Here is a 62,905-nt window from a genome sequence, read left to right on the forward strand (position 1 = left end):
CAGTTGTCATTGTTGTTTTAGCAGGCTGGGGCTGCTTTAGAACCCGTCTGCCTCAGTGTTTGTGGCCGGCACCCTAACCACTGAGCTACAGGTGCTGAGCCTCTGTTTTAATTTTGATAGATGAGACTCACATAAACACACAATCCACATGAATATAACCCATATGAATTAATGGAATTCTTAGTAATTTTTGACGGTGCAAAAGACTTCCCGAGACCAAAAAGTTTGAGAATTGATGACCTAAGTAAATCTCTTGGATTTTTTTTTGTTGATTGTTGTTGTTGTTCTTGTCTGCGATCCTGGTAGATTTCTGAGCTCTCTTAAGGTAAGGTCCCTGACTGCCTTGGATGCATATTTAAGATTGGCTACTGGTAGAGGATCTGCAAGTAACTGTCAAAGGTTTGAATGCTATAAGGAATGAATAGGAAGATCACGCCTTCTACCTCATCCCCACTGTAGAGTGGAAGCAAGGCGCATGCGCCACCACAAGATCTCAGGGGAGACCTGTCTGAGGAGTTTGGGGAGAGTGGAAGAGGAAAGGCAGAATGCAGGTGGTCCAAAGCGGGAATGCGCTGGGAGCAGCGACGCCTGCGCAGTTGGAGGGTGTGCACACAGGCATTTGCTGCCGGGAGGCGGGTGCAGAGGGGAGAAAGCATACCCTGCGCGGTGAGGCAAGGGGAGCGACAGCGCATGCTCAGAGAAACGGCAGGCAAGCCAGCGCGTGAAGCAGTTCAAGGAGCGTAACGGGAGTCAGTGGAGGCTTGAAGGGTTTGAGAAGGTTGTTAGGCTCTCAGCTGAAACCTTCTTCACTTTCATTTTCTCCTGACTGGACTGAAGAGCGTGGCAGAGGCTTTGAGGCCAGGGTGACAGTGACGTGGCCCAGGGAGCTCGGAAACGTACACAGATCTGGGGTGTGTGAGGCAGCGCGCCATTTCTTTCTTTCTTTCTTTCTTTTTTTTTTAAGAGACAGAGTCTCACTTTGTCGCCCTTGGTACAGTGCCGTAGCGTCACAGCTCACAGCAACCTCCAAATCTTGGGCTTAGGCGATTCTTTTGCCTCAGCTTCCCGAGTAGCTGGGACTACAGGCGCCCGCCGCAATTCCCGGCTATTTTTTGTTGCAGTTTGGCAGACGCCGGGTTCAAACCCACCACCCTCGGTAGGTGGGGCCGGCGCCCTGCTCACTGAGCCACAAGCTCAGCCCAGAGCGCCATTTCTGAGACCCGGACTTACCTAGGACTCCAGAGAATTTGGAGCTGAGGGATCAACGGTGTCTCCCTCCTTTTCTACCCCGCTAAGATCCAGGAAATTGGCCTCAGCTCCCTTCGTGATTTGAAAACTTAGCACAAAGCTACAGTAATCAAAATAGTGTGGTCCTAGCTTAACTTTACCCTTCCGTCCCTACTGTAGACTCCATGTATTTAACTGTTCAGAGATTATGTAAGACATATCCCAGTTTTAGCTGCTGTTCTGTAATAGGCTGTCCATGATTTCTGATGTATACCTACGGATTATTTTGAGATTCTCCTTTACGCAGGTCTTTTTAGATACTCTGTTGTTTTCCTTTGCTTCTTCTAGACACAGATTGTGATCTCCTATACATCTGTGGCTTGTGATGGTGGTTCCCGTAGACTTGTGTTTTGGGATTTTTTTGTGGTAAATATTACCAATGGGGTTTGGGTTTACAATCTAACAGAACTACCTATTGTTTTTTTTTTTTTTTTTTGTAGAGACAGAGTCTCACTTTATGGCCCTCCGTAGAGTGCCGTGGCCTCACACAGCTCACAGCAACCTCCATCTCCTGGGCTTAAGCGATTCTCTTGCCTCAGCCTCCCGAGTAGCTGGGACTACAGGCGCCCGCCATAACGCCCGGCTATTTTTTGGTTGTAGTTTGGCTGGGGCCGGGTTTGAACCCACCACCCTCAGTATATGGGGTTGGCGCCTTACCGACTGAGCCACAGGCGCCGCCCAGAACTACCTGTTTTTATGTGCATCTTTGGGAAGATGTAAAAACTATGTTGCTGTTGCTGCCATTATCTTTAGTTCTGTATTTAAAAAATTATTTGGGATCAGCGCCTGTGGCTCAAGAGGCTAAGGCGCCAGCCACATACACCTGAACTGGCGGGTTTGAATCCAGCCCGGGCCTGCCAAAACAACAATGATGACTGCAACCAAAAAATAGCCGGGCGTTGTGGCAGGCACCTGTAGTCCCAGCTACTTGGGAGGTGGAGGCAGGAGACTCGCTTGAGCCCAGGAGTTGGAGGTTGCTATGAGCTGTGACCTCATGGCACTCTACCCAGGGGGACAGCTTGAGGCTCTGTCTCAAAAAAAAAAATCTTACATTAATAACAGGTTTTTAAAAATGGATAACAACCTGATCACTAGCACAAACTCTACACTTACTACCTACACCCGCAGTTTTATATATATATATATATATATTTTTTTTTTTTTTTGAGACAGAGCCTCAGGCTGTCACCATGGATAGAGTGCTATAGCATCACAGCTCACAGCAACCTCCAACTCCTGGGCTCAAGCGATTCTCCTGCCTCTGCCTCCCAAGTAGCTGGGACTATAGGCGCCTGCCACAACGCCCAGCTATTTTTTTTTTTTTTTGGTTGCAGCCCTCATTGTTGTTTGGTGGGCCCAGGCTGGATTTGAACCCGCAGCTCAGGTGTATGTGGCTGGTGCCTTAGCTGCTTGAGCCACAGGCGCTGAGCCAGTTTTATATTTTATATTTTGTGTCCTTTAACAAATTATTATAGTTGCTTATAATAATTTTGTCTTTTAACTTTTATACTAGAAATATGATTTTCACACCACCATTACAGTAGAAGTGTTCTCGGTTTGACTGTATGCTTACTTTTACCAGTGAGTTTTATATTTTTATGTTGTTACATAGTTTGAAGGAGTCCTTTTAGCATTTCTTTTTCTTTTTCTTTTCTTTCTATTTTTTTTTTTTTTTGAAACAGAGTCTCATTTTGTTGTCCTTGGTAGAGTGCTATGGCATCATAGCTCACAGCAACCTCCAACTCTTGGGCCCAAGTCATCCTCTTGCTTCAGCCTCCCAACTAGCTGGGACTACTGTGCCTGCCACAACATTTGCCTAGCTTTTCTATTTTTAGTAGAGATGGGGTCTCATTCTTTCTCAGTCTGGTCTTGAACTCCTGAGCTCAGGCAACCCACCCACCTTGGCCTCCCAGAGTGCTAGGATTACAGGCATGAGCTACCGCACCTGGCCCTAGCATTTCTTTTAAGGTGAGTCTAGTCATAATAAATTCCTTTAGCTTTTTGTTTGGCTGAGAAAGTTTTTATCTCTACTTCAATTTTTTTGTTTGTTTGTTTTCTCCTTCAATTTTGAATGACAAGATTGCTGGTTATAATATTCTTGTTTGGTGGGTTTTTTAGTTTTTTGGGGTTTTTTTGTAGAATGTTAATTATATGTTTTACCATTATATGTTTTTCCAATAGTCATAAAAAATTTTACATTCTGTTTGTTTTCATTTAGTTGTCATCTTAGAACTTAAAAAGTGCACACCAAAATTTATTGAAGTCTAAAGTTATGTTTCCCTCCTCCTATAAGATACAAAGAACTTAGAGTATTTGGATTCCTTTTACCTTCCACTTAACTTAGAGGCTATTGTTTTCATACTTTTTAGTTTTACCCTTTATCCTTCCAAGATGTTATTGTTTTGTTTCATGTCACTTTTAATTCATGTTTTCTTACATGTTTCCTTTTTTCCCCTCTTTCTCAAATCACCTATTTGGGATTACTTTCCTATGGCCTGAAACACATTTTAGAATTTCCTTTAATGAGGATTGGTTGATGACTGACTTTCAATTTTTGTCTGTTGTAATTTATCTTTATTTTATCCACATTTTAAAATACACATTTCTGAGGGTTTAAAATTCTAGATCGGAAATTCTTTTCTTTTTAACCATGCTGATTATAGCCTACCACTGTCTTATGGCTTCTATCTTTGTTGTTGAGAAGTTACTTGTCTGTCCTTTGCAGAAAATGTGTATTCTTCTTGCAGTTGTTTTAAACTGTTTTATGGCTGGGTGCAGTGGCTTACGCCTGCAATCCTAGCACTCTGAGAGGCCAAGGAGGGTGGATTGCTTGAGCTCATGGGTTTGAGACTAGCCTGAGCAAGAGTGAGACCCATCTCTAAAAATAGCTGGGCACTGTGGCAGGTGCCTGTTGTTCTAGCTACTTGGCTGAGGCAAGAGAATCGTTTGAGCCCAAGAGTTTGAGGTTGCTGTGAGCCATGATGCCACAGCACTCTACTGAAGGTGACAGACAAAGTGAAACTCTGTCTCAAAAAAAAAGTGTTTTATTACAATGTGATTGTATATAGAGTTCTTTTCGTCTCCTATGGACCTTTTTAGTTCATTGTTACAAAAGTATATTTAAGAAAAAGTTTCATATGAAAATGTACATGACTTGATTTTTTTTTTCTTTTCATGACCCAATTTTCACATTATAATAAACAGGTCTTTGGAGAGGGGACATAGATTTCTCTGCTGAACAGCCATTATTCATACTTACTCCAAGACTTCCAACATGATACTGTTTTCTTATATTACCACCATTCCAGTTATTGTTCTCTTCCCCACTGGTTGCCATCACTTTGCATTCTATCACAAGATCATAAAGGGACAAAATGCCCACAATATTCCCTGGATATGTCTGCTACCATTTAATTTCAGTGATAACTTCCTATCCATAATTTTTGTCAATTCAGGAGAGTCAGCTTTCTTCATGGTGTCTGCTCAAAGGCAAAAAAGCAAAAAGCTGCCTTGAAATGGAATTTGTGATCTCCCTCTGACTCCCATAGTCTGTTAGGCTTTTTGAATATGAAAATTCTGGTGGCTCCAGGAGTTTCTCTATGTTTTAAAGAAGTGATTCTTTATAACAGTCTGTAGGTAAGAACTGTCAATATATCAGTTTCATCAAAATCTTCAGATATATCTGAAGTTATGTAAATTAAATTTTTAAAAAAACCAATTATATATTTGAAACCACATGAATCTCTCCCTAAAACATCAAGGGTCTTCATTAATAGTCTGCAATGTAGCTCATAAACAATCACAAAAAGTTAATCAAAATCAATCATATTACACAACTCCCAAAGGAAAAAAACTGAGGAAACTCATGGGTAATTTCCAGAGATTCATCATAAAGTCTAAGATCAAAAAGATGGTGTCCTTTAAATTAGAAGATACACACGATACTTGTCTTTGCCATTGTTCTTCCAACTACTTTTATGATTCTAAGATTTTTTTATCAAGAGACTTCATCACTTTAATGGTTCCATCGTATCCCTTCTCTGTCTGACAGAATAAACATTTTCCCAGCAAGATAAATGCTTTCTAGCTTCCCTATGAAGCAGATGGGCTGCCCAAAAAACTGAGTTACAGGCGCGAGCCACTGTGCCCAGCCTTAATTGACTTTTATCACTTGATTAATGTAGTGTCTAACACTGTAAAGCTATTATTTTTCTGGGGGTTTTTTTGGGGGGGGAGTGTATCTTCCTGGTGGGAAGATACAATAACAATATGCAATTATCCTGTCCTCATCAAATTTTCATCATCTTGTACCACGTATTAGCAACTATTGGTGATTCTTCCTTGAATCACTTGTTACCCTGGTAGTTTCCAAACAATGATTTTTTTTTTTCAATAAGAACTCCAGACTTTAATGACATAGGTAAATACAAAGGGAGGTAAGGCAGAAAAAAAAAAAAAAAGGAATATGATTTTACAATTTCAGGGCTGGGGGCAAGCCTGGAATATGAACTTCCCTTACCATTTCAACAACCATCAACTTTTGTCAGTAGTAGGATTAGGGTTAACTTCAGGTTTTGCTCTTTTGGATCTGACCCTTCTCTCAAACAATAATTTTTTTTAAAGACATTTAAAAAAAATTTTTTTGCACACTCCCACCACTTTGTTCCCCCCAAGACACTTTATTGAAATGTGATTGACATGTAAAAAACTGTATATACAAAAAGTATATACAAAAGTTTTGAGATACACAAAAATCAAGAAAGGTAAAATCTGCATGGATGGAAACAAATGAAATCCAACAACACTGATAAACTGAGCAAGTTGAAACTTTCATGGGTGAATCAGAAAGAATGCTGTTGACTTTCTTCCTTGGTGGTGAAATAGTGGATTATAACATTGTCTCAAAACTTTCATAGTATACCTGAGCATTGTGGTGGGTTGCCTGTAGTCCAAGCTACTCAGGAGGCTGAAGCAAGAGGATTGCTTGAGTCCAGGAGTTTGAGGTTGCTGTGAACTATGATACCATAGCACTCTACCCAGGGGTACAAAGCAAGACAGTCTCAAATGAAACAAAACAAAAATCTTTCATAGTGACCTATGTTTTTTTTTTTATTAGAAACAGAGTCTCACTGTACCACCCTCGGGTAGAGTGCGGTGGCGTCACACGGCTCACAGCAACCTCTAACTCTTGGGCTTACGTGCGGCTCACAGCAACCTCTAACTCTTGGGCTTACGTGCGGCTCACAGCAACCTCTAACTCTTGGGCTTACGTGATTCTCTTGCCTCAGCCTCCGGAGCAGCTGGGACTACAGGCGCGCGCCACAACGCCCGGCTATTTTTCTGTTGCAGTTTGGCTGGGGCTGGGTCCGAACCCGCCACCCTCGGCATATGGGGCCGGCGCCCTACTCACTGAGCCACAGGCGCCACCTGTGACCTATGTTTTTTATTTTGTTTTATTAGTTGTTGTTGTTTTGGGAGAAAGTCTCACTCTGTTGCCCTGGGTGGAGTGCTTTGTCATCATAGCTCACAGCAACCTCAAACTCCTGCTTCAGCCTCCCAAGTAGTTGGGACTATTTTTTTTTTTTTTTTTTGAGACAGAGTCTCACTATGTTGCCCTCAGTATACTGAGTGTCGTGGTGTCACAGCTCACAGCAACCTCAAACTCTAGGGCTCAAGCAATTCTCTTGCCTCAGCCTCCCAAGGCTGGGACTATAAGCGTCCACCACAACACCTGGCTATTTTTTTTATTGTAGTTGTCATTGTTGTTGAGCAGGCCCTGGCTGGGTTTGAACCCGCCAGTCCCGGTGTATGTGGCCTGTGCCATAACCACTGAGCTACGGGTGCCAAGCCAGTAGCTGGGACTATTATAGGTGCCTGCCACAATGCCCAGCTAGCTTTTCTATTTTTAGTAGAGACAGGGTCTCTCTCTTGCTTAAGGTGGTCTCAAACTCCTGAGCTCAAGAAATGCACCTGTCTCAGCCTCCCAGAGTACTAGAATTTACAGGTGTGTACAACTTGGTGAGTTTATGAGGAGCAACAACTGTCTAATTTAATCATTTCTTGGTCATTTATTAGTTTGAATTCTAGTATGAGGAAGAGGTTTTTCCTTATTTATATCACCATGGGTTCATAGATTCTTCTTTTAGCCTGTGGGTGCTCATTTGTTACTCATTTTGTTGCTCCAATGTTCCCAGACTTGGCTGATAGGAGCTTCTTCAATCTGACTTCTGTGCATCATATTTTATTTTTACTTATCAATAAATTTTATTGATTATTAAATTAATACATGATTTTTATAGATAACATACAAAACTAACTCAAAGCACAGAGAAGGATATAAACATACATACAGTCCTATCATCTGTATATTGATGTATTTTCTTTTAGCCTTTCATTGCATTTTCAGGTGTAGTAGAGATAGAATTAAAGATAGAGGTTTGTATCTTAGTTTTGTGTTTTTAACTATCACTGAGTTATAAACATTTTCCTGAGCTACTAAGTACTTTTCAAGGCCAGGAGTAGTGGTTCACACTTGTAATCTTAGCACTTTGGGAAGCTGAGGTGGGAGGATCACATGAGGCTAGGAGTTTGAGTCCAGCATGGACAACATAGCAAAAGACCATCTCTACAAAAAAAATTAAAAACTTAACTGGGCCTAGTGGTGGAAGCCTGCAGTCCTAGCCATTTGGGAGGCAGAGGCAGAAGAATTGCTTAAGCCCAGTTCAAAGCTGCAATTAGCTATGATTGTGGCTATTGTACACAGCCTGGTAACAAGAGTGTCTTGAAAGCAAATAACAAACAAAAAATAACTTAAAAAAAATTTCAGAATGTGGGCAGCACCTCTGGTTCAGGGGGTAGGGTGCCGGCCCCATATACTGAGGGTGGCAGATTCAAACTTGGGCCCAGCCAAATTGCAAAAAAAAAAAATAGCCGGGCGTTGTGGCGGGCGCCTATAGTCCCAGCTACTCAGGAGGTTGAGGCAAGAGAATCACCTAAGCCCAGGAGTTGGAGGTTGCTGTGAGCTGTGTGATGCCACAGCACTCTACCGAGGGCAATAAAGTGAAACTCTGTCTCTACAAAAAAAAAAAAAAAAAAAATTCAGAATGTTACAGGGGTACACATGCTTTGGTTACATAATTTGTTTTTGTATATTTTGAGTCTCAAAGTTGTAAGTGTGCTCTTTACCCAGTACTTGTGTGTTGTGCCCTTTAGGTGTGAATTTACCCATCTCCTCTTCCCCCTCCTACCTACTTGAATTCCACTGGATTTTGCATCCATATATGCACTTAAGTATTGACCAACTAGTTTCTATTTAGTATTGAGTACATGTGACATTTGTTTTTCCATTATTGGGATACATCACTTACATCAGAGATCGGTCTCTGATTCCATCCAAGTTGTTACAAAAGATCACCATTTTTTATGGTTAAGTAGTAGTCCTTGATATATATTTACCACATTTTATTAATCCACTCGTGTATTGATTTGAGTTGTTTCCATATCTTCACAGTTGTGAATTGTGATCTGTAAACATTTGAGTGCAAATGTCTTTATGATAAAATGTCTTTTTTTGGTAAATACCTAATAGTGGGATTGTTAGGTGAAATGGTAGGTCCACTTTTAGTTCTTTGATGTATCTCCATACTACTTTCCATAGAGGTTGTACTAATTTGCAGTCCTACCAACAGTTAATGAGTGTCCCTTCTCTCCACAGTCACACTAGCATCTGTTGCTTTAGGTCTTCTTGATATGACCTTTTCTCACTAGAGTTAGGTGATGTCTCAAGGTGGTTTTGATTTGCATTTTCTAATGATTAGAGTTGTTGCACATTTTTTTCATGTGTTGCCCATTAGTCTATCTTCATTTGAAAAATTTTTGGTCATTTCTTTTGCCTACTTTTTAGTGGGGTTGTTTGAGCTTTTCTTGCTGATTTGCTTGAGTTCTTTGTCAATTCTGGTTATTAGCCATTTATTGGATGTATAGCATGAAAATATTTTCTCCCATTGTGTAGACTATCTATTTGCCCTTTTGATTGTGTCCTTGGCTGTGCAGAAACTTTTTAATTTGATCAGGTCCCTCTTATTTATTTTTGTTATTGCTCTGATTGGCTTTTGGGGGTCTTCATAAATTATTTGCCTAGGCCATTATCTATAAGAGGTTTTCCAACTTTTTTTTTCTAGAATTTTTATAGTTTCATGTCTTGAGTTTAAGTCTGCTGTCCATCATGAATTAATTTTTGTGAATAGTGTGGGTTCTGTTTCAATGTTTTACATATGGCTATCCAGTTTTCCCAGCACCATTTATTGAATAGGGATTCTTTTCCTTAGAGTATATTTTTTGTCTGTTTTTTCAAGAATCAGATGGAATATGAGGATGGTTTCATATTTAGGTTCTCTGTTCTGATCCATAGGTCTATGTCTCTATTTTAATGCCAGTATCATGCTGTTTTGGTTACTATAGCCCTGTAGTACAGCTTGAAGTCTGGTAAAGTGATACCTTCAGGTTTGTTATTATTATGTAAGGTTGCATTGGCTATTCAGGGTCTTTTCTGATTCCATATGAAGCATAAAACTATTTTTTCTAGATCTGCAAAGAAATGATGTTGGTATTTTAATGTGGATTGCATTGAATCTGTAAATACTTTGGGTAGTATATTTTGACAATGTTGATTTTGCCGATTCATGAGCATAATATGTTTTTCTATCTGTTTACATCATCTGTGATTTCTTTTCTCAGTATTTCATAATTCTTCAGACCTTAAGGTCTTTCACCTCCTTAATTAAATTCATTCCTAGGTATTTCATTTTCTTTTGGTTGCTACTGTAAAAGGTATAAAGATATTGGGTCTTTGATTTGATTCTCAGCTTGGCTGTTCTTGGTGTATATGAACCCTACTGATTTGTGCACATTGATTTTGTAACTTGAGAGTTAGACACAGTGTGTCTCCCAACTGATAATCCATGTGAGCCAAACTTGTTTTTAAGGTTTGCCAGTGTTTGCTTAAGGCCCACCTGCTGCTTCTGCTTTTGTATAGCAGCCCCCCCGCCCCCGCAAAGAAAACTCCAGTTTTTTCTCTCTCTCTCTTTCACATCTCTCTTTTTTTTTCTTTTTCAGCACAATCATTGTCCATTCTCTTGTAGAATATTTGGAGAGCCAACAAAAGTTCATAGTGGTGGAAGCACAGAAAGTGGAGAAGAAAGTGGCCCTGGACATGAGGTAGGACACTTTCCTCTTGCTAGAGATAGAGCAGTAGATGGATAATGAATAGGTTAACAATCAATAGATAATATAATAATCTTGGGAGATGAGAATTGCTCTCAAGAAAAATAAAAGTGGTAGGATGGAAAGAGAGATGGATTGGTAGCTGCTATGTTAAATAGATGAGTAGGGAAGCCATTTCTGGTGTGGCGATATTTGAGCAGAGACCTGAGGGTATTATAGATGAGAAAGTTCAGAGAGGTAAAGTAATTTTACTAAAGTTACAAAGCAGGCGGTGCCCGTAGCTCAGTTGGTAGGGCACCATCCACATACACCAAGGCTGGTGGGTTCGAACCTGGCCCGGGCCAGCTAAAACAACAATGACAACTGCAACAAAAAAATAGCCAGGTGTTGTGGTGGGTGCCTGTAGTCCCAGCTACTTGAGAGGCTGAAGCAAAAGAATTGCTGTAGCTCAAGAAATTGAGGTTGCTGTGAGCTGTGATGCTGCGGCACTCTACCCAGGGTGACAGCTTGAGACTGTCTCAAAAAAAAAATGTTATAAAGCAGATTAGCATTAAATTAGTTCTTCTTAATTCAAAACCCCAGTAAATGGTACCTTCTGATGTCAGTGATATCAGAAATCCTTTGGGTGATAGTCCTTGCTATTGGCTTTGTCTTTCTGTATCCCACTGCCTTACATGAAAATATGTCTAAGAAGTAAAACTTAGCAAGAGATTTTTCTGTGGTTCGAATGTGAGCGGTGGTAGGGGTAGAAATAAAAGTTTGCTTCAAGGAGATGTTGAAGATTGTTTTGGAATTCAGCCATTCCTTCACTCTAAAATCTGCAATTTTGGGCGTACTTAAGGTCTATTCAGGAAGATGAACCCTCACTTGTACAAGCAGGAGCTGTTCCAGAGAGTCTGCCTGGGATGAAAACCAAGGCCCAGGCTTCAGTAAAAAAAACCTCATCTCTTGAGACAGTGCTTTCTGACAGTGTCCATGAAAGCCAATCCTGGGAAGACAAGGACCCAGTGACCTGGTCTGCAACGCCCTCAGTTTCAGAAGCCCAATCTTCAGCATTTCTGGTTGCAAAGGCTGAGGTCTGGGAGACCCATGCTTGTGAAGCTCAGGCCCAGGCCAGCCACTCCAAGCGAACATCTATAATGGAGATGGAAAGTCTCGCATTCCTAAAACAGAAACATCCAGATGAGAATGTGCATGTGATAAACAAGGAAGAAAGTGAGATCCCTCTGACCCGTCTGCTCTGGTCCAGCAAAGTTGAGTACATCCTGGCCCAGGTGGGCTACACTGCGAGCCCATCCAATTTCTGGCGCTTTACCACCTTGTGGCTTCACAGCGGAAACTGTAAGTCTGAGGACCAGAAGCCTGGATCCACAAGAGGCTAGCCACCAGCAGGACATGGGCCTGTGTGGGCTTTAAACTCATGTTTCTGATATGTGTTGAGGCTGGCGACTTGGTACTCTAAGGAGGATGGTAGCTGGGTGCCTGAATACTTAGGATCATGAGAGGGGTAGAGGTACAGGGTATCTTAAAGACAATAGGGCTCAAAGCCTGGGTCAGAGGTTGGGGTGGAAATTAGGTATCTGGGTCTTCCAGGAATTGAGAGGCAGGGGACTGGATACATGGCATTCTGAGGGATGTGCAAACAGATGTGCCCTGATGCCAGGGGTTACCTTGTCTACCTCCACCTGAGGGAGGTTGTTCATGAGGAGCATGTTTTCCTGGGCTCCTAAAGAAGCCCAGGTGCTGAAAAGCCAGATGGCTTTCAGAGCCCCTCTTATATATATCCTCTTCACAGGCATTTTCTTCATTATCTACACTTTCTTGCTGTTCTTGGTCGGGATTCCTCTCCTTTTCCTGGAGATGGCAGCTGGTCAGAAGATGCAACAGAGTAGCATGGATGTGTGGAAGATCATTGGCCCTTGGTCTGGTGGTGTGGGGTATAGCAGCTTCCTGGTGAGAAGCCCTGGGTTGCCAAGGTCTACCTTTTACACCCCACCTCCATTCCAACTCATTTGAGAATGGGTCTCATGACTTTAATTCCATGGGTCAAGTCCCTTATGTTCTTTTGTCAAATCCCTTCCTTTCTCCTGACCCTATTCTTCTTTCTTAGCCATCTCCTCCTTGGCCCACAGGTATGCTTTATCACCACCCTTTACTTAAATGTGATAAATGCCTGGATCCTCTTCTACATGAGCCAATTCTTCCAGTTTCCAGTTCCATGGGAGAAATGTCCCTTAATAAAGAACTCCAGTGACTTTGGTGAGGAGGAGGTGAAAGAGGAGAAGGAGAGAACAGAAAACTGGAAGGGAATTTGGAAGAGGAAAAAGGAGCAAGGAGGGACAAGAAAAAGGAAGATAGAAAAAGGAACAAGAAATGGGAGGGGGAAAGAGGAGAGGGAGGTGGAGGATGGGATAAAGAGGAGGAGGGGTTACCTTGTCTAGCAGGCATGTCCAAAGCCAGGTAAGTTCCCCCAGATCCTGAATGTGCACAGACAACACCCGTCATATACTTCTGGTACCGAGTAACCTTGAAGGCCTCAGACAGAATTGAGAACAGTGGGCCACCAGTCTTCAGTCTGAGCCTGCCCTTCCTCATGTCCTGGTGTCTTCTTGGTGTTTTCACAATCAATGGGCTCAAGTTGGCTGGGAAGGTGAGCTACTATTTATGGATTCCTTGAAATCCTCAGATGCTTTAGCCCTTACCTTGCTTTGTGACTTGCTGGTCTCCTCATTCTCACTCCCTCTGCCTTTTAATTATACTTGGCCCCTGACCCTTGTTGAAAGCTGTCTTCTAACTCCTCCTTGTTTCTGACTCAGAACTTTTGATCCCTGGTGACTGTTGGTTGCCCCCTACTGGTACATGGTCGCTGATATGCCCCACTCTCAATTCAGGTAATGTATGTCTTGGTACTGCTCCCCTATCTCATCAGCATCTGTTTCCTCCTCCGGAGTCTACTGCTGGAAGGGGCAAAATTTGGCCTTCAACATTTGGTGGCTATTCAGGTGAGGTACATCCTCTTCACTTGCCCATAAGGCCTTGTAGGGCACCACAGCTGCCTATCCTTAGAGCCTTCAGTCCCCATTATTTACTTCTCCCCATGACATTTCTGTTATAGGTGACCTCCCCTTCTTTTACATCCCCCTTATAGTTGTCTTTTCCTTTTTAGATATCAGATATATTCAACATTCGTATATGGTGTTTGGCAGGGAGTCAAGTTTTGTTTACCATGGGCCTAGGCTTTGGCCCCATTACCTCCTTTGCCTCTCACATGTCACAGTCCAATGACTGTCTCAGGGATGCCTTTGTTGTGGCTCTGGTCAACCTAGTCACCTTGTTGATCATCGTACCTCTCAACTTCTCTATCATGGGCTTCTGGGCTACAGTCACCACACACCGCTGCTGTGAGAAGTAAGGCCAGCCCCTTAGTTGAGGGCCCCTACTCAAGGGAACTATAAAATCGCAAGACCCTAACCTTAAAGGGGCTGCAAAGACCCATATTCACATATTTCAATATCAGATACACCTGCAAGCCTCTACTTTTCTCTGTAGCTAAAAGCAGAGACCATAGAGCCCCCTATCTTGTTAGAGTCCTTTTCTAGCTCTAGAGATCTTCGAACTCAAGAGACTGCCAATTATCTACCTCAGAGTGGATATACTAACAGAGATATGCTAAAAATGGCAAACATTTAAGGCTACTTTAATCCAAGATACGCAACAAAATAGCATCAGAAAACCTTCCAAGGCTGTTCACTTCCTGAATACCCTGATTCTCAACTTTTTACATATGAACTTTTACAACTTCATATGTAAAAACTTCATATAAGTTTTTACATTCATATAACTTTCTATGTTGAAAGCAACATAGAAAGTTATATGAATGTAAAAACCTTAAATCACTTTTTTTTTTTTGAGACAGTCTCACTATGTCACCCTTGGTAGAGTGCTGTGGCATCACAGCTCATAGCAACCTCAAACTCTTGAGCTTAAGCAATTCTCTTGCCTCAGCCTCTTGAGTAGCTGGGACTACAGGTGCCCACCACAATGCCCGGCTATTTTTTGGTTGCAGTTGTTATTGCTGTTTAGCAGGCTTGAGCCTGGCTCGAACCTGCAAGCCTTGGTGTATGTGGCTGGCACCCTACCCACTGAGCTATGGGCATTGAGCCAAAACCTTAAATCATTTTAAGGCTCAGTTTTCCTAAGTAATCCAACACCTAATAAAGACAACTCAGGAATTACCTTGATAAAATATTTGTTTATTATTTTTTAAGTCAGCTACCAAAAAATATAAAGAAAAACCTCATGTAATACTAATTGCTTTTTCTATGGGAAACCTGTTAAGATAACCTGGATGTCAGACCTGATGAAATGGGTATTTAAATTTAATCACTGGTTTAGGGGATTCTTCCTTCCCTTCTTATACCTGCATTCAGTTTGAGTCAGGACCTCTTGCTCTGTCACCCAGGTTGGAGTGCAATTATAGCTCACTGCAGCCTCCAACTCCTGGGTTCAAAAGATCTTCCTGCCTCAGCCTTCTGAGTAGCCAGGACTATGGACGTACACCACTATGCGCAACTAAGTTTTAAAAATGATTTTTTTGCCAAAATGGATATCTTGTTGTGTTGCAAAGACTGATCTTGAACTCCTGGCCTCAAGCAATCTTTCCTCTTCAGCCTCCCCAAATGCTAGGACTTCAGGCATAAGCCACCATGCCCAGTCATTAGTAAATCTTGGCAACCCTTCCATTACCTTTCTTCTAGAGCAATGAACTGAATTTTTAAGGATTTATAGGATTTAACCAAGTGAAGCATGGTGGTAAGAGTGGGGGTGGTATTAGGTGTAAGAGAGTAGGTGGGCTCTGAGACTAAGTAGTTAAATCTGGCCAAAACCTGAAATGTGAAGAAGGTCATGGTGGAAAATGAGGCTGCAGTGGTCAGCATGGCTCATTATCAAAAAGTCCAAGAAGCCGTTTCTCTCACATAGCACAATTACCTGGGAACCAAATGTACACATGCTCTCTCACGTTCTATAATATTAAGCTCGGAAGGGTGATTCTTAATCACTAGTATCAGAAGGGAAGGAGAGGAGAGGTAGACAGTGAATAAGAGACCTACTTTATCCTTAGAATAGAGCTCACGGAGTTTTCAAAAAGGCTATAGGAAATGCTTCTCCTGGGGTCCTCTGTGATATAAATTCTCTGGATTCACGCAAAATACCTTGTGACCCTGAAAGTCTGGGGTTTCATCCCAGGCTTTTTTTTGTGAGACAGAGTCTCACTCTGTCACCCTGGGTAGAGTACTATGGAATCACAGCTCACAGCAACCTCAAAGTCTGGGGCTCAAGCGATCCTCTTGCCTCAGCCTCCCAAGTAGCTGAGAGTATCAGTACCTGCCACTACACTCAGCTAGTTTTTCGATTTTTAGTATAGACGGGGTCTTGCTTTTGCTCAGGTGGTCTTGAACTCCTGCACTCAAGTGATCCTCCTGCCTCAGCTTCCCAAAGTGCTAGGATTATAGGCGTGAGCCACTGCCCCTGGCCCAGGCTCTATCTTGCCACCTCAGTAATTCTAAGCTAGTGATATTCTTTCTTATCTGGAAGATAAGGGAAAAGGAGGCCGTCTCCTAAGGTGCCAATGGTTCTATTTGATTCAATCCTCTATCCCTAGGAATGTCGAAACCCTCATAAAGCTGACAGATCTGGGGAAACTGCCTCCCAATGCCAGGCCCCCTGAAAACCTGCTCGATAACCCAATCTCCATCTACAACACGTGGCTCAACAGCCTTCCCAGGCACATCAAGAGCATGGTCCTCAGTGTGGTGGCTGAGTGCAGCATAAACAATCAGTTTTCCAAGGTCAGTAAAGATAGCTGGGGGTGAGGGGCTAAAGTTCCTCAGAGTCTTCTGCATATCAGAAATTTTAGCTTTTATTATCACCAGAAGTACCAGCATAACCAGCAACTCTGGTAATACAAAGAACTATAGCTTGCAGGATGCCCTTCTGTGGGTAATGCTAGGTAAGTTGATTCTTGATGTCAGGGGGTTAACTTGGAGATCTGATTTCTCCCTGACTGAGCTTTTAGGGAGTTTTCTAGGGAAGGTAGAACATACTTTTGTCTGTATTTTTTGTTGTTATTGCTGTTAAGTTCAATGACAGTTTAACCCCCTGTTCTTTCTCTCCTTGCAGGTTAGGGAGGGCCCAAGCTTTGCATTCCTATCTTTTGTTGAAGCAGTGTCATTCTTTCCTATGTCTATTTTCTGGTTTATTATCTTCTTCCTCATGCTGCTGGCACTGGAGATGAGCACCACCATGGGGATCATGCAAACCATAATTCTCTCACTCCAGGATACCTTCTCTTCCCTCAGGAAACATACAAAACTGCTCACAGGTACTCTGACCTATGGCCGTGTTCCTAACAATAGCCATGATCCATTGGAATTCTTGTCTAGCAGTAATAACCCCTTACGTAGGCCTTGTCGCCCAGCCAGACCTCTGACCTTGATCCAGATCCAATGTTTCCTCTAGTGGGCCTCTCTTTTCTCATGTTCCTGTGTGGACTCTTCTTCACTCGACCTACAGGCATATACTTCATCAGACTACTAATTGAATACTGGACAGTTCTCCCCATCATCATTATCATCATATTTGAAAACATGGCTGTAGCCTGGGCCTATGGGGCCAGGAGGTAATGTATTAGGCCCATGTTCCCACAAAGTAGGGGACTATAGGGCAGGTTGACCCTTTCTTGTTGTCTGTCACCCAATTAGAGTGACATAGGGACCCTTAATTTCAGGACCTTCTGGGAAATCTTTTTATTCATTTGTTTATTCGATATATGTGTTGCATGCTTTATATATTTTAGTCACTAGGGATATAACATTGAATAAAACAACTATCTCTTTACTCAGAGAGCTCATATTCTAGTAGTGGAGGTTGACGATAACCAAATTAACAAAAATAAAGAATAAAATTGTCAAGGAAAAAATGGTAAGTGATAGGAAGAAATCAAAGGGAGAGGCAAAATGATCCAATTCAACAGGATGGCAAGGAAGGACCTTCTGATAAGGTGACATGTGAGGAGACTCCTGAATGAAATGAGGGAGGGAGCCGTGATGAGATTTCAGGCAAGAGTGTTCCTAGCAAGGAAACGGTAAGTACCAAGGCCAAAGGCAGCATCATGCCTGGAGTTTTTGAGGAATGAGTAAGTCAGGGAGGCTGGAATACAATGGTAGGAAATGAGCCCAGAATTATAAGGGAAGGGGAACAAGATAATCAGAGAGTGGGACCTAGAAGACATAACTGTGGGATGGAAGAGTGAGAGAATCCAAATAAAACACAAAGAACTTCTGAGCCTACTTTTTGCCAGGCTGTGAACATTGAAGTGGTATCATTCACAGGAGAAAGGCTCAGCATTTTTAAGTGACAGTAGTTCTTGGAGTCAGGTTGATCACTTATTAACTCATTCAACAAACATTTCTTGAGACTTTGTGTCAGGAGAGTCTTGTGGTACTAGAATAGGAATGACTTAGATTTAGCTCCTCCTCTCAAAAAGCATAAAGTCCAGGGCGGCACCTGTGGCTCAGTGAGTAGGGCACCAGCCCCATATACCAAGGGTGGTGGGTTCAAACCCGGCCCCGGCCAAACTGGAACAAAAAATAGCCGGGCATTGTGGCGGGCACCTGTGGTCCCAGCTACTGGGGAGGCTGAGGCAAGAGAATCGCCTAAGCCCAGGAGCTGGAGGTTGTTGTGAGCTGTGATGGCATAGCACTCTACCAAGGGCAATAAAGTGAGACTCTGTCTCTACAGAAAAAAAAAAAAAGGCATAAAGTTCAAAGAAATACACATATATAAAAAGACAATCCCAGTATGGGAGGGTAAGTCTATAGTAGAGGTAACCATGGACATTTCAGGGGCACAGCTAGTTGCTTAAGGACAACTGGAGAGTTAGGGAAGGTGTCCTGGAGGAGTAGATGCTTGAGTAGAGTCCAGATAGATGACCAGGCAGAGAAAAGAGTAAAGAGGGCAAGACATGATTGCAAGAGGGACTTTACCTAACAATTGCAATCATTGTAACCTGGCTTATTGTACCCTCAATGAATCCCCAACAATAAAAAAAAAAAAAGAAAAAGAGTAAAGGGAAGATTGGCATTAGGCCAAAGGATCCCACTTGTGTATTTATTGAGACTGAGAATGTGTATTAAAGAAGGCTGGATTTGTGGCTGAAAGAAACTAACTTCCCTGAAGTCAGGGTGTTACTTTTTGTTGTGTCTGTGTTGTTCATTGCTGAATACCCAGTACCTAGAAGTGTCCCCGGCACATCATAACTATTCTCATGTTCATGGGATAAATGAAAAGGACTTAGCCTTTACCTTGATGATACCAGAGCCCCATGGAAGGTTCTTGAGTGGTAGAAAGATGTTTGAAGGCTTGGCGCCTGTGGCTCAAGCGGCTAAGGCGCCAGCCACATACGCCTGAGCTGGCGGGTTTGAATCCAGCCCGGGCCGCCAAACAACAATGACGGCTGCAACCAAAAAATAGCTGGGTGTTGTGGCGGGCACCTGTAGTCCCAGCTACTTGGGAGGTGGAGGCAGGAGACTCGCTTGAGCCCAGGAGTTGGAGGTTGCTGTGAGCTGTGACGCCACGGTACTCTCTACCCAGGGTGACAGCTTGAGGCTCTGTCTCAAAAAAAAAAAAAAAAGAAGAAAGACGTTTGAAAATTTTTCTTGGATTGGGATGTAAGACTAGGAAGAAGATGAGAGAAGATGAAACTTGAGATGAAGCAGGAAATTACAGAAGCAATAGCAATAGAATATTTGGAAGATGATAAGGTTGGGTTGGCCCTGCCCCCAAGACTGGGTAAGGCCTAACTGAACCTTCTATGCTTTTGTGACCCATCCCCAGGTTCCTTACAGACATGGCAATCCTGTTGGGCCGTCCCATCTCCCCCGTCTATGGTTGGCTGTGGTGTTCTCTGTGTCCAGTTGTGCTGCTAATCCTGTTTGTGACTGTCCTGATGCATCTTTGTATGAAACACATCACCTACATGGCCTGGGACTCAAGTACTGTAAGCTTCTCATTCCAGTACCTAGAGCCCCCTAGGAGAGTGGGGCCAGATCTTTCAATCTGCTGTTGGTAGGATGACCCAGTCATCTCATTCTGTGACTCCCTGAAGACTCATTAATCCTCTGCCCTGATTCCCTCCAACCACTCTTCCCTACTGAATTTCTTACTCTTTTCCTGGGAACTTTGATATTCTGAACCTTTCCCCCATCTCTCCACAGTCAAAAGAGGTACTTCAACAATACCCATCATGGGGACTGCTCTTGGTGATCGCCCTTTTTCTCATTGTCATCCTCCCCATCCCTGTGTACTTTATATACTGCCTCACCCATGGGATTCCCTTCAGATCCAAGAAGGGGCCGACAGACCTATGATGCCTTCCAAATTCCTATGCCTAAGTGTCCAGATAATGCCCAGTAAAGAGGCCCACAAGGAGGAAATTCTACAAGGTGATAAAACAAAGTGATGACAATCTGTCGTGTGACTTCCTAACTTCTTTCGCTTGGCTTCATATCACATATCTCTCAAAATAGATCTAACAGGCAACTGTTGATATAAACATACAACTGTTGATGTCCCTGGATCCAGAATCACTTTTATTTCCAGGAGGAGGGACATTATTTGGGGGCACAAGGGGCCTGGCTTTGCGGAACCCTGCTCAGCCCTATGAAAGGCCATGGTCATTGTATTTTTTCCATTCCCCTTCCTCAGCACTCACCTATGCACAGTTCACATACACTATTGGTGACACCCACCAACCCTGCTGCTTCTGGTGCCTATCTCCTGGATCAGAGCTGGAGGAATAATGCTATTGTCAGTACATCAGTCCACTGGAACTCCAAGCACTGGGTGTAAGCAGATCTTTCATCTTGTCTCAGTGTTTAGTCTTCCCCTCACAAGACATCCATTCTTTCTAGAACCAAATGTCTAGCCTGAGTTCCTGCCTTTCCCTTACCCTGGGTAATTCAGATGCTAGATTCCTAGACCTGCCTTATCTAGGGGCTGGCCTTCAGCCAAGGAAAATCTGGGAAATGGCTTCAACAAAGATGGTGAGGATATTAGTGCTTTGCTACTGAGACACAGCAATCCTATCACAGGTCTGAAAGTTACTATTATTATCATTTTTTTTTTTTTTGCAGTTTTTGGCTGCAGCTGGCCCTTTGAACCTGCCACCTCCGGTATATGGGGCCGGCACCCTACTCCTTGAGCCACAGGCGCTGCTCCTTGAAAGTTATTTTTAAAAAGAGGTTGCGCCAGTGGTTTCAACACTGTTGTGGACTAAATGCATCTGTGATTCAATGCCCAGCCCATTTGAGGAGCTATCAGGCTATCTTGCTGAGCCCACTAAGGGTCCCCTAGCTAACTGCTCAATAAAAGACATGGCTGGCTTTATCACAGGGCTAAATCAATTTGTCCATTGGATGATAACTGAGTGAATCAATTGGAACTTGTGGGAAGGTGGTACCCTGACAAAGGGGAAATACTTCTCAAAGGGACATGGAGGCCTTGCCAGTTAGCAACTGGCATGGTATGGGGGCTGTGGGTAGAGGTGGTTGGGATTACCAAGATCCAGGGGATGGGTTTTCTTTAAATGTCAACGATTTCAGGATCTTAGGGCCCATCGGTAAATTTCTGTAATAAGAAAAGGAAAAGAAGATATCCTCAACCCCTGGCGAGTAGAACTGGAGGGATGGATTGGTGGTGGATGGAAAGAGCGGAGGTTTCAGAAATCTCTGCACCTTTCCAGTCTCTGGCTCTTTAAGCTTAAAGACTTGAGAGGAGGGGGTGTAACCCTCTGTGTCATCGCCCATTGGTTCCTGTGCCCTTTGTAGCTCCGCCCCTCACACTCGCTTCCTCCCACTCGAATCCAAACGGTCTACCTGGGAATCCAAACGATCCACCTGCTTGAAGACGCGTGCTATTGAGTCGGGTAAGGTGAGGATGGGAGAGAGAAGGCGGTGGTCTTTTCCTCATGATCTATTAAATAACGTGAGTCTTCAGCCTCCTTTCTTTTGGGAACTCAGGCTCTTGTCCTCCTTTCTGCCACCTCCAGTCTCGTACTAGTTCCAGCTTTTGGAGGTGGAACTTCTGAGAGGAAATTGAAAAGTGAGGGTTTACCAGATAAACCTATGGGAGTCCCAAGTAAGGACCTTGATGTGTCTTCCTCTTTCCACTCTTTTTCTTTCCTGAGGCCACTTGCTGAAAGTCTGTTGTCTCCTAACCACTAGGTCTTTTGAATTGAGACTATCCTGAAATGGAAACAAGTCTCGTGGTAGGGCAGCCTTCCACATATCTTTCACTATTATTCCTGCAAGAACAGTGTGAGATATAAGTATTGTCATCCTCAGTCTTTATAAGAAAACACAGAAGAAAGGGCTTCACACAGTGAATCAGGGCTACAGACTGTCTTCTGTCTTCTAGGGTGTTTTTTGTTTTGGTTTTTGGTTTTTGTAATTTTCAAATACATGCAAAAGAATAACAAGGAATTGCTGTGTGCTCATCACCCAGCTTCAATAATGACCAACTCATGACCAGTTGGATTTCATCTTTTCTCCCCCACCACTGCATATCTCCCCATTATTTTGAAGCAAATCCCAAATTGATAATTTCATCTGTAGAAATGTAAGTAGGTATCTCTAAAAAATAAGAATTTTTTTTTTAAAACCCACAAACTAGGCTGGGCATGGTGGCTTAGGCCTGTAATACTAGCACTCTGGGAGGCCAACATGAGTAGATTGCCTGAGCTCATGAGTTGGAGACTAGCCTGAGCAAGAACAAGACCCTGTGTCTAAAAAATAGTGGAGTATTGTGCTGGGCACCTGTAGTCCCAGCTACTTGGGGGCTGAGACAAGAGAATTGTTTGAGCCCGAGTTTGAGGGTACTGTGAGCTATGATGCCACGGCATTCTACCAAGGGTGACAAAGTGAGACTGTGTCTCAAAAATAAATAAAAATAAAAAAATAAAACTCACTATTACCACACCTAAAACAATTATTTAATACCATAAAATATCTACTCAGTAGTCATGTTTCACTGATTGTCTCATAATTTCTTTGTCTTTTTTAAAGAGCTTTATTGAGATATAATTCAGACCATACAATTCACTCATTTAAAGTGAACAATTCAATGGCTGTGTATCCATTACTACAAGTGAATTTTAGTACATTTTCACTACTCCAAAGAGAAACTCAACAATTTTTAGTTATCACTCCTCCCCTACTACTCCGGTCACTCGCCCCCCACATCCCCAGCTTTAGGCAATCACTAATCTACTTTCTCTCTATATATAGACTTGCTTATTCTGGACTTTTTCATATTAGTGGATTCATACAATATGTAGTCCTTTGTGACTGACTTATTTTTCACTTAGCATAATCTTTTCAATATTTATTCATGTTATAAAATATATCAGTACTTCGTTTCTTTCTTTTCTTTTTTTTTTTTTTTGAGACAGAGTCTCACTACATCACCTTTGGTAGAGTGCCATGATGTCACAGCTCACAGCAACCTCAAACTCTTGGGCTTAAGCGATTCTCTTGGCTCAGCCTCCTAGTAGCTGGGACTACAGGCACCCGCCACAACACCCAGCTATTTTTTGTTGTAGTTGTTGTTGTTTAGCTGTCCCGGGCTGGGTTTGAACCTGCCAGCCTCAGTGTATGTGGCTGGCACCATAACCACTGTGCTATTGGCACCAAGCCATACTTCGTTTCTTTTTATTGCTGAATCATATTCCATTATATGGGCATACTACATATTATTTATCTGTTCATCAGTTGATGAAAATTTTGTGTTGTTTTTTATTTTTTGGCTATTATAAATAATGCTGCTATAACCATTTACGTAAAAGTTTTTGTGTGAGGGTTGCACCTGTGGCTCAATGAATAGGGCGTCGGCCCCATACACCCAAGGGTGGCGGGTTCAAACCTGGCACCGGCCAAACTGCAACAAAAAATAGCCAGGCGTTGTGGTGGGTGCCTGTAGTCCCAGCTACTTGGGAGGCTGAGGCAAGAAAATCGCCTAACTCCAAGAGCTGGAAGTTGCTGTGAGCTGTGACACCACAGCACTCTACCAAGGGCAACAAAGTGAGATTCTGTCTCTAAAAAAAAAAATTTTTTTTAAAGTTTTTGTGTGAACATATTAGGCCAATCTAATGGTAATTACCTTTAGTTTTTGCTTGTCTGTGAATGATTTTATTTTTACTTCATTTAAAAATATATACTATATGCAAAGTATATATGTTTATGTATATGTACACTTTGATGGATATACTATTCTTGCCTAGTGCTTTTTGTTTTTTTTAAATTTCAGTACTTTGAGTGTATTGACCCATTCTCTGCTGGTCTGTATGGTTTTTGCTGAGCAATCCATAGTTAGTCTAATGGGGATTCCCTTACATGTGACTTGATGCTTTTATTGCTTTTACAATTCTTTACTTGTCTTTGTTTTTGGACAATTTGACTATCTGTGACTTGGAGAGGTTCTGTTTGGGTTGAATCCTCTTGGGGTTCTTTGTACTTCCTGGACCTGGATGTTTATCTCCCAAGGCTTGGGATGTTTTCAGCTATTATTTCATTAAATATACTTTATGCACTTTTCCCTTTTCTTCTTCTTCTGGAACATGCATAATATGAATATTTGTTCACTTACTGGTATCCCATGAATCCATAAATCCTGTAGGCTTTCTTTATTCTTTTTCTTTTTTGTATGTGTATGCCTGCCTGTGTTATTTCCAATTTGTGTTATTTCTTTTTTTTTTTTTTTTGTAGAGACAGAGTCTCACTGTACCGCCCTGGGGTAGAGTGCCGTGGCGTCACACGGCTCACAGCAACCTCTAACTCTTGGGCTTACGCGATTCTCTTGCCTCAGCCTCCCGAGCAGCTGGAACTACAGGCGCCCGCCACAACGCCCGGCTATTTTTTGGTTGCAGTTTGGCCGGGGCTGGCGCCGCCACCCTCGGCATATGGGGCTGGCGCCCTACTCACTGAGCCACAGGCGCCGCCCCAATTTGTGTTATTTCTAAACTTGTCTTCAAGTTTCTCCTACTTAGACTAGTCTGTTGCTGAAGCTCTCAATTGTACGTTTACATTTCAATGATTGAACTCTTCAGCTCTAGGATTGCTGTTTGGTTCTTTTTCTTTTCTTTCTTTTTTTTTTTTTTTTAAAAGGATCAGACCTTTTATTGAGATTTTTTTTTTGTTTATTCAAATGCTTTATTATTTATTTTTTATTTTTTGAGACACTTCGTCACCCTTATGTAGAGTGTCGTGGCATAACAGCTCACAGCAACCTCAAACTTTTGGGTTTAAGTAATTCTCTTGCCTCAGCCTCCCAAGTAGCTGGGATTACAGGTGCCCACCACAATGTTCAGCTATTTTTTAAAGATAGGGTCTCGGGCGGTGCCGATGGCTCAGTCGGTAAGGCACCGGCCCCATATACCGAGGGTGGCGGGTTCAAACCCGGCCCCGGCCAAACTGCAACCAAAAAAATAGCCGGGCGTTGTGGCGGGCGCCTGTAGTCCCAGCTACTTGGGAGGCTGAGGCAAGGGAATCGCTTGAGCCCAGGAGTTGGAGGTTGCTGTGAGCTGTGTGATGCCATGGCACTCTACCGAGGTCCATAAAGTGAGACTCTGTCTCTACTAAAAAAAAAAAAATAATAAAGATAGGGTCTCACTCTTGCTCAGGCTTGTCTTGAACCCATGAGCTCAGGCAATCCACCTGCCTCAGCCCCCCAGAGTGCTAGGATTACAGGCATGAGCCACTGTGCCAGGCCCTGTTTGATTCTTTTTAATGATATCTCTTTGTTAAATTTGTCATTCACATCATGAGTTGTTTTCCTGATTTTATTGAATTGTCTATCTCTATTCTCTTATAGCTCACTGAGTTTTCTTAATATTGCTTTGAATTCTTTTTCTGGCATTTCACATGTTTCCTTATGACTGGGGTCTCTTAATTATTGTGTTCTTTTGGAAGTGTCAAGATTCTCTGCTTTTTCATGTTTTATGTAATCCTATGTTGATTTCTATGCATCTGGTGTAAAGTAACCTCATCCAATTTTATGGAGTATGGAAAGACTTATTCACATAAATGTGTCTTTTTTTTTTAATTTTTTTTTTTTAATTTCAGCTTCCTTGTTCATTCTTCTTCATTTGAAGTACTCTTTTTTGTTGTTCATTTTCTTCTTCCTCTGGCGATGTTTTTGATGTTAGTAGAGACGGGGTCTTACTCTGGCTCACTGCTGTTCATACTGGTCTCGAACCTCTGAGCTCAGGCAATCCACCCGCCTCGGCCTCCCACAGCGCTGGGACTACAGGTGTGAGCCACATAAATGTGTCTTGTGGTATCGGTTAGGTGTGACAGTTTGGCCTTGGTTCTAGGTGGATGCAGTAGTGTAGTCAACATGTAGTTTCTTCAGCTGTCATCCATACCATAGATGTTTTCAAATGTCTCAGTGGCCTTGGCTGAGAGACTGTGGCAGTGGTAGCATGACATTGTCAATGATGAACTCACTAGACTGTTTCTATGTGTGCATAGAAACGTGGAATCTGGTTTGCTGGGGTTGAAACTATGGCTATTACTCTAGCCAGGAGCACAGGCACATGGCTGCTCAGCCAGCTTAGGAGCATGCCTGACAAGAGTGGCTCACAAGGCCATTTCTCAGGTGCAGGGTGTAAGCATAAGGCTGCCTGGGGTGTACCTGCCAGGTGTGGCCTGTAGAACTGTTTCTCAGGCCCTAGTTGCAGGTGCAGGGCCATTAGTCCGACCAGAGTTATGTCTGCAGGGCAGGGCCACTGCAGGGCTTTCTCTGGTCCTGATTGTGGGTTCAGAGATGTTGGCCAGAGCCAGGGTTATGTCTGTGGGGCAGGAGAACTGTGGGGCTGTTTCTCAGGGACTAGAGTAGGCACCTAGACAGTTCACTAGTTTGGGGGCGTATAAGTTCAGGCTTCACTTCTGAGCAGAGGCTTGAAGGTCTCTCCTGTTTAGGGGAGGGCACACAGCAGTTTGATTAGCTTAAGGGTAGGTTCACTCTGAGTAGGATTTTCAGACTTTTCCTCCCCTTGAAAGTATGGCAGCAGGGGCTGGGCTTAGGCTCTGCATAGCTGGAGTTGTGATATTCAATCACTTTTGTGGGCTTGGTGGAACTAAGATAGATCCCCAATGCTGGAGAAGTGCAGTGGCTACTGGGCCCCAGAACAGGGTGCATTCCAGAGGTGTATCTGGTCTCAAAATGATGCCAGTGCTGCAGCTTGCCTCACAGTGGAGGGGAGAGTGGGGAGTACACATCTTATGACTCCTAATCCAGGGCTGCATGAATTCTCACAGGTCTCTAAACTGAGCTCAGGGCTTGTGGAAACAATGAGAGATTCTTCTGTAATAAGGACTTTAGGTATCTGTGGTAGCAATGAGGGCTGGTGGGAATCTTCTCCTTCCCTTTTCCTTTTAACAGAAAGTCCCTCCTGACTGTGGGCAGATCCGATCTGGGCATGGCAAATGGGGTTGCAGAAGCTGGGTGCCTTCATGCTGCCCTCTTGGACAGCCAACTGCCACAGGTGTCTCTCTACTCTCCCTCTGCACTCCAGCACTCTCCTTTCATCACTCCAGTAAAATCTCAATTGTTTACTCATTGCCTCGTTCTTTCTTGTGGGTGGGATGAGCATCAGGCATCTCTAGTCAGCCATTCTGCTGATGTCACTTCTAAAGTTTTAAATTTCATAGTTTGTGTATCATCTTTTGTCAAAAATGAACCCTAGGCATTTAATGTCATTTGGTATTATATCAATAAGTACTCTTTTTAAAAAGTCTTATTTTCTAGAGACAGGAATTTTTTTGTTTGTTTTTGTTTTTGTTTTTTTGAGACCGAGTCTCACTCTATTGCCCTGGGTGGAATGTCATGGTGTCATAGCTCACAGCAACCTCAAACTCTTGGGCTCAAGTGTTCCTCTTGCCTCAGCCTCCCAAGTAGCTGGGACTACAGGTGCCCACCACAACATCTGGCTATTTTTAGAGACGGGGGTGGGTCCTCACTCTTGCTCAGGCTGGTCTAGAACTCCTGAGTTGAGGAGATCCACCCACCTCAGCCTCCTGCTAGGATTACAGGCGTGAGACACCATACCCGGCCAAGAGGCAGGAAATTCTTGATATTTTTTAGATGAGGTTCTTACCCGCATATCCTTGGGTTGGGGAGGCCTCTGGGATTCTTGTGTGATTAGTCTTGTCTTTCCTTAGCTTAAAACACCTAAAGTCCTTGATGTCCTTAACTTCAACAAGGAATGAGGCTCCATCACTGCAGAAGGAGGAACTGGAGTCTACCCAGGATCATGAAATCATGGAAGCCCAGGATGTGAAACCCCAGATGTCTAGATCTTCATATTCTAAGTCCCAATCTGATACTACCTGGGCATCACAGAACTTGGAGAATGAGTTATTGCCTTCTGAGTATTTTGGTGGGGATGGGCACGAAGTGGACAGTAATCTATCATCATACATGTTGTCTGATGAAGATAATGAAGCACCGAAGACCATAGACAGAGATGAGTCAAAGGTTGAAGCCCCCAGTGAACGACCATCTTGGGCCAATAAAGTTGAATACCTCCTGGCCCAAGTGGGCTTCTCTGTAGGGCTGGGCAGCATCTGGCGCTTTCCTTATTTGTGTTTTCACAACGGAGGTGGTAAGCCTGAGTACCAGGACTCATAGACCTCACAAGGGGGTGAGGAACCAGAGGCCTGTTCTGGCTACTCTGGAGTCTCTTTGATATCTCTGGGTTATGTGGGAACAGAAGATTTGGGATCCTGACTGGGGCAGGAACCAGGTACCTGAATACCCAAGACCTTTTGGAGGGTAAGGCAGGGTATCTGAACATGTAGGTTTGTGAGGATGGTAGGGCTGAAAGTCTGGTCAGATAAGGGGGTGGAAACTAGCTATCCGGGTCCTCTAGACATTGGGAGTCAGGAAACTCGATTCTTAGAACTACGAGGAATGTGGAAACAGGTGAGCCCTGATGCCTGTGTCCCTGAGGGATGTTGCTGGTGGGGAGTGTGTCCCTGGACCCTTGAAGAAGTGTGGGTGCTGAAAGGCCATACAGTTATCAGGACCCCTCCTGAATCCACTTCACAGGTAGTTTTATCATCATGTACATCCTCATGCTGTTCTTGATTGGAGTTCCTCTTCTCATCCTGGAGATGGCAGCTGGCCAGAAGCTGCATCAGGGCAGCATTGGTGCATGGAAGTTCATTAGCCCCTGGATTGGTGGTGTGGGGTATGCCAGCTTCATGGTGAGGAGCCCTGTGTGACCCAGGCCTATTCTTTATGCCCTACTTCCATCCCAACCCTTATTCTGGGTCTCATGACTTCACCTGCATAGGTCAAGTCCCTTCAGTTCCCCAACTCTCAGGTCAAATTCTGTCCTGTCCTCTGGCCTACCTGTTTTCCCCTGCCTTTAGAATTTCATGGTCCCTAGGTGTCCATCATCGTGGGCTTATACTACAGCATGATCATGGCCTGGAGTCTCTTCTATTTGGTTCAGTCTTTCCAGTCCCCACTGCCTTGGTCATTGTGCCCCGCCCTGAAGAACAACAGTAATTTCGGTGAGAAGAGAGGGAAGAAAGGGGAAAGTGGGAGGGCTGAGAAAAGGATTGGGGGATGCAGAAGGAAGAAGGATCATTGAGAGCAGAGGGACAAGCAGGAAGATAATGAAATGGGGTTGGAAGGAAGGAGTGGATGTAAAGAAGGGGGAAGCACTTGGTCTTGCAGTTTCCTTCATGGCCAGTTCACCTCAGATCCAGAATGTGCACGGACGACAACCACAACATACTTCTGGTATCGGAAAGTGTTGAAAGCTTCAGATGAAATTGAGATAGGTGGGCTACCAGACTTTCATCTCAGTCTGTCTCTCTTTGTGACCTGGTTACTAATCTGCATCACCATGATGAAAGGGCCCAGGTCCACTGGGAAGGTGAGCTACCCCCTAACATACTAATCTGATAAGACTCTTTTGCATGTAAGGACCTCTAATATTCTCCTAACTTTGATGCCTTAGATCACCCACTTCTTGCTCCTTTTCATCTGACCTCCAATTCCCAGTTGCCATTAATTCTTCTATCCTCATCTTATGCCTTTGCTGAACTCTCTTTCTGATTCATACTTTCTACCCAGATGCTGTACATCTCAGTACTTCTTCCCTATCTCATCATTTTTGGTTTCCTTATCGAGACACTGCAGCTGGAAGGTGCATTTTTTGGTGTCAAGACTTTGTTAGCTGCCAAGGTGAAGTGTCCCCTGTCCTTTAATTCTCTGACCCAAATGGGGAAGGTGTCAGGGACAGTGTGGGCATCAGTCTAATAGAGGCCCTCCTAGCTCCCTCTTTCATTCCCTTGTCTTCTATCTCTGTCCCAGTTTACCTCTCTTCCCTTTATAATTCTGTTTGCATGGTACTTCTTTTTCTCAGGTGACAGCCCTGTACTCTATGGAAATGTGGAGCCGGACAGGGAACCAGATATTTTTGTCCATGGGAACTGGCTTTGGCAGCTTCACTGCAATCAGCTCATATATGCCTCGGTCCAACAACTGTATCACTGATGCCTTTGCTGTGGCTATTCTCAATTTGGTTACCTCAATTACTGCTACATTGGTTTTATTTTCCATAATGGGCCATGGAGCCACAGTGAGCACCCAAAAATGTTACCTGAAGTAAGCCAAATCTTCACATGAAGATCATCCTAAAGACCTCTTAGAAAGATCATCCCAAAGAAAGTCTTAGGCATAGCCCACAGAACTCCAGTGTAGACCCCATCTCTCAGAGACGTTGACTCAGTCAATATAAGGGCTACAAAATGGAGCATCCTGAACTTTAGAATCTTTCTGAATCTATTTCAGAGCTGCCTTTCTAACCTAGAAAATCCCCAAACTTAGAGGTTTTTAAAGGTGTGTTCACCCCATTCTTAACCAGGGACTACCATTAAGAAACTAGGGAATACCTTCAGCTGAAGCCTTCATTAGATGAAAAAGGGTCCACAGCACCAGAGCCCCCATAGCCTAATAATTCCCCATTTTCCTCTCCTATGACAGTTGTCCCAAAAATATTCATCAGATATTTATTGAACATTTCCTATCTACCACCCTCTGTGTTGAGTTCTGGAAACATATCCAATGATGAATCAGACCACCATCCCTGCCCTCAGGAAAATCACAATCTTTTGCAGAAGCAGACAATTAGAAACAGTAGGGGTGATGGGGGGACACAGAGAAGGGAGCCACTAACTGCCTGCAGTGGAAGCAATCAAATCTGAGCTGAGTTGATCTCCAGACAAATAACCACTACTCATATTCTTTCAAATATTTCCCACTCATATACCTATATATAAAAACATGCCCTCTTTAAAAAATGGATCTTACCGGCTCAGCGCCTGTGGCTCAAGCTGCTAAGGCGCCAGACACATACACCTGAGTTGGCAGGTTCGAATCCAGCCCAGGCCCGCCAAACAACAATGACAGCTGCAACCAAAAAATAGCCGGGTGTTGTGGCAGGTGCCTGTAGTCCCAGCTACTTGGGAGGCGGAGGCAGGAGAATCACTTGAGCCCAGGAGTTGGAGGTTGCTGTGAGCTGTGATGCCACAGAACTCTACCCAGGGTGACAGCTTGAGGCTCTGTCTCAAAAAAAAAATGGATCATACCATACTACTTTTCTGCAGCTTGTTGATTTGCCCTTTTACAAACAGATCTTGAACAGGTTTCTATGGCACTAAATAGAGTTCAGTGAGCTGAATATGAATTTTTAGAAACTGGCCATATGGAGAGTGAGTGCAGGAGGAGAGTTCAGGTGGAAAGTTGTAAGCAGAGAGATCATCACATACCACAAGCACTGAGAGAAAAGAATGCATGGCAAGTTGAAAAAGGTTTAATAGTTAAGCATGGTTGAAGAATAGAGGGTGATGAGAATTGTGGGGACTGATTTTATCAAAAGGTCCAGCAGATTAAGAAGCAGAGAAGCTTTAATGTTATCCTGCGATTATCTAGTAGGAGGTAAGAGTCTTAAGGCCCTCAGTTATACTGTAGGTATCCTAGCACTCTGGGAGGCTGAAGTGGGTGGATTGCTTGAGCTCAGGAGTGCGAGACTCTGTCTCTAAAATGAGCTGGGGCTGGCACCTGTGGCTCAGTGAATAGGGCGCCAGCCCCACATACTGAGGGTGGCGGGTTCGAACCTGGCCCCAACCAAACTGCAACAAAAAAATAGCCAGGTGTTGTGATGGGCACCTGAAGTCCCAGCTACTCAGGAGGCTGAGGCAAGAGAATTGCCTAAACCCAAGAGCTGGAGATTGCTGTGAGCTGTGACGCCATAGTACTCTACAGAGGGTGAGAAAGTGAGACTGTCTCAAAAAAAAAAAATTATACTGTAGGAAAGACACCTCGTCAGAGTTCACTTAAGTCAGAAATTCTCCAGCCTCACACAAACACCTTTGTAATTGTGATAGTAGGTGTCAGGCAGTGTACACACAAGGATCTACCTTAACCAGATCAAAAACTCTAGGCTAGTGATTTTGCTTCCATGTAAAGAATAAATGAGAAGTTATCTTATAGGGCCAAATGGTTCTATCTGAGTCTGTTTCTCCCCCAGGAACGCTGACCTGGTGATGGATCTGGTAGTGACAGGAACACTGCCGCCTGAGGCCCGGCCCCCGGATAGTCTGTATCATGATCCAAGCCTCGTTTATTCAATGTGGCTCAATAGCCTCCCTGAGGAACTCAGAAGTGAAATCCTACGACATTTGACTAATTGCAACACAACTTGGCATTTGAAAGAAGTAGGTAAAAGTTAGAGATGGAGCCCTAGAGTTCCCCAAAATTCCCAGTGTACCAAAAACTTCCACTTTTCTTAGGGTCTGGAGAATCCAAAAAGGCAATTCTCAGCTAAGACCAAGGTTCATGGTGTCTTTTGGGCTATTGTGGCCTCCTTAGCACTGAGCAGTACAGTTACTATAAGCCTATTAACTCCAACACAAAGGAGTTGCTAGACCCAGCTGTAGTAGGAGGAAGTCTCCATTCATCAAGGCCAAATGAGTGCAGTAATGTCCATTAACGGTGCTATTAAGTGGTTTTCTAGGGGAGGGGACAGGAATAAAGTTAAGACTCTTCTGTACTGAGCCCAGTGCCCTCACCATTCTTCCCTTCACTCACAGGTTATGGAGGGTCCAGGTGTGGCATTTGTGGCATTTACCAACCTCATCTCGGTGTTTTCTGGACCCACTTTGTGGGCCATCATTATCTTCATATTGGTGGTGAACCTGGGGATAAGCACCATGCTAGGGATAGTACTGGGCATCATTACCCCTCTACAGGACACTTTCTCTTTCCTCAGGAAACATACAAAGCTGCTCACAGGTAACCTGACCTCTGACTTTACTCCCCCCTGAAGCTGTTATTTAGCTGAACCCAAGTGGAAGACATACAGGTCAACTTGAATTTTGACCTTGATCCAAACCTGATGTTTTCCCCCAGTGAGTGTCTGTGTACCTATGTTCCTGGGCAGCCTCATTTTTGCAAGGCCTTCGGGCAGCTACTGTTTAAAACTGCTGGATGATTATTGGGCATCTCTGCCCCTCTTCTTCATTGTCATCTTGGAGACCGTGGGCACGGCCTGGATCTATGGGGTCAGGAGGTATGTTCTGAGCCCAGCAGTCTTCTGCCATACACCCACACAGTGAGGGTCTGAAGGGAGAATTGGCCTTTTCCTTGCTCCCTCTGCTCTCATTACTAGATCTCTGATCTCAGGGCTCAAGAAGAGAGCCCCAGGGAGGAGGGAAGGAGAAAGGAATAGGCTAATTCCTGGAGAAAATAGCTATGAAATGAAAAGGTGGTGTGCATCCACATCAAGTAAGAGGTTTGTAAGCCCTATTTTTAACTAGGGTAATGTGGACTTCTAAAACACATAAACTCTTGCTTCTCAAAATGTGGTTTCTAGACCAGCAGCATTGGTTTATCATCTGGAAGCTTATTAGAAATGCAGACTTTCAGGCTCCACCCAGAGCTTCCACTCTGTATCAGCATTTTAACAAGATCTCCAGGCAATTTATATACATGCTAATGTTTGAGAAGCACCATGTAGTCCAAGGGTGGAAGCATTTCTAGTGGTTCTTGGCATCAGTTTGCTTGTTCATACACTCACTCATTCTCACATCTTTTTAAGGGCCTCCTATTACCCGGCTTGGGATACTGGGGTGAATTATATTCAATTTCTGCTTTTTGAGTAGAAACCAAACAAACACAAAGACATATGTAAACAGATCCTGGGAAGGGTGGTAGGTAAGTCTACAACACAGGTGGCCAAGAGCACTCTAGGAATGATTATCTAAAGAAGGATGAAGAATCAGGCAAAGTATCTTAGAGGAGAAGATGTTTGGACAGATGAATAGTTTGTCAAGGGAGAAAAAGAGAAAAGGGCATTCTAGGCAGAAGGAATCCAAATGGTGTTTGAATCGAGGGTAGGAGGTGCACCAAAAAAAACTGGATATACAGGCTGGAAGAAACTGCCTTTAGGAACTTGGACTTTTTCCTGAGGATGATGGGAAAGAATAGTGCTTTTCAAAATATCCTGGGGTTGGGACAGAGATCAGACTGAAAGGGACAAATTAGAGGCAAGAAGACTTGTGGGGATAAACAGTGAGGTTTAAGAAAGTTAAAGGCTTTCTCCCAGGCTAGGCTTGAACTAATCTCCCCAACCCTTGCAAAACTGGGAAAGACTTGAACCGACCTCCCAGGGTTTTGTTGTCCTTTTTCCCAGGTTCTATGCAGACCTGAATACCATGTTGGGCCACACTGTCTGCCCCATGTATCGTTGGCTGTGGCACTTTCTGTCTCCAGTTGCGCTGATAATCCTGTTATTGTCCACCCTGCTTCGTTTTTATGTGATGGACATCACCTACGTGGCCTGGGACTCAAACATTGTGAGCCTCCTCCCCTGATAGAACCCCCTAAGGAGTGGGAATCAGACCTTTCAATACACTCTTGCCTCTAGGACCCACTCATAATATTCCTTGATTCCCTGGGGGTTCAGTTATCTAGTCTCTTGCCCTAACTCCCCTCCCATTCCCCTCCTCTGAAGCCTTTCACTTCAGAGAACCAGGGCATTCTAAACCTTTTCCTTTCTCCACAGTCAAATGAGGTGATCCGAACCTATCCACCGTGGGCTAAAATCTTGCTCTTGCTTCTTGTCATCATAACCATCTTGCCCATCCCTGCCTACTTCTTGTATAACTTCTCTCACATGATTCTCACAGTCTGCACAATCCCTAGTAAGACCACAATTTTCATTAAACCTGAAGATAAAATTGACCCAGAGAACTCTCATCCATGGATGCAAGAGAGGCAAAGCCCCCAATGATTAATAAAATGGATAAGTAGCCAGGCAAAAAAACTTTCTGCCTTGTGAGTAATTCCTCTTAGAAATAAAGATTTGGTTCATTTGGCATAACATTCCTTCTTTTTCAAAGTGGAACTTCCTGGCTGGCAAGTTGACATCACAGGAGATAAGCTTGGTGACTGCTGATGTCACTGGACCCAAATACTCTTGATTCTCCTGGACTGGGAATGTTGTTTTGGCCTGATGGGGAGGAGTATAGCAGTCATTCCCCAAATCTCCAACACTTGCTCTCACCAGGCCAGGTTCTGTAATAATGGTGCTCTTTGATTGCATTTGATGATGATGACTTTTGGTCCTACATCTCCTCAGCTCCCTTCCTCTGGGAGTTGGTCTGTTGTTGTATCTGGTCCCTAAATGGTGCTGGTAAATAAATCATTTCAGTCGGACCTTACTTTTGTCATAAGAAGTCATCTAACTCCCAGTCATGTCTTCCACTGGCTCTGTTAAATTTAAATGCTAGAATCCCAAGACCTCTCTACCTGAAGCTTTCTATAAGTAATCTGAACCGGGTGGAGGGAACTTTCTCAGAAAATAGCAGATTCACTAGTTATGGCAAAGTGGTTAAAACACCTGCTTTTATGGCAAAGTGGTTAAACACCTGCTGACCTCATATAGCTCTTAAATCCTTGGGGTATCTGCTGGTCAGCCTTATCAAGGTAAAGAAAAAAAAGTCCTTGGGGTAGTTAGTTGATTACTTTGCCAATTTTACCACCTACCTTAAAACTTTACTTAATATCATATATTTTTACTAAGGTAGTATAAGAGCCTGGAGGAAAAGAGTATTTGGTAGGGAATGAGAGGGGGAAACAGAAATTGACTGGAAAGACTGAATAAAACCCAAAGAGGACTTCATTTCAGGCACTATGACAAAAAAGATAAACATATCACACCCTGTTATATGACACCTAAATGTAACATGAAATATATTTCTACAATCTTCTTAAATGAGATTAGAAAAATTAAGGGAATTGGTTCATTTGACATAACATCACTTCTTTTTCAAAGTGGAACTCCCTGTCCGGGTGTAGTGAGTGGCACCTGTAATCCTAGCACTCTGGAAGGCTGAGGTGGGAGGATCATTTGAGCTCAGGAGTTAGAGACCAGTCTGAACAAGAGTAGACTGGTCTCTACTAAAAATAGAAAAAGTAGCCAGGCGTCGTGGTGGGCACCTGTAGTCCCAGCTACTGGGGAGGGTGAAGCAAGAGGATGGCTTGAGCCCAGGAGTTTAAGATTGCTGTGAGCTATGATGACACTACGGCACTCTACCCAGGGCAACAGTGAGATTCTGTCTCAAAAAAAAAAATCAAAGTGGAATTCCCTGGCTGGCAAGTTGACATTAGAAGAGATAAACTTGGCTGAGTGCCCAAAGCTCACTGGTTAGGGCACCGGCCACAAGCACTGGGGCTGGTGGGTTAGAACCCCGCCAGGGCCTGACAACAATGACGAGGACAACAACAACAACAAATAGCCGGGCATTGTGGTGGGGGCCTGTGGTCCCAGATACTTGGGAGGCTGAGGCAAGAGAATGGCTTAAGCCCAAGAATTTGAGGTTGCTATGAGCTGTGATGGCGACATAGTGAGACTTTGTCTAAAAAAAGGAGAAGAAGAAAAAGAGAGAGATAAACTTGGCAACTGTTAATATCACTAGACCCAAAAAGGACAAAAATTAAGCCCAAGCTTGAATTCAGATAAGTAAGCAAGACCTGAAACTCATAACTGCTTTGGGGCAATTGTCACTCTTGTGACTTAGAGGTTTTGTTTTAAAGGCTGGGTGAAGACAAGGCCTTGAATCCATGTAGGAAAAGGAAAGCTTCATACACAAAAAGTGACAGGGTTATAACCTTTGTGGAAGAGTGCGATAATAAGACCCATGTCACATGTCCTGGTCACCCCTCCCCCCAACCACACCAAGCGCAGGCAGAGGTGACAGTTGCTTTCCTGGCTCTCGCGTTCAGTGGCAAGTAAAGGCGGTTGCAGCTGCGGGTTCCAGCCCCCAGCTCCTGACATCTCGGGTAATTAGGTGTCTATACCCACCACCACTACTCCCACCTTTGGACCCAGACCTCCGAGCTGAGCCTCCCACCTCCCTTCTCCCTTTCTTGAATCTGGTAAGAGAACAGACTCTAGGTACGGAGTGGCGGGGTGGTAAACGCCAGAAGCCTTGTGGCACATTCCGCCCCCTAGCTGCCTCTTTTCTCTACCCGACCACCGCCCCACTCCAATCTCTCTCTTTCCACCAAGATCGCGAATGGGCCAGCCTTGGAGGCATCAACCTCCCCCAGCAGGTGACTGGAACTGGGGCCGGCGGGGTTGGGAAGTAGTAAGCCCCTCGCTGTCTCGCTCTCCAAGCTTGACTTCTGGGAGTCTCCCATCTATATCACAGAATTTCTCAGCTGTCTTGAATCAGGCCGTCGCTCTTTGGCTCCTCCCCAAAGCCCGGGAGAAGAGTGGACACAGCAGGGAGAGCGCGGGCGGAGAAGGAGCACAAATCGTCCCGCAGACTGGTGACCTGAGACAGTTATCCCAAGCGGTGCTACCTGTGCCGATACCTCCCAGAGAAAGAGACAGAGGGATCCTCGTCAGCAGAGTGAATTGCAGGTACGACCTTAAACCGGTGAGAAGCGAGTGGCTGAAGGAAGGGTAGAGGTAGGAGCGGAAGCCAGAAGCACAGTGCGGCTGCAAAATTCATTAGGGCGGTGAAGGTTCCCTCGGGAAGACTTGAACTACTGATAGACCTGATTAGATTTATATAATGACTCTGGAATATTAAACAGCTATTACAAGTCATGTTTTTAAAGAATGCTTTATGACAAGAAAATAGATATTAGAAGAAAGATACATATTTTTGTTTTTGTTCATGATCACCAGGCTGGGCTCATCTGGTTATGGGAGGGAATTGGCTGCCTGTTGGCCAATCTAGACTAGTTCGTGCTGTGACCACTAGAGCGATTCAGCTCTGATTTATGTTTCATTTTCCAGCAGATTAGCCTAGATATGTCCTCATAGTGATGGCAAAAGTGTATGAGAGGAAGCAGCGACAAGGAAGGTCTTTTGCAGCCTATGCTCTGAATGGGCACACCAGCGCAGGTTCAAGGAAGGGGTAGGAAAGTAGATTATGGCCTTAGTAAAACTGCAGAATCCGGGAGGTGCCTGTGGCTCAAAGGAGTAGGGCACCGGCCCCATATCCCGGAGGTGGTGGGTTCAGATCCAGCCCCAGCCAAAAACTGCATGCAGAATCCCATTGCAAAGGGGATGGATATAGGAAAAACTGAAGACTTGGGACAATTAATAGTGTCAATCTATCAAACTTCAAGTGACTTAGAAGGGCTGGTAGTGGCCCTCTGTGTCTTATTCCTGACTACAAAGGCAAGTCCTTCAACATTTTATTATTAAATATAGTGTTTACTGTAAGCTTTTAAAATAACCCCTATGAGATTAAAGATGTTCCTTTCTACTCCCTAATTGGCTAAGGGTTTTCTTTTTAACAAATTATTATTGGGTTATTGAGTTTTATCAGATATTCTCATGAACAAAAATGATCATACTTTTATATTTCAATATACTGGAAATGATTGATTTTCTATGTTGAAATAAACTCAACTCAGTTGTGGTGTATTATTGTTTTTATGTATTGGTGGATTTGATTTGCTAGTGATTCTTGGGGGGGGGTTGTATCAATTTTAATGAATGACATTGGAGTATGATTTTCTTTGTCATAATTTCCTTGCCAAACTAGGTATTGAGGTTGTTCTGGTCTTGCCACTTTTTCTATGCTGGAAGATTTTGTACAAAATTGGGAGTTGTTTATTTCTTAAATGTTTAGTATCATTCACAAGAGAAGTCATCTTAGACTGAAGTTTGCTCTGGAATAAAGTTACTAATTACAGAAGCAATTTAAACATGATAGGAAAATTCAGAGTTTCTATTTCTTCCTGTGTGAATTTTGTTAAATTTTATTTTTTCTGAAAAATTTCAAGTTTTTTGGCATAAAATTATCATAGTGTTTTAGTTATATTTTAAATAACTAAGATTTACAATGATGCCATCTTTTAACATTCATTGTTCTTTCTTTATTTCTTGGCAAGCCTTGGTAAAGATTTGTACTAATTTATCTTTTAAAGTACCAGCTTTGATTTTGTTAATCTCTACTGTTGTCTATCTTATTGTTTTATCATGTTGGTATTATTATTTCCCGCTTCCTACCTTTTAGGGTTTATTTTGCTGTTCTTTTCTAATTGCTACGGATAGATTCTCAGCTTATTGATTTTCAGCCATTTTTTATTTCCAATATTTGGCTGTAGCTATATCTCATGTTGTGATAGTTATTTTCATAATTTTTTTTTTTTTGAGACAGTCTCATTTTGTCACCCTTGGTAGAGTGCTGTGACATCACAGCTCACAACAACCTCAAACTCTTAGGCTTAAGCAATTCTCTTGCCTCAACCTCTCAAGTAACTGAGACTGTAGGCTCCTGCCACAACACCGGGGCTAGTTTTAGAGACAAGGTCTCACTCTGACTCCAGCTCATCTCGACCTTGTGAGCTCAGGCAATCCACCCAAATGCTAGGATTACAGGTGTGAGTCACCGCACCCAGCCTTTCATAATTATTCTGTTCAAACTTTCCAATATTTATTTTGACCAATTCTTTTTTTTTTTTTTTGTGGTTTTTGGCCGGGGCTGGGTTTGAACCCACCACCTCTGGCATATGGGACCAGCGCCCTACTCCTTGAGCCACAGGTGCTGCCCTTGACCAATTCTTTAACCCATTAGTTATATCAAAATGTAGCTTTCAATATCCAAACAGGCATAACCCATTAGTTATATCAAAATGTAGCTTTCAATATCCAAACAGGCATTTGGGGATTTTAATTTCATTATTAATTTCTAGTTTATTTACATGTAGTCAGAAGTAAACTGTATAATTATGATCCCTTGAAATCTGTTGGGATTTGTTTCATGGAAAATGTGGTTCACTTTTGTAATTGTTTAGTGTGTTCTTGAAAAGAATGTGTATTCTGTAGTTGATGGATGTGGTTTTAAATATGTGAGTGTATAGATATATGTATGTATGCATTGAGTCAAGTTTGTTAATTAAACTGTTCAAATCTTTTTTGATGTAGGTGTTTATTGCTATAAACTTCCTTCTTAGTACTGCTTTTGGTGTATCCTGTAGTTTTAATATGTAATATTTCCATTTTGGTTTGTTTTAAGAAAATGTTTAATTTGCTTTTAATTTCTTCATTGACCATTCAGGAGCATGTTGTTTAATTTCCATGTATTTGTATAGCCCCCAGTGTTCCTTCTGTTATTGATTTATTTATTTTATTGTAGTTAGAAAAGATACTTGATATTACTTTTATTTTTTAAAATTTGTTGAGACTTGCTTTCTAGCCTAATATGTGGTCTATCCATGTGCTTTTTTTTTTTTTTTTTGAGACAGAGTCTCACTTTGTCACCCTTGGTAGAGTGCCATGGCAACCTCTTGGGCTTAAATGATTCTCTTGCCTCAGCCTCCCAAGTAGCAGGGACTACAGGAGCCTGCCACAACACCTGGCTGTTTTTAGAGATAAGGTCTCGATTTGGCTCAGGCTGGTTTCAGTGCTGGAATTACAGGCGTGAGCCACCTTGCCCAGCCTCCATGTGCTTTTGAGAGGAATGTATTCTGTAGCTGCTGGTTGGAAGGTTCTGTAAATGTCTGTTACATTGATCCCATAGATCAATTTGGAAGTATTGCCATCTTAGCAATATTAAGTCTTCTGATCCATTAGCATGATATTCCTTTCCATTTATTTAGATCTTCTTTAACCACATTTCACAATTTTTAGATTATGAATTTTGTTTTTCTTTTGTTAAGTTTATTAGTGTTTTATTATTTTTGATGCTATTGTATGAGGAATAATTTTCTTAATTTATGGAAAAAGTATAGAAATATAATTGATTTTTGTATGAGTTCTAATAATTTTTAGTGGATTTCTTAGGATTTTCTACATAAAACATCAAGTTATATGAGAATAGAGATAGTTTTACTTTTTTCTTTCCCAACTTTTGTCTTTCATTTTATTTATTTATTCATTTTGCCTAATTTCCCTGGCTGAACCTCTAGTACAATATTGAATAGAATTGATGAGAAAAGACACCTATGCCTTATTCCTGATCTTGGAAAAAATTCAGTCTTTCATCATCAAGTATGATGTTCACTGCAGATATTTTATATATGCCCTTTATCAAGTTAGGAAAATTTCCCATAATTTCTGGGTTGTTGAGTGTTTTTTATCATGATGGGTGTTGAATTTTGTGAAATGAGCTTTATATATCTATTGTTATGATCATATAGTTTTATCCTTTATTCCATTGAGATGATAGATTGCATTAATTGATTTTCAGATGTTAAGCCAACCTTGCATTCCTAGGACAAATTCCACTTGATTGTAGAGTAAGTGGTTTTAAGAGAGTTCCCTTGTTTCTTCCCCTAATCATACTCGCTTTTAATCGCCACTAATTGCCAGCTCATTATTCTATTGTTTATTACGATACTCTGAGGCATAAATTGTTCCACATCTGATCCAATTAAAGGGGAAGTTTTTGAAGTCAGCATGTGAGATTTATTTTGACCCTGGACTGGATCTTAGCTGTCTGTTTCCCTGATTCTCTGTGGTATACTAGCTACAGTTTATATCTCTCAGGAGGCTACCAGCTTCCTCCTAATGGTGTACCATCCATGCCTCCACTGTTTTTGAGTGTGTCCTTAGGCTTGAACTCCCACGTACTCTGTTTTAGATAAAGTCAGTTGTTTGGGAGAAAGCTTCAGAGCTCTTTGTTCTTTTGTTCTGTTTTGTTTTGTTGTATTAAGAGTTCCTTGGGAGGTCCCTGTGGCTCAATAAGTAGGGTACCGCCAGCCCCATATGGACCTGGCACCTGGTGGGTTGAAACCCGGCCCCAGCCAAAAAAAAAAAGAGTTCCTTGTTCTTAAGGCTTGCCTCTTTTCTGAGACAAAATTTCCAGGGATGAGTGTGAACAATAGCCTGCTTCTGTCTGACAGATACCCCTGCTTTAGGAGCAGGTGGCTCTATGACCAGTTAGCCTCTGTTCTTCTTGAATTGCTTCTCCTTGCCTATAACCTCAACCTTGAGAATCAGCTAGGGCCAAGGGAGATCAGGGGCCCAGTATTCTCAACATGCCATGCCTGTGGGAGAGCCTCTGCCTAAAAGTGGGGGCTGGGTGGAAAAGGGAGTTTCTAACCTTGTCACCACACTTGCCTAGAATTTAACCATGGAAACATGTAGCTGAAAAGGAATGAGAAATACTGGTGACTTGAGAGCTAGGCAGAGAAGGAGCTCTGTGTTCTCTCTCTGCCTGGAATAGAGTTGCCATAGCGGGCTGAGAGCTGGAAGGAGGAAGCAGGCTAGTTAAAATGTTGCAGTTCAGCGTTGTTAGAGTTTTAGCATATTTTCTTTCTTTCTTTTTCTTTCTTTTCTTTCTTTCTTTCTTTCTTTCTTTCTTTCTTTCTTTCTTTCTTTCTTTCTTTCTTTCTTTCTTTCTCTCTCTCTCTCTCTCTCTCTTTCTTTCTTTCTTTCTCTCTGTCTCTTTCTTTCTTTCTTTCGAGACAAGAGTCTCACTTTATCACCCTTGGTAGAGTGCTGTGGTGTCACACAGCTCACAGCAACCTTCAACTCCTGGGCTTAAGCGATTCTCTTGCCTCAGCCTCCCAAGCAGCTGGGACTACAGGCACCTGCCACAATGCCTGGCTATTTTTTTGTTGCAGGTTGGCCGGGGCCAGGTTTAAACCTGCCACCATTAGTACATGGTCCTGGCACCCTATCCACTGAGCCACAGGTGCCGTCTGAGATTTAGCATGTTTTCCTGAATAAATATTTTATTATTTGCTGTATACCCTTAGGACAATTCTCAGAGACCTTAGATGTATTTTTTTTTTTTCTTTTTAGTTTTCACAAGTTTACTTGTCTCACTAGGCAGTGAGCCCACAGAGCTGCTCATGCTGCCTTTCTGGAATTAGAACCCCAAAGAAGCTTTTGTCTTCCCCTAGTCCCTGCACCCTACCTTACTGAGGGTGTAGGGACTTTTTATCTTCCCCTAGTACACCTGACTTACTGAGTCAGGATCTAGAGGAGTGCAGCTAGGAGGTGAAAGGCAGGCATCTCTACCTTTGTAAGGCTCTTAAGTGATTGTGATAGCCAGTTTGGGGAACCATTGGCCTAGAAGTCTTCATGCGTTAGACTTCTTTCTTTTGTACTTTGGGCCTACTTGGAAACTTCTAGGCCCAAAGTACAAAGGAAAGAAACCTGACTGTACCAAATAGATATTGTGACCTTGGTACTCAGTGTCCATTATGTCACCTTTAATCCTTTCAGACAGGACTGATGTTCAACTGACACTTCCATGTTTTCATGCTGATTGCTCCATGCTCATGCCATAGTGGTTATTAAAGAATTTGAAATTCGTCTCTGCTTGTAAGATGAGAAAAAAACTGAGCCTCAAAGAGATGAAATTATTTGCCTCCTAGGTCGATAACTAGTAAGGAGAAGGGCCAAGATTTAAACTCTGGCCTTCATTTCTCAAAAACTCTTTGGTCATGAAGTCTTCTATTCTGGTATCTGAGACATGTCCCTTAAAGTCTGCTGTTCTTGGTGATCCCAAGATTCCTTCAGGAGCTACTGGGCCTGTAATAAGAAAGCCATGGAGTCCTTTGAAGAATTATCTGATGCACCAGAGGAAGAGACTTCCAAGAAACCCCAAACTTCCCGCCTTCAAGCCTCTGTGCCCTGGAGGCTCAAGGCCAAGGATATTCGAGGTACCTCGACCCAAAACTACTTTATTCAGACAAAGCAAACTGAGAACATCTTGATCCAGGTTGCCTTCTCTGTTGGGCTGGGTAGCATGTGGCGTTACCCTTACCTGTGTCAACAGAATGGAGGAGGTAAGGCTGGGAACCTGGCTTGGAAGGGAGGAGTTTTAAGGCTGGGAGCCATGACTCCTGGGTCCTGGGGAGGAGAGAGTGGGGTTGGGCACATGGAGTCCTGAGTGGGAAGGAGGCCAGGACTCCTGGCTGCCTGAGCACAGCCCTTGGCCCCTTCCTCAGGTACCTTTATCCTGATACACTTCTTCATGCTGCTTTCATTCGGGATTCCCCTCTTATATATGGAGATGATCCTAGGGCAATGGCTGCGTGTGGACAACATCGGGGTCTGGAAGAAACTTGCCCCCTGGCTGGGTGGCGTGGGCTATGCTAGCATACTGGTAAATGAACAGTCTAGCCATGGGGCATCCCAGCTCACCCCCTGTGCTCTCTAGGTCCCCTGTCTCTGCCCACCCTCACTCAGGCCCACTGTGTCCACCCCCAGGTGTGCATCTTGGTGAGCTGGTATAACAGCAGCATCGTGTCCTGGAGCCTGTTCTACCTGAGCAACTCTTTTCGTCACCCCTTGCCCTGGGACCATTGCCCACTGGTGAAGAACATCAATGTCACTGGTAAGGACAGGGAGAGAGAAGACAAGCAGGATCAAGGGAAGCAGGGACACCAAGGAGTGAGCCATGGGGAGTGAGTGCCCAAGGGGAGTAAGTGGAGAATAAGGATAAGCACCAGGTAAGATGGTGCCTAAGTGCCTGGGTCTCCCCAGGCTTCTCTTGCCTTCAGACTGTGCCCCACCAGTACTTCTGGTATCATACCACCCTGAGTGCCTCGAGCAACATTGAGGAAGGGATCGATGCCCTTGTCCTGAACCTCAGCGTGGGCATCTTTGCAACTTGGGTCCTCCTCTTCCTAATCATGATCACAGGAATACCAACGTCAATGCCAGTAAGCCCCCCTGACCACTGACCCCACTCCTCCTTTGCAAATCCTAAAATTCCCCAGATTCCCTGCCCCAATGTCATCCAAATCCTTTCTGCTGGCTGCTCTTCTATAGTCCCCATGACCCTGCCACTCACCCCTTAGGGCAATCTCAGATGTGACCACCCCTTAGTGCAGGGCTCCTGAGGACAATCCCTGGACTCTCCTTTCTCTACAAAGTACTGCTCTGCACTCTACATGGCTTGGAGGATGCCTCCTCCTGGCCCAGCTCCTCATCTCCACATAACTGAATATGGAGACCCATGGGCACCTTTCAGACCAGACTGGTCTCAGGCCCCAGCCCTGCAGCCTCGGCCTTCCTGCATTTTTTTTGAGACAGAGTCTAACTGTACCTTGGGTAGAGTGCTGTGGCCTCATTGCTCACAGCAACCTCTAACTCTTGAGCTCAAGTGATCCTCTTGCCTCAGCCTCTCACTTGAGTAGCTGGGATGACAGGTGCCCACCACCAAGCCTGCTAGGTTTTTTTTTCCTCTTTAGTAGAGATGAGGTCTTGTTCTTGCTTAGGCTGGTCTCAAACTCTTGAGTTCAAGACATCCTCCTGCCTAAGCCTCCCAGAATGCCAGGATCACAATGTCAGCTGACCTTCCTGCATTTCGACAGTACATGTTAACCCCTAAAGGAGCTGATTGCCCCAGTTCCTTTCTGGCTATCTATTTACAGTATTTTATTCCAGTCTACACTTTCAGTCCATCTCCTCAGCACCAGCATCATATTCCCTTTATGTGGAAAATGTATTTCATAGTGTTTATGAGATCATTGTGGCTAATGCCAGCTGCAGCTCCTGGTACCTGCATCCATTTGAGCTTCAACTTTCCCCTCACACATCAACTCACCATCTCATCACAGCCTCCAGAGTAAACCACTCACCCAATCATTACTAAGGGTTTGGGTGGGGGGCACTGAGAGAAGAAGGGGACTTAGCTTTTCTGCCCCAGATGAAAAAATTCCTCTTAATCATATTATTTTCCCCCAAGATCTCTTCTCAGTTTCTTTTCCCCTCTCTTTCCCTGTGACGTCTTTCCATGCCGTCTTTAGCTTCAGTAGCCCCTTCCCCCTGTGTAGTTCCTAAACTCACACACAGGCCAAAAAACTAAGGCCTGTGAATTAAGTGTCCAACTGCCTCACCATTTAAAAGCAATCTTTACTTGGAATCTCACTGCTATCTCTAGGCAGCTTATTGATGAACTTGTCTTCCCAAACAGCATTGTTGTCTCCCTAGTGTAGTGCTCCCCCACGTCTCTCTTGTCATCCCTGGGCCACCTTAATACTCTCTGCATCTGTCCTGCTGCTACTACTGACCTGCAGTCCCCCCACTAACGCTTACCTCTGTCTTTGCCTCCTCCCCATTTCTCTTGCCTCCTGTTTTGTGTCCTGACCCACCCGGCCAGCTGCTGGTTTTCTCAGTATTCCTCCCCTACGTCCTTCTCCTCTGCTTCTTCATCCGAGGTCTCTTCCTGGAAGGTGCAGTCTCCAGCCTTAGACGTATGGTGACAACAGAGGTGAGGCTGGGAACTCCAAACCCTGTCCCTCCCTCAACAGTTAGGGCCCCTGAGTCTCCTTCCTCCACATCTGCCCTCCAACTTCTGCTCCCAGCCTACCCTTTATCCCTCTGTTCTCTACCTTAGTCTGCCCCTCTGCCAACTGACTGGTGTTTCCACCCTCTAAGCCCATTCCCACTGTCTCTCCCCCTCACCCCCACAGCTCTCTGCCTTAGCCACGCTAGACCTGTGGCGTCAGGCAGGAAGCCATGTGCTCTATTCCCTGAGCCTAGGCATGGGCACCACCATCACCTTCTCCTCCTACAAGGCTGGAAGCCTCAACTGTGTCAGGGTGGCCTCCTGTGTGGCCCTGGTCAACCTGGTGACCTCGATGCTGACCACGGCCATCATCTTTGTAGTGCTGGGATTCTGGGCCACCACCAGTGGCAGCGTCTGTGTTAAAAAGTGAGTGATCACAGCCGTACAGACACAAGGAGAGGTCCCCCTCCCTCTGTCTCTACCTTAGCAATCTGCCAGCTTCATGGACTTTTTTAATCTCAAGACCGCTCCATTGATAATAATAGCATGTTTATTCTCAAAGAAAATAACAAAAAAATAAATATTCTAGTATGTATCACTTCATAGACAAGAAAATAGTCTCAGAGATACAGCTGTTGTAAGGTCTTCATAAATTTCAAAAGGAGTAAGGAAGTCTTCAAAATCAGTTATTTAACTCACAGAGAAGACTGTTGTAGCACTCTGAGCCACAACCAGTGGTTATTGGACTTGGCTACCTATTCGAGTCATTTTAGGGAAACCTAGAAAATACTTCTGTCCAGTTCCACCTCCATAGATTCTGATTTATTTAGCCTTGGGTGTATCCAGGCATTGGAATTTTTAGAAGCTCCACAGTAGAATTTTTCTTCTAGTTAGAATGTTGAAGGATGCAAAAGTTCATGCTTTTTTAATGAATAAAATAAAAATGATGCTTTCCTATGAAGTTATTGAAGAGCAATGGACACAAAGAAGCCTAAATGAGTGAAATCTCAGAACATTATCAGCACATCCCAGGTGAGCAAAGAGCCACAAGTGCTTTTATATTGGGGTGAGTGCCTAATCTGAGTGGTGTGAGAGGAGGAGCAGGCCTTCCTAGATGGAGAGACTTTGCACATGAGATGCAAAGAAACCAGTCAAGCATTTAATAACTGTGTGGGCTGGGGCGGCACCTATGGCTCAGTCGGTAAGGCGCCGGCCCCATATACCGAGGGTGGCAGGTTCAAACCCGGCCCTGGCCAAACTGCAACCAAAAAATAGCCGGGCGTTGTGGCGGGCGCCTGTAGTCCCAGCTACTCGGGAGGCTGAGGCAAGAGAATCGCTTAAGCCCAGGAGTTGGAGGTTGCTGTGAGCTGTGTGAGGCCACAGCACTCTACCAAGGGCCATAAAGTGAGACTCTGTTTCTACAAAAAAAAAAAAAATAACTGTGTGGGCTGCCAATAGGTATTAGAGTCTTGAAGCGCCCTTAACACACACATAAATTGTTTGATCCAACAATTATCCTGACATCATTCCCAGGAATTGTGCTGAGGAAATAGCAGGAGCTCCAATAGAGACAGGGTTAGTAAGCAGAGAGAGTGTTGCATAGTCTGATGATGGTCAAATTCATGGGCCCCACTAAAGTTAAACACAAGATAAACCAAAAACATCTAAAGCTAACACCCAACCCAGTCCAACTCCAGTAATGACAATATCAAAGGAATAGTCCCTAATTAGAGGAGGTGCAGAAAGTTAGAGGTTTGGCTCAAGGGTAAAGTAATCTGTCCTTAATTCCATTCCAAGGTAGAGAAAAACTCAAAACCATCACCCAGCCCAGCTCAACTCAACTCTTAGAAAAATATAATTAGCCCTCATCCTAATTAACTTTTGGGATAAAAGGCATGACTGCATTAAAACTAAAAAAAAAAAAACAATAACCTTTCTCCTTTGTCCTTCTATGTACAATGTCTGGCATAAAATTTAAAATCACAATGCATTCCCAAAACCAAGAAAATGTAACCCATGGCCCAAAGAAAAAAGACCCATAGATTATCCAGACGTTAGAATTAGTGAACAAAAACTTTAAAACAACCATTATAAGTATGTTAAGGAATTTAATAGAAAAAAATGAATAAAATTGAGATATCTAAGGAAAGATATGGAAACTCTAAAAAAAAAATAGAACTACATAGGAATTCTAGAATGGAAAAAGTAGATGAGATGAAAATTTCACTGGATGGATTTAATATGGACTGGAAGCAGAAGAAAACAGGATCAGTTAACTCATTTACCTTTCTGTTCCTCAGTTTCCCTGTTTTGCAGATAGCAGAGAGGCTTGTTTGTTCCCTACCACCTTTATTTTCCTCTACTTCCCTTTCAGAAATGTCTTGATGCTGACAAAACTGATACTCAGTGGGGTGCTACCCAAGGAAGCCAAGACCCCAGAAAACATCTTGCTCATGCCCCCCCAGAACTACCTGGACTGGATCAACGACCTCCCCCCACACCTGCAGTACCAGATCATCCACCACGCCTTACCTTGCAGCATCAAGGTGCAGACAGAAAAGGTGTGTGGGGGGCTGGAGGGAGGGTACTTCCCAGAGGCACCAGAGGACGCTGGGAGGAAATGTGTTTCCTGGCAGCCTTGTGGGCTGCCTGAGCCTCTCCTGAGGCAGGTCGCAGTCGGAATCATGTTTCCACCACCATTTCTTGTGTGCCAGGGCCTTTGCTAAGTTGTTGCTCACATTAGCCTTACGACGTCTATTTGTTAGATAAAGAAACCGAGGTCCCACTAAGTGAAGGAAACACAGCTGAAAAATCCAACATGCTCCCACCCCATCCTGCTCCCTCTGCCCTCAGACACAGCTAACCCATCACTCTGCCATTCTTCCCACCTCAAATTCAGAGCCACCCCTGCCTCAGAGCCCTTCTTCCCCACAGCTCATGGAGGGCCCTGGCCTGGCATACGCAGCCTTCTCCCAGGCTGTCTCGTTGCTCCCTGGCTCCTCTTTCTGGGCCATTGTTTTCTTCCTGGCCCTGCTCATTACAGAGCTGGGCGCCTTGATAAGAATCTTGGAGGGCATCATCCTTCCCCTCCAGTACAACGTCTCTATCTTCAAGAAATATCCCAGCCTGGCCCCAGGTACTGTGGATTCTCACCCCAGTGAACATCCTGGCTTGCTGCCCTCCCCCCAGCTTGCCCCAAATTCCCAGGGGCTCACTTTGACCCCTGACTGTGGCCAAACCTGCCTCTGCCTTAGTGCTCGTCTGCTTGGGAAGTTTTCTGTCCAGCCTCATCTTCAGCAGTCACTCTGGCAGCTACATAATGTCTTTGTTTAATGACCAACTGGTCCCGGTGATGCTCATCATCATTGTGACGTTCCAGAACATGGCTCTGACCTGGATCTATGGAACCAGGAGGTGATTTCCAAGCCCCAGGGTCTGCACAGCCATGGGCCTCCATCCCAGGTCTAGGAGTGTTGGGGCTGGACCTGCCCCCTCTGTCATCCCATAGCTGGGAGGAGGCCGTATATGTGAGGTGCAGGGGTGTGGGAGGGAGCCATCAGATCTGATCTGAGGGTGGTGGGTGCATCTTGAGGGAAGGAGCAGTCCTGGGCCAGTATGAAGCCAGAGGGAGGGGCAGTGGGAAGCCCCAGATCAAAGGATTTCTGTGAGGAGTCCATGTGCAGGGACAGGCTCAGGGGAAGGCCTGGCTGGACCTGGCAGCCCCTGAGAGTTGGGAACGTGTGAGAAAACCAAAGGACTGGCAAGTCTACCCACCCAAGGCCCGCAAGCCCTGGTGGCCAGAATGTCTGGTCTTCCCAGACATCTCTGACCAGTGTCTCCACCCCAGATTCAGGGAAGAACTGTACGGTCAGCTGGGCTGCATGCAGTGGCCCACGTTCAGCTTCCTGTGGTCCTATGTGACCCTGCCTGGGCTGCTGGTCCTCCTCATCATCTGCATCATGAAGCTGCACCAGAAGGTGACCCCCTCCTACATCGCCTGGAACAGCAGTGTGGTGAGATCCCCCTCCCTGGCCTTTCAACCCCACTCTGGGACCCCTTTGTCATATGTCCTGCCCCACAGTGCACTGTATCTGGGATCACCGACCCATGTAACCCCAGCTTCCCAACCCCTGGGAATCCAATACCTGGCAGCACACAGATGGGAAGCCACCACTATGCTTGTTCCTCCCAGTCTGCACTTGTTCCTCCTTCTCTGCCACCAGAGCCAGGAAGTAACACAGCCCTACCTGAAGAGGAGCCTGGGTTGGGTCACCTTCTTCAGCATCCTCACCTTTCTGCCAATCCTGGCCCACCCACTTCACCACTGGTGGTACACCCAGGACCCTGTTATCTCTGACACCTTAGAGAAGCAGATGTCCTTCAAACAGACGTCCAAAGTGCCTCCCAGATCCATAAAATGGCCTAAGCGCTCCTTAGAGAAGTCTACCTTAGTTCCCCAGCACAAAGGCAGTGAGAGTTCATTGAAGGAGACCACCTGCCCCCCGGCCAGGGAGGGGCACCTGAACTCCTGGTGGAGAAAGAATACTCAGAGCTCCTCCTGGCTCAGCCTGCATCTGGCCACCTCCTCGTTCTCCATGTGGAGCAACAGCCTGGCCATGTCCAGGCAGGGGAGCCTGGCCTCAACAGCTGTGGAGAGCGGTGACATCATCGGGGAGACCATAGAAGAAAAGCTGCCTGATAAATCTGACCAGTCACTGGTGACAGCACCCATTTTTCCAACGCAGCAAATCCATCCCATAACTGGCAGTGTTAGTGCCCATTCTGCTACAGGCATAATTGATTCCACTGAAAAGGAGGGGAAGGAGAGTAAAGAAAACCTGCCTAGCAACCTGTGATGCCATTCATTTGGCCTTGGAAGGAAAAGGACAACCCAAGAGATCTTTTCTCTCCTGGAAAGATTCTGCAAAGTAGAAGACTCTGCTCTGGGATTGGAAAACTTGGAAGAAGAAATCAACTCAACTGGTCATAGGGCTGGATCTAGGGCCCCTTGTCCCTCTGTGATGTTGGGGACACCATTTTGCATGGTGAGGCTGCACTTTCCAGGACTCAACCTTCTTGGACCCAGGTGTGTCCATGGTGTGGCCAACTTCTCCTAGGATGCCCTCTCAGAATAGGGCTGGAATGACAATGTTGAAGCTAAATAAATGGGTCCACCAGAACCTCAAGCACATACTGTGGGGACAATGCTCTGTGAAGGGCCCAGATGCAGCTTCCTCCCACATGTACATGCACACTCTCGCACACTACATACAATCTACAAATCACCAAACTCTGCTGAACTCAGTGTCCACTTTGATGACCCAAATCTCCCTCTGCCTCAGGGACACAGATACTGTGTCCAGATCCCTTGTTGGCCTAGAGTTGAGCCAAACTGCAAGGAAACTCTGCAGTATCAATCTAGGAAGCATGTTAACTTCTAATTTGGTGATCACACCAAACCACCATAGGGCTAAATCTGTTCCATAACTATGTTCTCACTATTCCTACCAAACGGGTGACATGCTGAGCTAGGCATGCAGTCCCAGCTACTCAGGAGGCTAAGGCAGAAAGATCACTTGAATCCAAGAGTTTGGAGTTGCTGTGAGCTAGACTGAGGCCATGGCACTCTATCCAGGGCAACAAAGTGAGACTCTGTCTCAAACAAAGAAAAAATCATTTTAACATTTTTTTTACTGCTTTGTATAAATCTCTTCATTTAGTTGTGTGTTTTTTTGTTTGTTTGTTTGTTTTTTGAGACAGAGTCTCACTATGTCGCCCTTGGTAGAGTGCCATGATGTCATAGGTCACAGCAACCTCAAACTCTTGGGCTTAAGCAATTTTCCTGCCTTAGCCTCCCAAGTAGCTGGAACTACAGGCACCTGCCACAACACCTGGCTATTTTTGTTACAGTTGTCATTGTTTAGCTGGCCTGGGCTAGTTTCGAACCTGCCAGCCTTGGTATATGTGGCTGGTGCCGTAACTACTGTGCTATGGGTGCCAAGCCTTAGTTGTGTCTTTTAATGGCACTAAAGAAGCCATTTCTTCAATGACGTTATATTATCAATAACTCTAATAAAAATGGCAAGTTGAGCCAAATTTATAGGTTTAGTGCTGTCACCCTTTGCCAAGGCATAAAATTCAAAATTAGCAGCTTCACTCTCCAAACTTGTTTCAATGGATTTTCCAATTTCCTCAATTCACCTGGCTATAGTCTGGTGAGACAAACATTTTAGAAATATTTCCCTTTTTTTTTTCAGGGCAAGTTATATCTGCCATACTTTCTATAAGTTGTTTAATAAGCTCACCATTAGTAAATGGTTTTGATATGTTTTTTTTTTGCTGTTAAATATGTTACCACATAACTAGCTTTTACAATGGAATCTGAGCTGTAACTTTAAAAAAAGATTCCCCCCCCAGAAGACAAACTTTCTTCAGTTCTGCTATTTTGTCCTTATGACACAATCCTTCATTTGCATTGAATCTGGCAGCCTGTGTTTCCATAGAATGGCCTTTCAAATTATATTTTTTGAGAACTTGCGCAAATTCCCTACAAATTAAGCAGAGTGCCTTACTATTTGCCTCGACAAAAAGGTAGTCACTTGTTCACTTTTCACTGAACAATCTTCATCTATAATTTTTCTTTTGGGGGTTCTATTTTTTTTTTTTTTTTGAGATGTAGAAGCCATGCTGAGATTAAAAAACTAATAGATAAGGGACTACATTTACTTTTATTATGCAAATTAACTGACAGGAAAATAGAAAGCCACTTTGTGCTTTCCACATCTCAGCTGCTGAAGCAGGGTGAGATGGAGGGCTGACTGTGAAGGGTGCTGGGCAATGTGAGGTGTCACCAAGGTGTGGAAGTGCCTTAATAATCAAAGAGAATGCTTACCTGACTCCTGAATAACATTAAATGCCCAATATTGCAATGGTAAGTTGCAGTATTATTAATTGCTGCCTTGCTAAGTCACCGCAAGCACATGTAACGTCTGATGGTGTCGATTCAACTCTCTGCACTTCGAAGATATCACATTGGAAGCCCCATACCACCATAAAACTGAAGCCATACATGTGTACAAATAGAGTATACATATGTTTATTTTATGTGATGTGACAAATTACAAAATCAAAAAAATCTCTGTTTTAAGCAAGATTACAATTCGTATTGGGCCCCTTTCACAGCCCAATGTAACCCTCAGGCTACAGGTCGGACACCCCTGTTTTAGGGTAAAGATATGAGCAGCTGGTCACATATCGGATTTTCTTGCAAAACCTTGCGACCACTGAGGGGGGGCTAAGATAAGCATCTTTATGAAGGTTCATCTATGGTGTAGGCATTGTTTAAAGACCCTGCCTGCAGAACATCTTGGTATACAGGAGTCAAACATTGGTCACTGTGGAGCTTTCACTTCAAGATGAAGTCACTCTTGCCATGCAATAGGCTGCCTTCCTAAGCTGTTCCTGTTTCCTAAATTTTGACAGAAGACACAAGACTCCTGGGTCAGAGACAAAGGACTTTATTACTCCCAGTACAGCAAGCAGCATAAACATAGGAGGCATGCATAGGTTCCCTTTTCCCCTCAAATTCCATAGAGGGAATGCCAGGGCCCAGATGGATGCCTGCACATAGGGTGGGTTGTATTACAGGAGAGGAACACTGGGCTTGGGGAATTCTCTGCTTTGTAACAAGCAATAAGCAAGCCTCTGTGTACATAGGAGTAGACATTGCCTCACCTCGCAAGGTTGCCAGCTGTATAACACTGAAGAAAGAGTGATCAGGGTCCTGCAGTCACAACACCCAGCAAAACATGGTGAAGCAGAGACACCTATGGAGGACAGTCTCCCCAACAACACGCTTTTCAGCTTCTGGCCAATTTTATGACTATGGCATTTTGTCAGCCACTCTGATTCACCTGACAAAGGCTGGAACAAAATCATTTTGATTTGTCTCATTTAGCATTTAAGGCTCATCAGGATTCCAAGCAGCAGTATGAGGCCAACCTTAAGTAATGACCTCAACCATGCCTTCAGGGGTCCCCGACTCAGCCACTGTGAACAAGTTCCAGGGAGGACCAGTAGGTCTTATTTCTGACAGCCAGGATATAGCCTAAGGTTAGCCTAGTGGGGTGGGGCAGCCCTCATACAACCATGAGTATCCCCAGTGCTTGGTGGTGACAGTGACCAGAAAATGAAAGAAATAAAGACAGGAGACAAAATAGCATTTAAAAAGAGTAGGCCAGAAAAAAAGAGAAAAGAAAAAAATAAATAAAAATAAAAAGGGTAGGCCTGCGGCACCTGTAGATCAGTGAGTAGGGTGCCCCCCCACATACACCGAAGCTGGCAGGTTCAAGCCCAGCCCAGACCTGCTAAAACAACAATGACAAGTGCAACCAAAAAATAGCCTGGCGTTGTGGTGGGTGCCTATAGTGGGAGGCACTACATGGCAGACTTGAGGTGAGAGAATCGCTTAAGCCCAAGAGTTTGAGGTTGCTGTGAGCTGTGACACCATGGCATTCTACCGAGGGTGACACAGTGAGGCTCTGTCTCAAAAAAATAATTAAAAAGAGTAGGCCCAGGGGACCATCACCACCCATCAAGGAACAGCAAAGGCCCTTTGTTCTGGGTTAACTCAAAAACAGCATTATGCATCATCATCCTTGTGGTACTTGTAATTTCAGCTAAGCTACTTTTTAACTAACTTTTGTAAGTACTTTAGTCCACTCTAAGCTATTTATAAACTAAGGAACTGGGATGTACTTCATTGATCAAGGAACAAGACTTAGCAGCAGGATGTGAGAGCCAGCCACTTTTGACCACACACTCAGTTTCCAACCGAGGCAATTAAGTCTCCAAGTCCCTGCAGGCCATATCCTATCAGCAGCAGGGAAGAAAGAAGTTGTTCCTCTTATCTCAACCCCAAGAGATTGTTTCTCTTATACAGAGTGCCTGCTGCACGTATTGTTCCCAACATATCTGGCAATGGCTCATTGCCCCAGGGACCTTTTGGTTGCAGTTTGGCCAGGGCTGGGTTTGAACCTGCCACCCTCAGTATATGGGGCCGGCGCCCTACTCACTGAGCCACAGGACCAGAGACCTTTTGTACAGGCTCTCTATAAGGGAAAGGTCAGCCCTCAGCAAGATACTTCTTGTCCTTTTTTCCAAGGCCTGCGCTGTTGTTGTTCAGCAGACTTTTGGGGTTCCCAATACACTTTGTGGTCTCCCTGCATACAGACTTTCTTCAGAATACACGTCTTCTATCTTTCCTTTATTCCTTCTTTCACAATCTGCATCCCCTAACTAATTCTCATCAATTAAAACATTTCATAAAAATCCAACTTATGTAGGTACTTTAAGAGGGTGCCCTCCTCTGCCTCTACTTACTTGATCTTGTCCTCCTACCCTTCTACCCATAGCCTCGTGTCCATTATCAGCTGTACGCAGAAATTTAGACTGACCTGGTAATATTTGGTGTTATTAACAGTAATTACAGATGGGCCCCAAAGCAACCACCCTCCATAGTGGACATGCCATGACTTATATGCATGGAAAGGTAGAGTCCTTGCAGTTTTGTTGTTAAACTTGATTTGAATCCCCATTATCATTGTTTTGGTTAGAACCATGAGTAGTATTAGCAAGGAGTTTGAGCTAAGATAGGAATATGCCAACTTTTCTGTAAGGAACCAGGTAATATTTGGGGTTTTCAGGACATATGAGCTCTGTTGCCTATTTATCTTTGCTTTTTGGGAGGGTTGCAACTCCTTAGTTTTATTTATTTATTTTAGATAGGGCCTCACTCTGTTGCCCCAGGCTAGAGTGCCAAGGCATCATAACTCACAGCATCCTCAAATTCTTGGGCTCAAGCAATTCCCTTGCCTCAGCCTCCTGAGTAGCTGGAACTACAGATGCCCATCATGATTCCTGGCTAGTTTTTCTATTTTTAGTAGAGACACGTCTCGCTCTTGCTCAGGCAGGTCTCGAACTCCTAAGTTCAAGTGATCCACTCAGTCTCCCAAAGTGCTAGGATTATAGGCATGAGCCACTGCACCTGGTCTGCAATGCCTTAAAATATAAAAACCTGGGCGGTGCCTGTGGCTCAAGGAGTGGGGCGCCGGTCCTATACATCAGAGGTGGCAGGTTCAAACCCAGTCCCGGCCAAAAACCACACACACACACACACACACACACAAAATATATATATATATATATACCTTTCTTAGTTTGTAGGCTGTACAGAAGCAGGTCAGGGGCCAGATTTATCCAGATTTACCACAGGCTGTAGTTTTCTGGCCCTTGACGGAGGGCCATGTGAATCCAACAAGAGGACTCTGGTGACTAAACTGGAATCCAGTTTGAAACACGGACTTTCCCTCTTGGGGCCCAGCTGCCATCCAGAAGGTGTAACCACCAAGCTAAAAACAAAGATACATTGTTCCCCAAAATGGTCAGGGGGCAGAATCCTAAATTTTCAAAATATGTCTATGTAGGCCGGGCAAGGTGGCTCATACCTGTAATCTTAGCACTCTGGAAGGCTGAGGTGGGTGGATTGCTTGAGCTGACATGTTCAAGACCAGCCTGAGTGAAAAGCAAGTCCCCTGTCTCTACTAAAAATAGAAAAACTGAGGCAAAAGGATCGCTTGAGCCGGAGTCGGAGGTTGCTGTGAGCTATGACACCATAGCACTCTATTCAGGGTGACCACTTGAGACTCTGTCTCAAAAATAATAATAATAGGGTGGCGCCTGTGGCTCATTGAGTAGGGTGCCAGCCCCATATACTGAGGCTGGTGGGTTCAAACCCAGCTCTGGCCAAACTGCAACAAAAATATAGCCAGGCGTTGTGGCTGGCGCCTTAGTCCCAGCTACTTGGGAGGTTGAGGCAAGAGAATCGCCAAAGCCCAAGAGCTGGACGTTGCTATGAGCTGTGATGCCACAGCACTCTACCGAGGATGACAAAGTGAGACTCCGTCTCTAAAAAATAAATTATATATATACATTTATATATATATATAAATTATTTTTTACACATATATGTGTATATATACGCGTGTGTGTGTGTGTGTGTGTGTGTAACTTCCTCACCCTTTTGATCTCAAACAGCCACAAGACAGCCAAGAAGAGAGGAAGCCTCTTTGGGGACAGCCACATTCACTGACCAGGTAACCTGAATAAAGTACATGGACCAGGAGGAGGTGAGGAAGGTGGGATCAGAAATCTTTTTGAGCTGATTCTTAATTGATAATACCTGACATCGCTCAGCACCTGTAGCTCAAGCAGCTAAGGCGCCAGCCACATACACCAGAGCTGGCGGGTTCGAATCCAGCCCAGGCCTGCCAAACAACAATGACAACTACAACCAAAAAAAAAATAGCCGGGTGTTGTGGCAGGCGCCTGTAGTCCCAGCTACTTGGGAGGCTGAGGCAAGAGAATCACTTAAACCCAGGAGTTGGAGGTTGCTGTGAGCTGTGACACCATAGCACTCTACCAAGGGCGATAGCTTGAGGCTCTGTCTCAAAAACATAAATAAATAAATAATGATAATAATAATACCTGACACTTGCAGATGGTAAGGACTTACCAACTAAAGAAAAAAGCAGGCTTTTAAAGAATTAAAGTTAGTCTTATTGAGAGTCTTACTGAGGATTGAAACCTGGAGGAGTTTTTCAGAGAGTTTCTATTAAAGTGCTCCAAAATGGTATTTCAGCCCATGATTTGTGTACAGGTGGTGGTAGTTCTGCTTGTGCTCAGAAGTTACATCACAGCAAAATCTCATCAAAGTTTGGATGTGAGGGCCAGGTGAGGTGGCTCACGTCTGTAATCCTAGCACTTGGGGAGGCAGAGGCAGGTGGATCACTCAAGCTCAGGAGCTTGAGACCAGCCTGAGCAAGATCAAGACCCCCATCTCTACTAAAAAACAGAAAAAAATCAAGCTTGGTGGTGGCTGCCTATAGTCCCGGCTACTTGAGAGGCTGAGGCTGGAGGATCCCTTGAGTCCAGGAGTTGGAAGATGCAGTGACTTATGATAACACCACTCCAGTCCAAGTGACAAGGTGAGATTCTGTCTCAAATAAATAAATAAATAAATAAATAAAATAAGGAAGAGAGAATGCAATGTACCTTTGTCAAGATTTTTAGGGCGGCGCCTGTGGCTCAGTCGGTAAGGTTCCGGCCCCATATACCTAAGGGTGGCGGGTTCAAACCCGGCCCCGGCTGAACTGCAACCAAAAAATAGCCGGGTGTTGTGGTGGGCGCCTGTAGTCCCAGCTGCTCGGGAGGCTGAGGCAGGAGAATCGCTTAAGCCCAGGAGTTGGAGGTTACTGTGAGCTGTGTGATGCCATGGCACTCTACTGAGGGCCGTAAAGTGAGACTCTGTCTCTACAAAAAAAAAAAAAAAGATTTTTATATAACATTTAAAATTTTAATTTTTGATTTCTATCTGAAAATTGAGCCTGCTTTTTGTACTATATCCCTGTATGTTAAATAATTCTCTTTTGCAAAGAAATTTCCAAAATTGTATAAATTAAAAACAAATATAAAACCCTTTCCACTATATTCATGCAATAAATTAAAAACCCAAAACCTAGGCTCGGCACCCATAGCTTAGTGGGTAGGGTGTTGGCAACATACACCAAGGCTAGGGGGTTCGAACCCAGCTCAGGCCTGCTAAACAATGATGACAACTGCAACAAAAAAATAGCTGGGTGTTGTGGTGGGCGCCTGTAGTCCCAGCTACTTGGGAGACTGAAGTAAGAGAATCACTTAAGCCCAAGAGTTAGAGGTTGTTGTGAGCTGTGATACCACAGGCACTCTACCGAGGGTGACATAGTGAAACTCTGTCTCAAACAAACAAAAAACCTCCAATGTTAAGCATCAGCTAACTACAGGGTCTTGCAGAGTTGGCAGTGGGGCTGGGTGGCTGCTGCCCCCTAATGGATACCATTAACCTTCAACACAGCCAAACTCTAACAGCCATTTAAGGGAAACCCTGTGAATTGAGGACCACACTGAACCAGAGGAATTTCTTGAGGAAGTGGGTTGAGGAATAAAGTTTTCTCCAAGAGTACTTGCTACTTGCCCAAGCAAAACTGAGATGACACAAGGCTCAGACTGGCTGTGCTCTTGAGTAGACCGTTTACGTATAACCCTTTCCAACCTCAACTGTCATCAAGTCCAAGTTCACCCACCTGAAAATGGGATGTGAAGCCAGGGAGTCAAAGGCCTCCACATTCAGGCATTCCCTATGAAGGGGAGCTCAATAGGGGTTCATAGCTTCCCCTTCTTAAGAGAGGTGTACTTGGAGTCTGTATCAGGCAGGTGGCACTGTGGTACCTCTCTGAGTACTTCAGCATCCATTAAGGCATTAAAATTGTGATTCCTTTTTTTCTTGGGATTCCATGTTTTTTCTCGTAGACCTCCATGAAGAGGGCTGCACATGCAACAGTCCCTGAAGGGGACAATCTCCCGATACTTCCAGGCATTCATAGTACCAGCATTTAAAATATCAATACTTGGGCTGGGCACAGGTGGCTCACCCCTGTAATCCTAGCACTCTGGGAGGCTGAGGCAGGTGGATTGTTTGTGCTCAGGAGTTCAAGACCAGCCTGAGCAAGAGCAAGACCCTGTCTCTTCTAAAAATAGAAAAACTAGCCGGGCAGCCACTTGTAGTCCCAGCTACTTGGGAGGCTGAGGCAGGAGGATCGCTTGAGCCCAAGAATTTGAGGTTGCTGTGAATTACTAGGCTGAGGCCCTGGCACTCAAGCTCAGGCAACAAAGCAAAACTCTGTCTCAAAGAAAAACAACAAAATACAAAGATTTAGTATAAAGCTACAGCAATCAGAACAGTATGATATTGGTGAAAAGATGAACATAGAAGTACTGAGGCTGGGCAGGAGGATTGCTTGAAGCCCAGGAGTCAAAGGTTGCAATGAGTTATGATTGTAGCATAGCACTTTACTCTAGCCTGGGTGACAGAGAGGCCCTGTAAAGAAAGAAAGAAAGAGAGAGAGAGAAAGGAAGGAAGGAGAGAAAAAGAGAGAGAGAGGAAGGAAGGAGAGAAAGAGAGAGAGAGAAAGAAGGAAGGAGAGAAAAAGAGAGAAAGAGAGAGAAAGGAAGGAAGGAGAGAAAAAGAAAGAGAGAGAGAGAGAAACTGAAGGAGGAGGAGGAAGAGGAAAGAAGAAGAGGGAGGAGAGCAAGTGCAGGTAAGTTGCCTGAGCTTGGACCGTCCTGCCATCCAGTCCCACTGCTCTGCCTTCTCTCTTCAAGTACAGCTGGCTCCTCATGGCTGGTGGAACTGAAGAGGCTACATCTGGGGCCTAGCTCTGAGAGGGCTCAGCACACTCTACTGAGGGATCAGAAGACCTAATCAAGCAGGTTCTTGAAAAAGACAGAGGTGAAGGACAGTCCTCCCGGGGTGACATCCTAAGCATCACCTCAGCAATGGCAGCAGCCCTTGGTTTATGTTTCTAACTTCTGTTTGTTTTTACTTTTTTTTTTTATTTTTATTAAACCATAGCTGTGTACATTAGTATGATCGTGGGGCACCATACACTTGGTTCATAGATTGTTTGACACATTTTCATCACATTAGTTAACATAGCTTTTGTAGCATTTTCTTAGTTATTTTGCTAAGACCTTTACATTCCACATTTACTAGGATTCACATATACCCTTGTAAGATGCACCGCAGGTGTAATCCCATTGTTTTTACTTTTTTAAAGCACTCCAGAATTAGCCAAATGCCCGCTGCAGAGGTCCCAGCCCCAGCCTGACTATCCCCTCGCCCTGCTGTGCACAGCGCTCCCCTGAGCTGGGCAGCCACCACCAGGAGACAATCTTAGCCGCTGGAGGTTCCTTTTGTCCCCTCTTTGGCAGCAAAGCCAAATGGGCTCACCAGGCCTAAGTTAGCACTCAGAACAGTCCAGTGCCAGCCGCTGAGCCCCAGAGACTGCCCCTTTCTAGGCAGAATGCTTTCCTGACCAGGAGCCACCACTGTCTCCTAGATGTTTCCTCTCCCCTGACTCTAGAAATAGAAGGACACGGCCCCTCTTTACTGAAAAGCCAGCCGGAGCGCAGGTGGGCACATGGTCCACATTCAGCCTGAGCTGTGGGCTGGTATGCTCTGCCCTCCCTGTTCCTGCACTCCTGTCTTCCCTCAGCCAAACTACTTCACACCCTTGTTACTGAGCCCTGGTGGTGTGTACGCTGACATCTTTGCAGTTGGTGATCACAGAGGAAAACTCTCTACCTGTCCTGGTGGTGTGCTTTTGGAAGCGATGAGGAGTTTAGGCCATTATGAATATGGAAGACATTCCCTCCTGAGGGCAATGGCAGGTCACCAACCAGCAAGGCCAGGGAGTGACTGGGTATCTGCTAGTCCCAGATCCTCAGGGGAGGCTACGGAGTGGGTGGGACAGCTGTGGCACTCATAGCCTGGGATACACCAAGGTCCCCCTAGATGTCTGTTCCAGGTCCCTGTGGGGAATGGCAGGTGACCATCAGCAGAAGAATTTTTAAGCCACCAAGGCCCCCAAGAAAGCAGGTCATTTAGAAGAGAAGTATTTTTTCATTGTTGTTGTTGTTGGGTTTTGGCCGGGGCTGGCTTTGAACCCGCCACCTCCGGCATATGGGACCAGTGCCCTACCACTGAGCCACAGGCACCGCCCTAAAATGTATCTTTTTTTTTTTTTTTGTAGAGACAGAGTCTCACTTTATGGCCCTCCGTAGAGTGCAGTGGCATCACACGGCTCACAGCAACCTCCAACTCCTGGGCTTAAGCGAGTCTCTTGCTTCAGCCTCCCAAGTAGCTGGGACTACAGGTGCCATCACAACGCCCAGCTATTTTTGGTTGCAGTTTGGCCGGGGCCGGGTTTGAACCTGCCACCCTCGGTGTATGGGGCCGGCGCCTTACCGACTGAGCCACAGGCGCCGCCCTAGAAGAGAAATATTTTTTAAACAGATAGAAAACTGCAGACAGGATGCAGGTATCAGAGGAAAACACCTGGGAGTGGGAGGAGGGCTCAAGACTAAGAGCTGTGTGACTGAGGCCTAGGAACAAAAACAAGTGGTGCTGCAGGGGTGGAGCCATAGTTCTGCACCCAGGAAGATGGGCTGAAGCCAAAACCCGGGGTGGATTTAGTTGTTCTCATGGAGCAAAGACTTAGACAAGCAAGGGGCTGATACCCAAACCTACACTGGACTGGGAACAGTGTGGGTATTGGACAGAGGCTTCTCTTGCACTGGACCCCACTCCAAAGTGACATTTTTATGGGTTATTCATTAAATGGATTGGAGAAGACACTCAAATATGAACTAGATTGCCTCCAAAATCCAAAGAGGCCTTCCAAAAAAATATTATGCCTCTTTTTATAGTAGTATATGGCCCCAAATTCAGCAACTCTTCTTTTGCCTGACATAGAAGTCTTCTGACATGCCCAGAGCCCTGGACTCCTAGAAAACTCACAGAAGGACAAGACCCCTGAATTATTGTGAGGTTTGTCCTCCAGCCTCTATCTTTAATGCCTCTATCTAAGGCTTTTAGGGCGCTTGTCATGATA

The 62,905-nt window shown here is 44.4% G+C and overlaps 4 protein-coding genes across 4 annotated transcripts; all 4 read left to right on the forward strand.

Moving 5' to 3' along the window:
- Positions 1-652: 652 nt before the first annotated feature.
- Positions 653-27,912, forward strand: SLC6A16 (solute carrier family 6 member 16). The gene is given in 16 exon segments (XM_053607771.1): positions 653-911; positions 10,428-10,503; positions 11,351-11,850; positions 12,305-12,462; positions 12,642-12,768; positions 12,984-13,159; positions 13,401-13,511; positions 13,676-13,917; positions 16,172-16,358; positions 16,690-16,891; positions 17,029-17,188; positions 19,405-19,567; positions 19,785-19,922; positions 19,925-20,414; positions 21,396-21,493; positions 27,786-27,912. Coding segments are annotated over 13 exon segments (2,274 nt in total). The 5' UTR covers positions 653-911; positions 10,428-10,498; the 3' UTR covers positions 20,030-20,414; positions 21,396-21,493; positions 27,786-27,912.
- A 132-nt stretch (positions 27,913-28,044) lies between these two features.
- On the forward strand, positions 28,045-34,933 carry LOC128596564 (orphan sodium- and chloride-dependent neurotransmitter transporter NTT5-like). Its single transcript, XM_053606143.1, has 11 exons — positions 28,045-28,228; positions 28,675-28,832; positions 29,018-29,144; positions 29,337-29,512; positions 29,713-29,823; positions 30,005-30,246; positions 32,171-32,357; positions 32,733-32,934; positions 33,052-33,211; positions 34,334-34,496; positions 34,706-34,933. Exons 1-11 carry the CDS (start codon positions 28,045-28,047, stop codon positions 34,931-34,933), a joined length of 1,938 nt encoding a protein of 645 aa, XP_053462118.1.
- A 2,025-nt stretch (positions 34,934-36,958) lies between these two features.
- Positions 36,959-46,599, forward strand: LOC128597621 (sodium-dependent neutral amino acid transporter B(0)AT2-like). Its single transcript, XM_053608122.1, has 7 exons — positions 36,959-37,080; positions 37,214-37,257; positions 37,356-37,570; positions 43,630-43,908; positions 44,071-44,228; positions 44,333-44,459; positions 44,609-46,599. The coding sequence occupies exons 4-7, from the start codon at positions 43,668-43,670 to the stop codon at positions 44,806-44,808; spliced, it is 726 nt and encodes a 241-aa protein (XP_053464097.1). The 5' UTR covers positions 36,959-37,080; positions 37,214-37,257; positions 37,356-37,570; positions 43,630-43,667; the 3' UTR covers positions 44,809-46,599.
- Positions 44,708-53,466, forward strand: LOC128597620 (orphan sodium- and chloride-dependent neurotransmitter transporter NTT5-like). The gene is made up of 8 exons (XM_053608121.1): positions 44,708-44,787; positions 46,288-46,340; positions 46,543-46,784; positions 48,733-48,919; positions 49,293-49,494; positions 49,613-49,772; positions 50,206-50,371; positions 50,582-53,466. Exons 2-8 carry the CDS (start codon positions 46,326-46,328, stop codon positions 51,212-51,214), a joined length of 1,605 nt encoding a protein of 534 aa, XP_053464096.1. The 5' UTR covers positions 44,708-44,787; positions 46,288-46,325; the 3' UTR covers positions 51,215-53,466.
- Positions 53,467-62,905: the final 9,439 nt, after the last annotated feature.

This window comes from Nycticebus coucang, chromosome 10 (assembly GCF_027406575.1).
Source record: "Nycticebus coucang isolate mNycCou1 chromosome 10, mNycCou1.pri, whole genome shotgun sequence".
In the NCBI taxonomy this organism is placed as follows: domain Eukaryota; kingdom Metazoa; phylum Chordata; class Mammalia; order Primates; family Lorisidae; genus Nycticebus; species Nycticebus coucang.

Coding starts and splice junctions, on each gene's coding strand:
- LOC128597620 (XM_053608121.1), top strand. Junction 48,920..49,292: donor TCAAGGTGCAGACAGAAAAG/GTGTGTGGGGGG, acceptor TCTTCCCCACAG/CTCATGGAGGGCCCTGGCCT. Junction 49,495..49,612: donor ATATCCCAGCCTGGCCCCAG/GTACTGTGGATT, acceptor CCTCTGCCTTAG/TGCTCGTCTGCTTGGGAAGT.
- LOC128596564 (XM_053606143.1), top strand. CDS start 28,045: ATGTTGTCTGATGAAGATAATGAAGCACCGAAGACCATAGACAGAGAT. Junction 28,833..29,017: donor TGGGGTATGCCAGCTTCATG/GTGAGGAGCCCT, acceptor CATGGTCCCTAG/GTGTCCATCATCGTGGGCTT. Junction 30,247..32,170: donor ACCCAAAAATGTTACCTGAA/GTAAGCCAAATC, acceptor TTTCTCCCCCAG/GAACGCTGACCTGGTGATGG.
- LOC128597621 (XM_053608122.1), top strand. CDS start 43,668: ATGGAGTCCTTTGAAGAATTATCTGATGCACCAGAGGAAGAGACTTCC. Junction 44,229..44,332: donor TGGGCTATGCTAGCATACTG/GTAAATGAACAG, acceptor GTCCACCCCCAG/GTGTGCATCTTGGTGAGCTG. Junction 44,460..44,608: donor GAAGAACATCAATGTCACTG/GTAAGGACAGGG, acceptor GGGTCTCCCCAG/GCTTCTCTTGCCTTCAGACT.